This window comes from Thunnus maccoyii, chromosome 2 (genome assembly GCF_910596095.1).
Source record: "Thunnus maccoyii chromosome 2, fThuMac1.1, whole genome shotgun sequence".
Classification (NCBI taxonomy): Eukaryota; Metazoa; Chordata; class Actinopteri; order Scombriformes; family Scombridae; genus Thunnus; species Thunnus maccoyii.
This window is the reverse complement of record NC_056534.1, coordinates 2,212,905-2,284,993: the sequence shown is the minus strand read 5'-3', so window position 1 is coordinate 2,284,993 and position 72,089 is coordinate 2,212,905. Positions and strand designations below refer to the sequence as shown.

At 41.4% G+C, this 72,089-nt stretch overlaps 3 protein-coding genes and 2 long non-coding RNA genes across 5 annotated transcripts; 2 read left to right on the top strand and 3 right to left on the bottom strand.

The window, feature by feature from the left end:
- Positions 1-52: 52 nt before the first annotated feature.
- Positions 53-4,851, bottom strand: LOC121910788. The gene is made up of 3 exons (XR_006099732.1): positions 3,298-4,851; positions 697-735; positions 53-478 (listed from the first exon to the last, which is right to left on the bottom strand). It is a non-coding gene; the product is annotated as an uncharacterized LOC121910788 (long non-coding RNA).
- A 13,433-nt stretch (positions 4,852-18,284) lies between these two features.
- Positions 18,285-28,857, top strand: LOC121883079. The gene is made up of 3 exons (XR_006092202.1): positions 18,285-18,642; positions 28,364-28,504; positions 28,730-28,857. It is a non-coding gene; the product is annotated as an uncharacterized LOC121883079 (long non-coding RNA).
- Positions 28,858-35,531: 6,674 nt separating this feature from the next.
- Positions 35,532-37,610, bottom strand: LOC121882425 (E3 ubiquitin-protein ligase TRIM39-like). Its single transcript, XM_042390688.1, has one exon. The coding sequence runs from the start codon at positions 37,608-37,610 to the stop codon at positions 35,967-35,969; it is 1,644 nt and encodes a 547-aa protein (XP_042246622.1). The 3' UTR covers positions 35,532-35,966.
- A 6,773-nt stretch (positions 37,611-44,383) lies between these two features.
- LOC121880769 (E3 ubiquitin-protein ligase TRIM21-like) lies at positions 44,384-46,949 on the bottom strand. The gene has a single exon (XM_042388279.1). The coding sequence runs from the start codon at positions 46,947-46,949 to the stop codon at positions 45,303-45,305; it is 1,647 nt and encodes a 548-aa protein (XP_042244213.1). The 3' UTR covers positions 44,384-45,302.
- Positions 46,950-57,900: 10,951 nt separating this feature from the next.
- LOC121884239 (zinc finger protein RFP-like) lies at positions 57,901-60,335 on the top strand. Its single transcript, XM_042392934.1, has 2 exons — positions 57,901-57,937; positions 58,119-60,335. The coding sequence occupies exon 2, from the start codon at positions 58,222-58,224 to the stop codon at positions 59,464-59,466; it is 1,245 nt and encodes a 414-aa protein (XP_042248868.1). The 5' UTR covers positions 57,901-57,937; positions 58,119-58,221; the 3' UTR covers positions 59,467-60,335.
- Positions 60,336-72,089: the final 11,754 nt, after the last annotated feature.

Genomic DNA, 72,089 nt, shown 5'->3' with positions numbered 1-72,089 from the left:
TATACAAAGCTATAAGTGTATGTTATGTAACCACACACACACACAAACACACACACACACACACTGTACACGCATCCACATGTGAAAAGTGTCCTGCACACATGCACTCAGTGTGAAGCTGCCGTGTATAAGCAGCATCTCTCCGTGTTTCTCTTCTGCCTCGTCAGCAGCGTTTTTATCTGCAGCGCAGCGGAAGCGGAGACGTGTTTCTAATCCCGCCGCAGGTCACAGCCAATCAGACGGCCCGGCTCTGATCGTTTCAGAGACTCTGACACAGTAAACACACACATAGTGAGATGAAGCGAGTGTTTACCCTGCAGCTTGTTTCACTTCATGTCTTTTTTTTTCTTTTCTTTTTTTTTCTTTGTATCTGCATCGTGTCAGGCACACATCAAAGAGCGGCGGCCGCTCGGTGTTTCGACCTTTATCACCTTCTTTTGTTTGTCAGGTGACCCGTTCACTTCCTGCCCAAGTGGAGCTGGAACATAATCACAAACACATACATCATGTCAGAGATTTACACCCTACTGAAAGACGTGACACTCAAACATCTGAATCTTTCATTTAAATTTAGATATGTGAGTTTTTTAAAAAGGTTTTTAGTATTCTGTGTTTTATTGTGACTTTAATTGTTTTGCCACCTTTCCCTCATGTTATTAATTTGTGCTCATATTGCTAATATTAATTTAAACTTACGTTGTTGTTGTTGACACTGAGCTGAGCTGCTTCACTGACCTGAAAACAAACTCTGGTTGATCTGAGGTCATTTACAGTGACTGAAGTGAACTTAAATGTGTTTAAGTAATCTAACATCTGCATATGTAGTCAGCTGTAACATCTGAACACTACAGGGGAAAAAGCGAGAGCCAGCAGAGAATCTGAATGTTTTGCTGAAAGTTATAGATAAATAGATCATAGACAGTTAAATCAATAGTAATGCTTGAAGTAGCTAAACGTAACAGATAAACAGCTGAAACATCGACCACTTGGATTGGTAGACTTACAAATACAAACTTGAATAAACCAACCTAAACACTGACAATTCATTGTCTAAAATTATTGTAACAATATCAGCATGTAGAGAATTAATAGTGTTAAAGCTAGAATGTAATAATAATAATAATCTTTATTTATATAGCACCTTTAAAAACACAGTTTACAAAGTGCTTTGACAGACAAAGCAAAAGTAGTACAACGCAAAGCAAAGATACAACACAAAAAAAACAAAAAAACAATAGAGAGATGATAAAAAGATCAAAAAACAATACAAAGATGCTTGAAAGACAACTTAAATAAAAGCAAGTCTGTAAAAATGGGTTTTAAGAAGTGATTTAAAAGAAGTCACTGGTTCTGTGAGCCTTATCTCAGTCAGGTCGTTCCAGAGCCTGATGGCAAAAGCAAACGCAATATGTAACTTTTCTGCATTAAAATGTCTAAAAACAACTAGACCTATGTTATATATGTTGTTGAGTTGTGTTCTTACATTATCTCAAATGTTTCCAACAATTTTGAAACTCAGAGAAATCTGTAATTTAATCAAAGTAACGGACCGTTTCATTCGGTCGCCTGTCGATGGCGTCATAACTCCTCTACCAAAGAGTAAACACACACACAAGATAATACGTTTGCGTTGTGGTTGTTTGACATAAACTGTTATAAATTGACTTTTATTCAGTTTTAAGCCACATTTTTATGATAAACTGTTTAGATCTTGGTCGTTTTTAACTGTATCTTTTAACCGGATGAAGGATTTTAGTCATCGGACATCTGGATCTTAAGTTATCAGAGAAACAAGCTGAGGAAACGTTAGCAACAGCTCGGCTAACAGCCCCTCCAGGAAGTCCGGTGGTCACCAAACATCGTTGGAGAAACAGCTTTACTCAGTATTTTTACAGTTTTAATCCCTGCGGATGTTTGTTTTTGGAGAGGAGGAGACCTCTGCAGATAATTCGACTCCGGATAAAAACATCCTGAATGTCTGGATCTTCTAGAAACAAGCTGAGCAAACGTTAGCATAAGCTCGGCTAACAGCCCCTCCTGGATGTCTGGTGCCCGCTGAACATCGTCGGAAAAACATTGATATTTTTACATGAAACTGTTTTATTCAGTGTTTTTACCTGTTTTAATCACTGGAGAGGAGGAGACATCTGTATCTTAAGTTATCAGAGAAACAAGCTGAGCAAACGTTAGCAACAGCTCGGCTAACAGCCTCCACCGGATGTCCGGTGCTCACCGAACATCGTCGGAGAAACAGCTTTACTCAGTATTTTTACAGTTTTAATCCCTGCGGATGTTTGTTTTTGGAGAGGAGGAGACCTCTGCAGATAATTCGACTCCGGATAAAAACATCCTGAATGTCTGGATCTTCTAGAAACAAGCTGAGCAAACGTTAGCATAAGCTCGGCTAACAGCCCCTCCTGGATGTCTGGTGCCCGCTGAACATCGTCGGAAAAACATTGATATTTTTACATGAAACTGTTTTATTCAGTGTTTTTACCTGTTTTAATCACTGGAGAGGAGGAGACATCTGTATCTTAAGTTATCAGAGAAACAAGCTGAGCAAACGTTAGCAACAGCTCGGCTAACAGCCTCCACCGGATGTCCGGTGCTCACCGAACATCGTCGGAGAAACAGCTTTACTCAGTATTTTTACAGTTTTAATCCCTGTTGATGTTTGTCTTTGGAGAGGAGGAGACCTCTGCAGATAATTCGACTCCGGATAAAAACATCCTGAATGTCTGGATCTTTAATTGTCAGAGAAACAAGCTGAACGAACGTTAGCATAAGCTCGGCTAACAGCCCCTCCTGGACATCTGGCGCCCGCTTAACATCGTAAGAGAAATGTTGATATTTTTACGTGAAACTGTTTTATTCAGTATTTTTACCTGTTTTAATCACTGGAGAGGAGGAGACGTCCTTAACAGTGAACCCGGAGAAGCTGGTTGTTTAACAATATAGACAACAACTCCCATGATCCCTTGCTACTTCACACTATCATCACACTCTGTCTTTTCCTATTGGTTTGATTGAGAGACCTCTAGCGGCTGAAATTACATATTGTGTGTTTAAATAACATCTAGTTGAATGTATAACATGCTGTGTCGGAGGGTACGTGAGGACATCTGATGAGGCTTCGCTCCTTCAGATAAAGAAGGTCGGGAACCGCTGACACAAACTACGACACCCAGGTGGCAGAAAAACAGAATTTTCATTTTTTTTTTCTAGCATCACTTTGCTGTTTGAAACATGGTGATTTGTATGAGTCAACAGCAAAAGAGGTAAAAAAAAAAAACAAACCTGCAGGAGTTAAAGATAGCAACTTCCAAAAGAAGAGAAGAAGAAGAAGAAGAGTCTGACAGTGTGTGATGGACAGGCGTGGTCCGGCTCTCCTGCTGTTACGTAACCGGCCCGCCTGTGAACACAACTTCAGCTGAATTTTCAACATCCTCGCTGATCAAAGGCTCGTCCCTGCTCTCTGCTGCTGCTGCTGCTGCTGCTGCAGGCTGTGAAATATGAATTTATTTCTCCTCCCACACTCCGTCCATGCATACCAATCTGACAGCTCCTACTATCATCTCCATGTGTGTCGTATGGCCTCTGGCTGCAGCTGAATATATCTTCCAGTTTCCAGCTCCGAGCGTTTTGTGTGTTTCTAGACTTTGGTTGCTCTTCTCGTGTCGCGATGGGGTTGTGTAAGAGCTCCGGCCCACACGGCCGAGAGAAAACCAACCACCGAAGAGACGAGGAAGAAGACGGACAGCTGTGTTTAATTTCTATCACAGTTATAAAGGAGTATTCCGTAAAACCCACACTTTCTCTCATTTCATCTTCTGACTTTCACATTCAGCTAATATTTTAGTCAGAGATAAATATCTCAGCAGCCGTTAACCTCCTACGAGGCCCCGGGGTCCCTGTTGACCCCAACTATATATGATAGTACTTGTTTTAGTCATTTTTTAAAGCGAAAAATGCCAAAAAACTTTCTGGTAGAAGCTTCTTTCCAGTTTTCCATGATAGTAAACTCAACATCTGTGTGTTTCCGACTGTTGTTCAGACAAAACAAGTCATCTGAATATGTTCACTGGGCTTCGGGGAATAATGATCCACATTTTATACACTGAACAGTCGATGGATTATTAAATAACAGCAGGTCGCGGTTACAGTACTCCTGTGATGGAATAATACGAACTGTCCCTCAGTTCTCTGTGTGCAGTTTGATAAAACAACAACTTTACAACAAATGAGCTCAATATAAACTAAAACTATTAACCAGTCAGAGCTCAGATCACTGCAGCTAATTTATAATTTATTTGAGATTAATCAAATTATATAAACCCAAAGGATGTGGAGTAAACCTGAGACTTTTGAGGGACCAATAAGCTGGTTTTTACTGTATGTGTGTTCTGGTTTGTCAGAGGATGAACCTTTTTCATTTCATGACCCCGTGACCTTTCCTCTACCTGGACTGTCAGGACAAACTAGATATTTTTATCAGCAGTACTACTTCAATCGTCAGTATGTTCTGTCTAATTGCTAATTATGCAGCTTCTTCTCTTCAATCTGTGTACAAATAACTTTATTGCGTGCAGGTGAAATACCAATCCTTCCCAGAGAAGTGACGTCATATAATGTGATTTTCTTTCATTTTATAAGGTGATTTTGCCTGATTAGAAGGTGGCGGGTTGGTGTGTGTCGCTAGATAATCAACTGGCAAAAAGCTTAGTGTTTTAAACCGAACCCTGATCTTTCCTTAACCAACAGTGTTAAAGCTAGAATGTGTAACTATTCACATTAAAATGTCTAAAAACAACTAGACCTATGTTATATATGTTGTTGAGTTGTGTACTTACATTATCCCAAATGTTTCCAACAATTTTCAAACTCAGAGAAATCTGTCATTTAATCAAGGTAATGATCCGTTTCATTTGGTCGCCTGTCGATGGCGTCATACCTCCTCTACCAAAGATTATACACGCACAAGATGCATACGTCTGCATTGTGTTTGTACAGAAAGTGTTATAAACTGATGTTTATTTGATTTTAAGTCAAAATCAAATTTATTTTAAAATGCCCAACTTTACAGCAGAAATAAACATGTTTACAGCCTGGTACAAACAACGGTTTTGGTCTCTGTAGATAATTTCCTCTTTCATGACAACTGTACGGGGGGTGAATTTTTTTATAACTCACCTGTTTAAATTTTATTAAGCCGTAAAGTTCTGCATAATGAAGGACATGGCTGCTTTGAGTGACAGGTCCGCCAGCCGCTAGGTGGCTTGTTTCAGCCATTCGGCCCGCCTCTTTGCCCATTTTTGATTGGCTGGGGGTTAGATGGTGTCACGCACTGCCAAGATGGCGACGGCCGGAGCGGCTCACTTTGAGCTTCAAAACTGCTCTTCAGAAACCAACGGGTGACGTCACGGTAACTATGTCAATATTTTTATACAGTCTATGGAAAAACATTGATTTTTTATGTGAAACTGTTTTATTCAGTGTTTTTACCGGTTTTAATATCCGTGTACGTTTGTTTTCGTAGAGGAGGATGCAGATAATTCGTCTCCCTGTAAAAAAAACTGGGTTGAATTATAACACTAATTTGTTTCATTAGAAAATGATTTTCTACTAAAGTTTTAATAAATGTAAAATCACTGCTTACATCTTAAAACCTTCCTTACTGTGTGACACATTTCACTTTCACTATTAAAAAACAAAACAACAGGTTCTTGATATAATCAGCTATGAGTGATTTTCCCAGCAGGACGAAGCTTTAACATCCACCTGATCCCGTCCTTTCATTCACTGATTCGCTGAGTCCTCCCGCAGGCGCGGCAGGATTTCCATCATGACCCGGACAGCTTCACATGCTCTCATCTCTTTCCCAAGCTAAAAAAAAAAAAAAAAAAAAATCCATCCCTACTCTAATAACAGCCTGTGCATGGTAGCTGAAATCCCCACAGAGATGTCTCTCCCTCTGTCATTGTTAGCTGTGAACATCTGGTTCCCAGCCACGATTCATTTCATGGAGGAAGGACCGAAGCGTTTCCCCTCCTCCTCCTCCTCCTCCTCTTCCTCCGCCGTGGTCGGTCGGGGATGGGATCGGCTTTTGTGGGAAGGGGGGGGGGGGGGGGGGGGGGGGAAGAACTCTCCGGTGTCAGCCGCAGGCTCATGGAAAGTTATCAGGCAGGCCAGGAGCAGGATATGTTTAGATGGTGGCAGTGGTGGTTTTTTGAGGGAGGAAGAGGGGGAGCGCATATTTGTAAGAGGGGATGTTTGAGTCCGGGCGCTTTGCCAACTGAGAGAGAGAGAGAGAGAGAGAAGAGAGAGAGAGAGCTGGAGGGAGGAAGAGGAGGAAGATGAGGAGGGATGCAGAACCAGCAATTCAAGAAAATAATGTAGGATTATTTAATCTTTATTCTTCATTCTAAGATCACATATCTGAAAGTTACTGGTTTGGATTTTCTTTTAATCTATTTATAGCTCAGACTGACTGAAAAAAAGCCTGAAAAGTAAAAGAAAGAAGAAAGATTCTCTTATTTTACACAAGAATCAGATCTACCAGGATGATGTTATTAGACACTCACATGCTCAGACCTACATTATAGAGGCTGTTTCATTCCTCTCTAAGGCTGCAAATAACCATTATTTTTATTACTGATTATGAAACGTTAGATAATACTTTAACAGTCCAAGCTGACGTCTTCAAATGTTTTGTCTGATCAACTTTCGTGTAGAAAAGCTTCGAATCCTCACAGTTAAGAAGCTGAAACCAGCAAATGTTTTTATTTAGCTGAACAGTGCAACAGGAGTTCAGCGCTAAATTGATGGAGTACTTTTTTAATGAAAGCTGTCATGTGAGGATATTTTAGAAAGAAATCACTTTAAAAAAAAAAAAAAAAAAACGTTGGCGTCGGAGATGGAAAGACGTTGTTGTTGGATGTAATCTTGGGGTTTTGCAGAATTGCACAATATCAATGTTCTGTCTGGCGACTGAGTTGCAATAACAGACAAAAAACGCTTTGTGAGATGGAGATTCTGTCAGAGTATTAAAATATTTTCACCTATTTACTGAACACTTTATACAGTGTACAGTAATGCAAACATGCAGTGAATGTTTCAGATAACTTTCAGTGAGTTTACTATCATGGAAAACTGGAAAACTAGCAAATATTCACCTTTGAGAAGCTGCTACCAGAGAATTTTTGGCATTTTTCTTCTTCTTCTTTCTTCAAAATTTTCTGAATACTAATGAAGCTTAGCATAAATTCAGGCAGGAAGACTATCTTTAACCATTCATTCATTTCCCTCTCCTCTCTTTCTTCCCACGCTCCTCCCGCTTTCCCATCAGCTGTTCAGGAGTTCGTCACTCCTCGTTATCAAATCAGATCGCTCCACGATTACTAACCACCAATCACAGCTCACCTGTCAAACTCTCCTCCGCCCCATCCACCTCCACGGACGCACCTGGAAGCTCTCTCCTCCTCATCCCAGATCTCCGTCTCGCCTTCTCCACTCCATTACTTCAGGACCAGGCCCGAGTTCACCAGAAGCCACTACCTACACCACCAAGATCTACGCCTCTTCATCACCACCACCAGTGTCTAGACTCATTCACCTTTCATATCCAGCGACATCACGATGGCGTCTAATCACCAAAGACTTTTCCACCTTCATCTATCATGCTTCAATAAATATAATTTATTTCATAAAGAAACTGAGTCTCTCCTGATCGAAATATTGATAGAAAACCGACGATCTTTTAGTTTGTTTCTCAGCACTGAACAGAAACCTGAAAGTCAGCAACAAAAACCATCTGAATAAGAAACTTCTCAATCTTCAAGGTTCAGATACAATCAAGTCAAACAAGACTTTAGTATTTGCAAAAAATTACTTAATTTGCACTCCAGCAATTAATTTGGATCCTTTGTTGGGTTGTGCCCGAATACAAATACGTTATTCAGCAAAGCACAAATAGTTGTTTCATACGAATATTTTAAAAATTATTTGTATTCAGGAAGAAAAAAAACCCCGTCAAATACCAGCGTGCAGGTCGGTTACATCGCTATCTCAGTGTCTCTCCTCTGCTCCGCTGTGACGTCTATCAGCAGGTCTCAACGAGGGGAGTCACATCCACCTGCTACATGATGCACATTTCCTAATTTGGACATCACTCCTGGAGTTGGGGGTGTTCCTCAGAGATAAAGCTGAACTACTGACATAAGTGAAGTGCTCTCAAGAGACTCTCCATAACCTGTTGTTCCTCTTCTCCTTTCCACAAAGTTAGATTGTAAAAAATAGGCAATAAATGAAAAGTGAAAAGCAAGAATCGCCTTTGAAGATCTTTCAGCGCAGTCGTCTATGATCTGGGAGACTCCAGTTCGAGACCCGGTGTGGGGACCTCCCTCATAAGGTAGTTTATTCATGAGCACTTATTGTAGCACTTTAATTTTCTAAAATTAAAAGTGTCATAAAAACAAAAACAGGATTTTTAAGCCTCTTTCCACTTTTATTCGAATACAAATACAGATACAAATACAAATACTGGTACATCCCTAATCCTTTGTAGTCATTTTTAACTTCTTATTTACTGGTTTTACTTGTTTTAATTTGTTTCTACCAGTTTGTTTTTAATCCTGGTTGTTTTTACGTTGTAAGTCGGCTTTGAGACTCTTGAAAATATGTTTTGGTCGACATAAAATCTTCCTGCACTGTTGACGAAGATGAAGACAGACTAGATGTTGACTGTTTGTCTGCAGCGGATCACAAGTCTCTTCAAGTTGGTTTTCACAGATATATATTGAAACCCAGCGGCTGCCAGGAGGGTAGCAAAAACATTTAATAAATGACATTCATCAGTCCAATCCACAAGACCTGATGAAACTCGTGTGTTTTCTTTTCCTGTGTATCCTCACAGAGCCCCCGGGCACACAGACTGAGAGAGCTTTCTCCTCCTGCGGAGAAAACTCAAAAGTGAGAAAGCGTCTATGAGGAGGAAAGCCAAGCTTCCACTGTGGTCGACCTACTTTTACCAGGAGCCAACCTCCATCGAAGGGAAAATGGCAGAAATATGGAAACCGAGCCTCAAACGCTGCACTCAAGAGTTTGGGTTCAGAAGCACTTTAAAATGGCATTTAAATTGCTCTAAATATGGATGTGTGGGAGCTCAGAAGTCTTTCTGGGGGTTGTGTTTGTGCATATTTTACTTCATGCTCTGTGATTTGATTCCAGTTCAGGTTTTTAACTCACCACTTACACTGGAGGAAAACACTCAACCTTCAAAAACTTTGCAGGGAAAATATCTTTTTCTTCCAGAATTTTTTTTTTTTTTAAAGTTGGAACTGAAGATTTTCTGAATGTTTTTTTGTTTTTTTTTTTACTTTAAAGAGTAACTTAACACCAGGCTGAAAAGCATTTATTCTCTCTGCCCTGATTGACAGTTTGAAGCCAGCATCACTGGCCAGAAGTGTGCTCATTGCACCTTTAACTCGTCCAACAGTGATGTCACACGGTACCGGGGTACACCTGTATGTCACCGCAAGCGAGGTGAGAGGTCAAACCACAGGAGGTCTCTTTGAAGACTAAAATCTGCTGGTAGCTCCATCACACTTAACATTAAACCCAGACTGTTATTGTTGCTGGGTAGACTGGTGGCTATTCTTAACCAGTATGAGTGAATACTGTAAATAACATCACCATACATTCACCACCGACTGTGTGTGTGTGTGTGCGGCTTTTTCTGGATACATGAAGTTATATTTAAAACAAATATCTGATCCCGACACACTGAAACCCTAAACTAATTTTACCCACACACACACACACACACACACACACACACACACACACACACACACACATTTCTGTACTTGTGAGGACCCTCATTGACATAACACACTCTCCAGCCTTTAACCTTGTAATCAGGTCTGAACTTTGAAGAAGTGAGAAACAAGACAAAATGTCCATTTGTCACTTCAATCATCTAATTCTTCAAATTAGGGTTAGGGGGTTAGGGTTAGAGGGTTAGGAGATTAGGGTTACAGGGTTGGGGTTAGGGGGTTGGGGGGTTGGGGGGTTAGGAGATTAGGGTTAGGGGGTTAGGGTTGAGGGGTTACGGTTAGGGGATTAGGGTTGGGGGGTTAGGGGATTAGGGTTAGGGTTAGAGATATTGGGTTAGGGGGTTGGGGTTAGGGGGTTAGGGATTAGGGTTAGGGTTTGAGGATTAGGGTTAGGGGGTTAGGGGATTAGGGTTGGGGGGTTTTTTCCCCCAATGTTTTAAAACATGTCCTCACTTTCCAGAAATTTCACTTTTCAAAATGTTTTTTCTTACCAAAAAATGTCCTCATCTGCCTAAAATGTCATCACTTTTTATATTTAAAAAAACCCTCCACTTGCCAAAAATATGCTCGATTTTCCTTTTTATCATCCTCGCTTTTCATAAATGTCTGTTTTTCAAAATGTCCTCATGTCCCGTTCACTTTCAGAAACGTCCTTACTTTGAGCCAGTTTTTCTTTTTTTCATCTATTTCAGTAGCTGCTGAATAATTTTTTTCATCTTTTTAAATGTTGTGTTCTGTAAACTTCCTCGAGTAAACAGCTCCTGTTTACTTGTTTGGTGCTCTGCCCTACTTTATATCATAGAGGAGAAGCTGGTTTGTTTTCTTCTTTTTAAAAAAAAAAAAAAAAAATCAAGCCTGTGTCAAACGCTCTCAGCCTAATTTTGTCCTCATTTCTTTTTAGCTCTGGCTGCTTAAAACATAAACACGTATCAATGAATAAATAAATATGGATGTACAATGCAAATACGAAAGGCTCGACCAAAACAAGCTTTGGGTGAAATTATAGACAGACTTTTAACTGCGGTAAAAAAAAGAGGCTGGTGTTGTGTTCAAAGTGGTCAACATCTGACTCTGACCTCTGACCTTCAGGCTCCTGAATACTCCAGCTGTTTGTGCCATGAAGGTGTGTGTGAGGACCAGCAGTAGACACAGTGTGTTTTTAAGAGGGTCTAATATGAAAAGTGTCAACATCATCTGTAATTGTCTCTAACCCTGGGATTCCACCGGGAGCGTGTCAGAAGCGGAGTGTCTTCTCTATGGGGAAGCCTTCCGCCGTTTAAAGTCAGTTGCACTCCTACTACAGTAATTACAGCAGCCTAGTCAAAGCTGATAAAGTCCCTTAAGGCTACCGTAATTACTGCAGTAGCAGGGCAACTAAACTGCCCAATTTTGTTAACTTGCTCAGCTTTCGTTGATTTGGTCATTTTCCTTGATCTTTGTGCTTCTACTATGGTTCAGTAGGCTACGTAATGGTTTCTTTATTCGTCTGTTTTAATTACGTTTATTGTTGATATACGACCAGGAGTCTGCATGGGGTGTTTTATTTTGAAAATTGGAATCGGATACATTGACTAGAGGGTTAGGGGTTAACCCTAACCCTAACCCTAACCGCAGAATACAATAGCAGCAGAAGAAGAGAGAGAGGGGTAGGTGGTATTTATAGGAATGGCGGAAGCGGCGCGGTTGAGGTGTGGTCCTGCTCCTGAAACTTCACAATTTGGCCACTTAGAGACGTTTTGGAGAGGTTCGGGGACACCAGTGACACCACAAACTAAAAACTCCCTAGCTCCCATACAGTTAGGTCTAGAGGTCTGAAATTTTATACAGGTGTGGTTGACAAGATGTAGAAGGTATGTGGAGATTTGCATGGTTCTGGCATAAAGCATGTCCTAGTTATTGTTATTCAAATATGACTCATTATAGACAAAGACCAAAAACTCTTTTTTGAGCCTTATTTGAACAGATGTAGTTTTAGTTGTGTTTTAGCCGCATGCTAAACAAACACATTTCAAGAAACTGGAGGATGTCACCTTTCAAATGAAGCCTAATACTTGCATTTTGGCCTCATAATTCTTATAAGTTATAAGTGTTTCCATTTGGGTATACCAAATAGGCGAAAATTTAAAAAAATAAAAAAAAGGGTGGATACTAAGAGGTTAAAGTATAGTTTCACAATTTTTCAAGTGTGTCAGGTGTCCTTATGATGGTTTTCCTCGCTGTAATCATTCCTCTTGTTCATACTGGATATTAAAAGATTCTTCAAATGTGCTTTCAGTGTGAGTGATGGAGGTCCACAGTGTGTCCACACAGTCATTTAGTGGAAATATGGCGTCTTTGTGTTTCCTCAGATATCTGTATAATAAATACTTTTAGTATGTAATATGCAGTTGGCCCATTGCATGCTGGGATAGGCTTGATGGACGCATGTAGATGAGGACGTGTTGTGTAAAATCATCTGTTCTGATGAATATTTGTCAGTTACTGTAGTCTGCTTAACATACAGTACATTGGTCAAATCCGGTCCCAGTGATGTTCAGACATGTCTGGACGTGTTTTTCCATCATCACCATCGGCGCGATGCGTGTTTCTCTTTTTAACCGCGTCTCAGACTAATATTCATGCCGACGTGTGACTGTGCATGTGTACAGCTGGCACAAACAAAGCTGAGATGGAGGCAGCGACACTCGATCACCACGTGTTTTCCTGTAGCTCGGAGCACATGGCCCACTGTGCGTCCCCTGTATCGGGTGTCGCGGTAAGCAGAGAAGCTCGGCCTGAGTCTGTTATATTTAGACTTAAGGGGGGAGTGGGGGGGGGGGGGGGGGGCGCTGCGTTAACCCCCCCACAGCCACACAACAGGCTTCCAGCTCCGCCTCGGGTTACGAGCCGCTCAGTTTAGCACAAGCGACGTCGGGGAACTAGTCGGCGAACGTCAAGGATTTATGATGAGAGATAAAAGTCCATCGGGTGTTGCTTAAGGACACCTCGCTCTGTTCTGTGTGACGCCATGCCAACCCCCCCCCCCAAAAAAAGAGACAGGGAGCGCCGAGGACGGAAACCCAATCAGGAGGGCGGGAATGGCTCCAACACGTTGACTAAGCAGAGACGGTTGGCATCCTGTCACTGCACAGCTCAGCTGATATACTGCCGAACAAACAAACTCTAAGATTCATAAATGTTCTGTGGAGCATGATGGGTAAATGACACATCAGAGAGATCATCTGAAAGTCAAAGGCTCCTTAAACATGAGGCTGTTTTCATTCCAGACATTTCTTTCAGTTATTTTACATAATGCATAAGAATCAAGTAGGAAAGTATTTAAACTTGCTTATGTTTTGTTTTCACAGTGAAAATCCAATCTGCATTTATTTGACACTGTTTATGGTGCTGCCACTAGTGTTGCCAGATGACAAAAAGCAGACCAATCAAAGCCGAGAACCTTTTAATTTAGGAAAAGCTTTTTGTTTACGGTGTGGTGCAAAAGTTTGAGACACTAAAAGTAAAGTGAAGATGCAGCTTTGCCTTTAAAACAGCAGCAGTTCTCCTCAGTGTTTCAGGTTCTCGGCAGGTCGGTCGTTCCTGCATCTTCTTCTTCTTCTTCTTCAGCTGCTTCTGTCTCTTCCTGTTAATCCCTGACTGACTCCATGATGTTGAGATCAGAGACCATCTGCTGCAGGACTCCTTGTTCTTCTGGTTGCTGAAGATAGTTCTTTATGACTCTGGCTGGATGTTTGGGCTCGTTGTCATGCTGCAGATGATCAGACGCCTCCCTGATGGTGCCGCATTATAAATAAGAACCTAAACATCTAAAGTGCCTAAAACATTTGCACAGTAGTGTATAAATCATATTATGATTTCTATCATAAAATTGTCATTATTGTAACTACAGCTTTTGAGTTTGCCTAATGTAACACTCTCCGTAAGTAAAAAACAACAAATACTCAAATTACTGTAATAACACAAAGAAAAGCAGCAGACTCTCACATTAGAGATAATCAATTATTAAAATAGTTGCCAATTAAGTCTTCTCGTTCAATCAACTAATCGATTAATCGTTCCAGCTCTTGTTGGTTTATAGTGTCTGTGACACAAAATGAGCCCAAATAGGAAACATTACCTGCTTCTGTACCTGCGTACTATGAAAAAAATAATGATTTACATAAACATCAGAAAAACAGATGAGATGCTGACATCAGGAAGTTGTAATATTCTGTATTACATGTAATATGGTCCTGAGCCTTCAAGGGTTTGAAGATACTAATATTTAGTGGGTGTGCCCGATAACAATTACGTTATTCTGCAAAGCACAAATAGTGTTTTTTTTATGAATATTTGTTTCATACAAATATTTTAAAAGTTATTTGTTCTCAGGAAGAAAAACGTCAGATACCAGCATGCAGGTCGGTTACATCGTTATCTCAGTGTCTCTCCTCTGCTCCGCTGTGTCTATCAGCAGGTCTCAACGAGGGGAGTCACATCCACCTGCTACATGACGCACATTTCCTAATTTGGACATCAGAGTTACTGACACATCCAAAGTGCTGCCAAGGGACTCTCCATAACCTGTTGTTCCTCTTCTCCTTTCTACAAAGTTAGGTTGTAAAAAAATAGGTAATAAATGAAAAGTGCAAAACAATAATCACCTTTGAAGTTACACGCTGTGCTGTCTCTGTGTTATGGGTGTATAAATAGGTAGAGGTCTGTCTGCAATGAGGTGATGAGTAAAGTTTTAGTTCAGTAGTCAGCGCAGTCGTCTATGATCTGGGAGACTCCAGGTCGAGATCCAGCGTGGGGACCTCCTTCATAAGGTAGTTTAAGTAGGATTTTTAAGCCTCTTCCCACTTTTATTCGAATACAAATACAAATAATTTTGCTGCCTCAACAAATACAGATACAAATACAAATACTGGGCTCTCTGCACATCCCTACTAATATTACTGTCAGTCAAAGGTGGATTTTTGGATCTTGGATCAGGAAGTTTCCAGTGTTTCATGCTGAAATCCTGCAAACACATCAGACGTACTTTATATCACTGATCTGATTTACCTTCCAACAGTTAGACTGATGAGTCTTTACCTGGTGACGGGGGCATGGGGGGTGGGGGTGTATTTAATGATATGTGATCCTTTGATTGATCGAAGCAGCTCGACACCATCGCCGTCCTCTTCAGGTTATTGCTCCAGCTAGCGTTTCCTTCAGAGGAAGCTGCTGACTCAGACGCCCAGATGAGACTCCGGCATCGTGGCGTCCGCAGGGTTTCCTCCTCTGGACGTCAGGTGACCGGACCGACCTGGTCGCTGTGATTTGTCTCCAGCAGCACGGCAGCAGTGGCAGGTCTGCCATTGATCTCCACAGACTCAAGAGCCAGAACGCAGGCGTGTAATCTCTTAAATGAGAATTGATGGCGCTGTCAGAGTCGATGTTATCCCCCCGAGCGCTGGTGAGGCCTCTGGATGGAGCCGCCATTATTTTAATTAAAACCAGCGGAGAGAGGAGGTGTGAGGAGGAGAACGACAGAGCATGAAACACAGAGCGAACGCATCATTTTTCATTTATTTTTAAAAAAAATTTGTATAGCAGAAACAAAGAGGATTAACGTTTAAAACCTAAAACCTTTCTGTGATTAAAACCAAAAGACGAGGTGATGTGTGAGCGCGGGACAGATTCTCTCTTTTTACTGTCAACACGATGAAATGTGGACAAAAGGAGAAAATCAACAGTCTGTTTCTGGGAAAAACACCAGAAAAAAATTCAAGAACACTGATGCTGGTTTCTGTGTCCGTCACGCTGTGAGATATGTCAACAACTATTAACATTTATATAAAAAAATTTGGCGGCAGTTATTCACGATCACCAGAGGATTACAGCTGAAAACATGTGGAACCGAGATCCGACTGTTTCCCAGAAATTCTCTCTGTGAGATATTTTAATTAACTTTTACAACTTCTGGAACAGAATCCAGAAGTTCTGGTTTGACTTGCATATGAGAAGGTTAATCCTCTGAGGGGGGAACACCTTTTTAATTTGAAGTTTTCAGATGACATCACACTCCGATACACTCAGATCACCGTGGACGGAAAGTGAAAGTAAAATGTTCTGCTTTAAACACAAAGGATTTGTGCAGGAAGGCCACATATGGCGGCTCCATCGCTGGCTGTTCGGGTGGGTGGGGGTGGGGGGGGGTCGATCAGCCGGTGGAAGCCTGGATAGCAGCAGACGTCGCTGGGATGCCTTCGCAGGGCGACTGGGTGCAGGCTGGAGGACTGAGGTGGGTGTTTGCCTCAAAATAGCCTCTGGTTCCCGCTCCGACCCCCAGCAACAGCCTGGTGTTTACATGCAAACAGCTCGCACAGTGCCGGGCGACGACCTTTACTTTACCTTTTGATAGACACACACACACACATTCCTGTCCACACACACACACACACACATATATATATACAACAGACGTGATAAAAACCTGTCAGCTAGCACATGTAAACATAAACACTCCTTCCGCATGCATATGTACACACACACACACTGAAACATGACCTGGTGACACACACACACACACACACACGCACACACACACACACACACACACAGGAAATCATGTCAAGTACAAGTACCTTACAAGTGATTTTGTTCTTCTGATAGCTTGTTTGGTCCCAGTATGCCTCAGGACACAAAACACACACACACACACACAAAACACACACACACACACACACACGCACACACGCACACACACACACACACACCCTGAGGCCTTCCAGGAGTTTGCTGACATGAAGAAGAGATCAGGTCAGGTGTCAAATTATAAGACTGGATTTCAGTTTCCAGTGAAGTGTTTGATAAGTTCAGAGGTCAAAGGTCACTTCAGCGGGGTCGAGGGTTTAAATTACAGCAGCAGTTACACTAAACAGATTCTCACTTACTGTACTTGTCATACAGGAGAGACTCTCAACCACAGATGTTTTACATGATTTTTGTTGATTTTTGAAGTTTGGAGCCAAAAAAAACAGAATAAGAAAAATAAAAAGTATTTTCATGATCTATTCAAGATTATAACTCAACATGTTTTTATTTTATGAGTAAATATGATGTTAAAGCCACCGTGGGAAATTAATTTTATTAATATTACAGCAAAACTGTTTCCATAAAAGTCCAGATTTTCCTTTTATTGATCAGCTGATCATCAATAAACATACACATTTAACTTTAACTGGAACATCCTGGACGCAGGAAGCACCGACTGTAAATCTGCTCTTTCACAATAAAACTCCTCATTTTATTTAAAACGTTTATAGCAGTTTTTATTGCTTCCTGTCCTTCCAGTAAGAAACATATCTTTAATTGTTTATAAGTGTTTCTATCAGTCAGCGGATCTATAATCAGTTATTGGAGCAGCTGTTATCAGGCTGCAGCCCTTTAAACTTTTACTCTTCATTTTTTTAATTGTCGTCTTTTAACGATGACGTTAGTTGAATAAAACATCTGCGGCTGCTTTTTCGTTTATCTTTCGATGCGCCTCACCTGCCTCCTTTCCTCCCTCTGTCCTCCCTTCCTTCCTTCTTTCTTTTCTATTATTCCTCGTTTCTTCCTTCCTTCCTTCCTTCCACTCGTCTGTCCTGAGGGATCTGGCCTCACTCGCTTTTCTGTTTATCTCCTCCCTCCATCGACAGACATCCAGTGCTGCCAAATCTCTTGCCTTCCTGGTTGGTCAGATAAGATACTCAGTTTTGCCAGCAGCCCCGCCTCCCTCTGAATAACACGCTCTTTAATCTCCTCCGCCATCTTCCCTCGTCTTTCATCCCCCCCTCCCTCCCTCCTCATCCTCCTCATCCTCCTCACGTCTCGGGGTCCTCGCCGCACGCCGCTGACAGCCCGCTCGCTTTCAAAAAAAAAAAAAACAGACCCCGTCAGATCAAGTCGATCGTTATTGAAGGAGACAGTCGCGGCGTTATCTCTTTGACGGCGGTGGACGGCGTGCGGCGAGGTGGTGGGTTTCATGGCGGCTTTTTTTTTTTTTTTTTTTTTTTTTTTTTTTTGACGAGACGGGGAGGATTTGTTGACGCGATCGACAGCGACGTCAGTTTGGATGAGACGCATCTCCAATCTGGTTAAGTGTGAAGATGGATGATAAGGCTTCTTCCCGTCACCTCGTGCGGGGTGAAACGAAACGACAGACTGTTTGACTCATTTCATTTTCTCCCCTCACTCTCTTTTTCTCCTGTTCTCTCTCTCTCTCTCTCTCTCTCTCTCTGTCTCTCTCTCTCTCTCTCTCTCTCTGTCTCTCTCTCTCTCTCTCTCTCTCTGTCTCTCTCTCTCTCTCTGTCTCTCTCTCTCTAACTCCAAACTTTGTGGCCTACTTTTGCGGCGCTTTGAAAAATTGTCTTTGGCGAGAGGGTTGGATGAAAGTTGTCGGGAGGGGGGAGGCGGGGGAGGCGATGGAGCGCCGGGCAGAGGAAGCGAGTGAAGGCTTGCCCCTTTATCTTCCTGCCCAGACCTCCATCATGTCTGACTCTCCCTCCCTGTTTCTATCTCTCTCTCTCTCTCTCTCTGTCTGTCTGTCTCTCTCTCTCATGTTGTGAGATTACTCATCAGGCACAAATTCTTGCCTGTAGAATAAAAAAAAACAACAACTCAGTTTTTATGTGTCAGACTACTTTGAAAATGTGATGAAACGGTCAGAACGGCCTCTTTGATGATGATGTTTCAGAGCTCGTGGTGTGTTTTCAGACCATTGGAAAGGAGGAAGAAGATATTCTAGGAGTTCGTACTGTTACTGGCTTCGACCTGGTCGTCCAGATGTGTAGGTGTACAGGTGAGTAAGTCGCCTGATGGGTGACAAAAGGACTTCTCATCGTTGTGTTTGTGCAACACTATAAGAGAAAAGTGTTCAGGCAAGAAGAGAGTCTCAGTATTTTAATTTTAACTTAAAGGAAACATATTCTGCACATTTCCAGCCTCTATATTTATATTCTGAGGCTCTACTGGAATATCTTTACACGATTTCCAGTTAAAAACTCCTTATTTATCTTCTACTGGTCCTTTATGCAGCCCCTCAGTTCAGCCTCTGTCTGAAGCAGGCCTGTTTTAGTTCCTGTCTCTTTAAGGCTCCGCCCTCCTGATGAGCCCACTCTGTTCTGATTGGTCAGCTTCAGGAAGCTTTGTAAACAAACTATAGTAGCAGGATTTCACTTCTTTTTCTCCTTCTTTACTCCAAATGTCAACTTCTCAAATCCATCCGTACATGTTGGACACATGGAAACACCTTAGTAACCACCTTAGCAACCACCTTAGCAACCAAGGCTACCAAACGGACCGTCGATTATGGCCATGTGTGGGCAAAAATAGTCGCAAACGAAGCCTTCAGAGCAAGTTGAAGCCCCGACTTGTGACTTGCAGGCAGCGTTTCTACATACGTTAACCTCAAGTTCTGGAAGTTTAACCATGTTAAGCATCAATAACCGACATCACAACAAAAAGCATGATATGTCCCCTTTAAGATATTCTATTATTATTAGCAGGTATCTGTGTGGATAAACTGCTATAACTGACCGTATTCCTCCAAACAGCGATTGTCTGATTATAACCTACCATAAACCAGCACGGCGGGTCAGTCAGTGTTTTTTAGCTAGCTATGAAATCTGCTGATAGTTGCAATTTAGCCATGAGAAGCTGCTTTCTGTCAGAAATCAAGAACAAACAGTACATGTTATAAAAAAGTGCTACAAACGTGTAAATCTGTTGCAGTCATCATTGAAAACTGCATGTGTGTGAGAACAAAAAGCTTGGCGGGCGTAGTCTCATCAGCTGGTGACCTGCCTGTACAGTAGATTGAACATGATGTAAATATGTAGTCGTTATGCATGTGTGTGTGTGTGTGTGTGTGTGTGTGTGTTTGAGTTAGAGAGGTTAGAAAGGTCAGTTAGAGCCCATTAGGCTGCTGCCTCAGCAGACTGCTGCTGTAAATCTTTCGCCTCATTAGCTTCATGTTGTCAGAAGTTGAGCAGAACACGCTCTCTGTTCATGTTTCACAACACAGCAACATCCAAACATGCTGACACGGCCTGGAAATCAATCACCCCAATTAATCAATCCGTCAATAAATCAGACAGCGAACCAACGAGCCGTGCAGCGCGCCGACCGGATCGGCAGATCAACTCTGACAGAAAATAAACTGATCGCCTCGTCAATTTTACATCTGAAAGACCTAAAAACATGAAAGTGGTTTTATTTAAACTTTAATCTTTGATTCTGAAATGACTGAAAACCTGCAGATTGCTGATGTTTAGATCACTGAAACGTTTTCTAAAGGCTCCAGGAAACATCTGGAGACGTTACCGTGTCAACGATTGGTCAGATAAATACATTAACTAGTGAACGGAGCCATGGTGTCTATAAAACCTGTCATTCTCACACTTTGGTTTTATACAGATTAAACAAATTAGATGTAACATTTAATGCTGTGGATGGATTTTTTGATAACGTTTATTTTACAGGTCGTTAAATTCCTGAATATTTTTGATGTAATTTGCAGGTATTTTACAGGTAATTTTACATTTTACAGAGTCAATGGTGCAATTTGGTACAAATTATAAGAAAAAACGAAGAAAAGCGTAAAGTTGGTTTAGTTGGTAGATTCCTGCTCATTATATTTAGGTTCCTAGTTGTTAATTTGCAAAAATTCTTAATAAATTAGATGCTTAACAATTCTTTAACTGATATTGGCATATTAGATTCTAGGGGTGTGCCCGAATACAAATACATTATTTGGCAAAGCACAAATAGTGGGTTTTATACAAATATTTAAAATTTTATTTGTTGGGGTTGTTCCATAACCTGTTGTTCCTCTTCTCCTTTCCACAAAGTTAGGTTGTAAAAAATAGGCAATAAATGAAAAGTGCAAAGCAATAATCACCTTTGAAGTTCTTCTACATGTTACACGCTGTGTTGTCTGTGTGTTATGGGTGTATAAATAGGTAGAGGTCTGTCTGCAATGAGTCAGTCGTCTATGATCTGGGAGACTCCAGTTCGAGACCCGGTGTGGGGACGTCGTCCTTCATAAGGTAGTTTATTCATGAACACTTATTGTAACACTTTAATTTTCTAAAATTAAGCGTCATAAAAACAAAAACAGGATTTTTAAACCTCTTTCCACTTTTATTTGAATACAAATACAAATGCTGGACTCTCTGCACATCCCGTCCCTATTAGATTCTTTCTATAAAACTCTTTGAGTGTATTTTCCATATACTTCCAAATTTCATAAACCTTTCAAAGAAAGAAAAAATGTTGAAAAAATGCAACTCAACCAGCTTAACTTCCCCCCCCCCCATTTTTCTCATAATTTGTACCAAATTGCACCTTTTCTGTTAAATATCCAAACAGGTAACCGTTAAATACCTGCAAGTTACTCTGAAAATTTCCAGGAAATTAGTATAAAATGAAGGGACGTGTAAAATAAAGCGTTACTGATCCTTCCAGACATGTTGGACACAGACAAACTTTCCTCCTTCAGCGGATGAATGTGAAAAACTGCACAGAGAAGCTCAAACATCCAACTGAAGGAACAAAAAGAAAAACACATTTCTGAGTGGAGGGAGACTTTAACCTTTAGACAGAACCAGGCTAACTGGACTGGTTCCAGTCTCCAGCTTTATATTTCCTGTACAGACATGAGAATGGTATCAATCTTCTCATCAAACTCTCAGCAGGACAGTGAATAAGCATATTTCCCAACATGTCAAACTATGCCGTCAATGTTTGGTTTGGTTGGAGACTGTTGTTGAGGTTTTTCCTCGGAGGACAAACTCAGTTTGATTTGAGAGGAAGGGATGTGAGATTTTTTGAGTTTTGAGGTCTTAAATTCAGTTGATGTAAAAGTGGTTTAAGTTTCTTTTGGCATGTTAGTAGAAAAAGCTAACGTGTAAATAATAAAATGAATTTTTAATGTTATTAGTAACACCTGTGCTTTTGCCAAAATGACAAGTCAAGATGTCTGCTGTGAAAACACTTATAGGATTAAGGCCACATAGGGGAAAAATGGATTAAAGATTAAAGAATTAAACTATTTTTTACTCATATTTCTGACATTAGAATAATTAAATGAGCAGAACTCGCAGCTGCGGCACTCAGGAGTCTCTCACGTGTTTGTTGTGTCAGTTCGTCGGTTTATAAATGTGCTTCGTCACGCTGCAGCTCAGCCTACTCTCTCTTCCTGTTTTGGTTGTTGTTGCTCGACTGAGCAGACGACCGTTTTACTACAGGAAGTGAGACAGGAGCTGGTTTGTGTCCCTTTTTTTTTTTTTTTTAATCAAACCGCAGTGTGACAGAAAGTTGAGTTCACCGCGGCCCGAGAGGAAGCGACCGTTGGGTTTGTTTTCATCATCCTCTGTCCTCTGACGTCCTTCAGAGCAGAACGGCTATTTGTCCTCAATTCAATGCTTCACGGCCACAGAGCTTCGACAAAGAGCTCCAGCTTCGTTAAAATCAAATTACAATTTAAAAATATATAAAAATATCAAGCGCATGCGTCCCAGTGGCCTAGCGGTTCGGATGCAGGTCATTATAACCTCGATGGTTTGAGTCAAAGACAGTCAGTCTGTATGTGAAGTGTGCAGGACTGTCACTACTACGAGCTGCAGTCAACCTGCTGTAACGTGTTGTTTCCTGTTCAGCGGTGATATTACATGTTTATTACCTCAGATGGTTCATGTCACAGCATCTTGAGGCTTCACTGCGTTCAGGTTCAGGAATCAAAAAACACTGAAGATGTGAACAGTTTCATAGCTTTTAGTGTTAAAAGTGTAAAAGTCTGCCGTCATGTACCTGCGTGCATGTCTTATTGTGGTTTTGCTTTTATTGTGTCAGACTGATTTATGTATTTTACATACTGTGCATGCTTTTTGTATCTGTGCAATATTCAATCTACTTTTCCATTAACATTAATATCTTCATGTATTTATTGTCTTGCATATCTTGTATCATGAGTCTCTGTGTTGCATGTCTTGAGGATGTTTTTCTTTCTTCATTTTATTAATTGTTCCGTATGCTTATAAATGATCTCAGTAACTTTGTAATTTCAATCTCATTTTCATATTCTGTTTTCTCTGTAACATCTGTCCAGGGACTACAGATGAAACTCTGGCGCATTTACAGCAAAGTTTATTAATGTGCACCGTCTCTGTTAAATAAACAAACAAATAAACCAATAAACATCCTCTAATCTAATCAGTCTATTCAGTCAGTCGGGGCTGCAACTATTACTTTCATTTTTGATCAATCTGTTTTATTTGTTTTTTAAAATTAATCAATTGTTTGGTCCATAAAATGTCAGAAATTTGTTTCATACAAATATTTAAAAAATTATTTGTTTTCAGGAAGAAAAATAAAACATGTTAAATACCAGTTTGGAGGTCGGTTACATCGTTCTCTCAGTCCCAAGGGACTCTCCATAACCTGTTGTTCCTCTTCTCCTCTCCACAAAGTTAGGTTGTAAAAAATAGGCAATAAATGAAAAGTGCAAAGCAAAAATCACCTTTGAAGTTCTTCTACATGTTACAGGCTGTGCTGTCTGTGTGTTATGGGTGTATAAATAGGTAGAGGTCTGTCTGCAATGAGGTGATGAGTAAAGTTTTATCTCAGTAGTCAGCGCAGTCGTCTCTGATCTGAGAGACTCCAGTTCAAGACCCGGTGTGGGGACCTCCTTCATAAGGTAGTTTATTCATGAACACTTATTGTAACACTTTAATTTCTGAAATTAAAAGCGTAATAAAAACAAAAACAGGATGTTTAAGCCTCTTTTCACTTTTATCCAAATATAAATACAGATAATTTTGCTGCCTCAACAAATACAGATACAAATGCAAATAGTGCACATCTCTAATGGAAACGCTGGTGTGACCAGGCCTTTACTCTGTAACACACACGTTTCTCCGTGTCTAAACAAATTAAAGTCACACCTGTATAAAAATGATTGACAGTAAATATTGTCACAACATAATTCAGCAGAGCAGAGTTTTATAAAGCTGGATGTTGACACACAGATATGATATTACTGTCATTAACGGTGACTCTGCGTCGTCCTCACCGAAACCGATCGTGATCTGACATTTTGACATCAGGCGTGCGTCATGTGACCAGTCTGCTCCTGATAACTGAAACCGGCAGCAGTGTGTGACGGGGGAATAAAGAGCCGAGTGTTTGGGTCGTGAATGTACCTGCCGCTGCTGCTGCTGCTGCTGCTGCTGCTGCTGCTGCTCCACGTCAGGATGGATTAGCCTCAGCAGCGTCTTTGCTCAGCGTTATCCTCCATAAACCTCACTGGATTACTGCTGGAAAGGTCACGGCGAGGTCAGGGTGTAGTGCTGAACAGCCCCCCCCCGTCTGAGAGACAACAGCTAACAACGTAAATGTAAACACAGGTCAGAGGTCATCTGCCTCTCACACTCACACTTGCTCTTCTTCTACTCTCACTCTTTGTAGACAGGAAGCAGAACCGGAGTCCAGTCAAGAGGGAATCTTCTTTAGTAAAGTGTCCTTCAACTGCAGCTCAGCAGGGAAACAAACACAACTTTTGTACTAAAGAGACATTTATTTTAGCTTAAAACAAGGCCTTGATTTTATCCTCCGTCACTCACACTGAACAATATAAACGGGACGAATCATTACAGCAAGTAAAACCCCTTCAAGGTTCAGCTTTACTGTCAGTATAAAATACAGGATTTCACAATAAAATACAGCTGCTGCCCCTCTGAAATGTATCAACAAATAATCTGATAATCTGAAATAAATAAATAGAACCACGTATGTAAAAGTAGCACTGAAGGAAGAAATAAAAAGGAAAACTATATTAAACTTATTTACATATATGATGATATTCTGACGTGTTTTTGAGACAAACAGTTTATGTTAGATTAATCGATTAGTAACTATTATGATGATGGTATAATAATTGATCATTTATTTGGTGTCATTCTTTAAATTAGATTAAATTAGAACAAAATAAAATATATAGGCGGCAAAACAAAACAAACAACAAACTTTCAATAAGCGACACAAATAACCTTTCAATGCTCGAAAAAGGCGTAAGATGAACTTTTCTTGTCCTACCTCTTCCTTTTTTTATACTTTACCAATCAATTCGAAGCCAAAAAACATTCAAAACAACTTTTTTCTCTTCTTAATATTTTCTGTTTTCTTTAGTAATATTCAGTTTATTGTCATAGAGGACTAAAGAAACCAGAAAATATTCACATTTAAGAAGCTTTAATCAGAGAATTCTGACGTTTTTCATTAGAAAATGAGTCAAAAAGATGAATCAATTATGAAAGCAGTTGGCGATTAATTTAATTAGTGTTGTCTAGTGTTGATGTTTTGAATCTGTGAGCTTTAGTTTGTTAGTTTTCCTGGTCAACATGTGGAAAAGTGTGAAACCAAACTAATACACAGTAGATGCTTCAGGATTTCATTGTTGCTATGGGATACATGTAACATATATTTAGAGATGAGAAACATCTGCAAGTCAAACTTTTTGTTATTATAAACAGTCTGTGTGGTCAGAATGACAGACTGGCCCTTTATTCTCACAGCTTCACTGTCTGTTTACAGTCAGACGGAGGAAGTGAGAGTCGTAGTAAAGAAGTGAGAGTGTTTCTGAGGTGAGTCGATGACTTCAGTTCAAGTTTGACGGTTGCAGGGTGTTTTTTTTTTTTTTTGGTTTTTTTTGCCGCCTTTTCCTCGCTCACATGACTGGCAGTGACCTTACGCTCGGGGTTGTTCTGTGTTGTGTTCTTACAAATGCGGAAGGAAGGGAAAATAAAGGAAGCGTCCGTGTTGTCAGCAGATGACAGAACGGTTGAGATGTGTGTGTTTCACACTCTCTGCTGCGTCCCGCAAACAGTCAAAAACCACAGAGAGCAGAGCCGACTGCAGACGCTCGGCTCGAACGCTCCGAGCGACACGAAGGAGGAAGTCGTACATAAATAAGGTTACAGTGCAGAGAGAGCTTATAGTGAGCAACAACAAACTCAAAGACGCGCAAAACATTTCTCAATTATGAAAGAGAAGAAGTACTTTTATGATATAAACAGTCCTGCTGGTGTCGCTGAGAAGCTGTTTTTATTTCTTTAAATGAGGAACACTCGTATGTACACGAGTAATCCCAAATTAGGAGGATTAAAACAAAAAAATCTCTGCTCTGCTAGCGTCTCCTTGAGGCTGAAATGTTCATTACATCACTCTCAATAAAAAAAAGTGCTGAACAGACCAAACTACACTGATTGGTTTAGAGATTCCAGCAGAGCGGTCGCTGGAGGGAAACAGGAAGAGTTCATCCTCCGGGGAGCGGGACTGGGTTCAGGAAATCTTCTAATGAAGTCGTCCTGCTGGTGGCGGCAGAGGAGAGATCACTAGAATCTTCTGATGTTTCCTCTCCGATGTCTGATGAGTGATATTTACAGCTCATCAGAAAATTAGGAGTAAATAAAAAATATCACCTTTTTGATAGTGGAATAAATCAGTGAAACACACACATCACACAGAGAATCAGATCAACTTCAGATGTTTTTAAACCGGAGTTCAGTCTGGTTGAACACAGATTCAGACCCACAAACATCTGTAAAGTCACCGAGGAAACTGTATGTAGTTATTATTATTTTAAAAAATGTGGGTACCTGGTTTATATATCAACTGTTCTTTTATTCTAAAAGTTGTACAAGAACAAGATGTATGATAAAGTAGGGCTGCAAGTAACAATTATTTTAGTTAATCTGTTGATTATTTTCTCAATTAATCGATTAGTTGTTTAGTTTATAAAATGTCAGTCAGTGTTTCCTAAAGTCCAAGATGTCGTCCTCAACTGTCCACAAGCCAAAGATGTTCAGTTTACTGTCACAGACTCTAAAGAAACTGTAATAAAGCTCTGAAGGGCGGGAGTCGACGAACCCCATTAAAGAGAGTAACCACCCGTACGGGACGCTCTATGAAGTAAAGCGAATGCGCCACCAAGATGGAAGTGATAATTTTATTGGTCAACACCATATCTGGTATTCTATTGTTGGGACTGTTGACGGCGTTATTGCACAAAAACTCTGAGAGCAAGAACAGAAAGTGCACAGAGATAAACTTAAACTGGAGCAGATGACATATATACACACACACATATATATATATATATATATATCAGTGGCGGCTGTTGACTCAAAACATTGGGGAGGACAGGAGGAAAACCAACATGGAGTCTTACAACAAACCGCATCAAACTACATCATCGTCCCACCTGATGAAATCAGAGGGGTGGGGGGCAATTTTATATGCCAATAAAACAATTTGCTTGAGTGGTGTAAAGGCTGCTTCTTTAAAGACATTTAACATATTGTTTCTAAACAAAGAAGAGCTCATTTTAGCCATGGACTGGTTCAGATGTGTGATTTTACCAACAAAGTGAAATTCAAGTTTATAGTATTGTTCTATTGTGACAACAGATTTATGTTCTCATCAAAAACAGACAAGATATCACATGATTTACACGTGTTTCCTATGTATTTTCTTAGTATACAGAAATATATAAAGTACCACAAAGCTTATAATGTGATACAGGAACAGATCAGTGCTGAATACTAGAAAGACTGAACACTAAAAACATTCACAGATCTAAAAGTGTAGCTTCACATCAGAAAGTATTAATGCATGTATCAAATACATGACTTACACACTCTTATCTATGTGCACGACATACAAAATATAGTCTACAAAGCTGACATGTTAACTAGGGGTGCATATGCCTGCCGAACCGCGGGGGGCGATCCGTACGGATCACGGATCAACTACGATCAGTTACACCACTAGTTAACACTTGTTATTCTGGTTACTTTAAGTTTATTACTCAATATACGGCTCGGCTTAAAAGCAAACTAAAGAAAGAGCCGCAACAATCTGAACAACGACACATTGATTCATTCACACACACGGACAAATCAGTGATGAACTGAGACACATGTTGCATGTTTATGTTTTTATATCGGGTTAGGTAATAATAAACGTCTATGTAAATGCTGAAAACAAGTATAATATTATAATTATTATTCTAATTGTGGTGAAAACTGGGACATTTTAATGTTTTACAGATATTTGTCAGGACTCAGGACACCCAGTTTGAAACCAGGACAAACTGGGACGTCTGGTTACTGTATGCGAAGGCTGAGTTTTGAGGGAAAACATTAAAAAATCAAAACGTTAAATCAGGAAATCATGCTCTCAAATTGAATTAAAGCAGCTCATTTGTGGTGGGAACGTGATCCGGCCTCCATTTGACCCGAATACAAGGCTGCAAGTTTGAGCTAATAAATAAATATTCAACTTACTATAATGCAGGAGACGGAAAAACAGCAAAAATTCTCACATTTGAGAAGTTGGAACATCAAATATTAGCATTTCTGCTTGAAAAATGATGATTAATTTTTTAAAATAGTTAAATTGACTGATTGTTTCAACTCTTGGAAATAACTTGTTTTCTTTGGCTTCTTCTTAATCTTGGTCAGGTTACATTGTGGGTAACGAAGGCGCCAGAGTTTGACAAGAAGAAGAATGTGTGGAATAAAAAATACGGCATCCTTGGTTCTGCTGCATCGATTTGGTCCATTGTGAGTCCGAAAATGCTGTAATGGTGCGGTGATAAACTGGTGAGGTACTCTTTATGTAGACTATATCTATAAAAAAGATTATCTTGATTTACTGCTTACAAATCTTATTCGTCCCAAATGAAAATAAGAGCTGACAAATCCATGGGAATCATCTTTTTTTCATTAAACTTTATCAGTGCATGTGTTAACAGTAGTAAAGCAGAGGTCGTGTTGTGCAGACTTGTGTTATCTCCCTTCAGTTTGTCCTCTGTGACCTTCTTTCAGATGAGGGTGATGATGTCTGTGGTCAGATCGGCTCCAGAGCTCAGCCCCTCCGAGGAGAAACAACCTGATCTCCCTCCTGCGGCTTTCAGAGCCGCACTGACGGCCAGAGAGGGAGGAGGGATGGAGGGATGGAGGGGAGGGGGGGGGGGGGGGTGATGGAGTTTGGGGTTGTGGGTAATCGTAGCCAACCAAGAGAGAATTTCACCAGCCCAGCACTTCAGCTGAGTCTCTGTGTACTGGCAGGCTTTCAGCTCAGACTAGCAGATTGTGGGAAGATGTAAAAAAAAAAAAAAAGAGAAAGAAAGAGTGTTGGAGAGAGTAAAAGTAAGCATGACCTCAGTGAGTTTATTAAACAAGCTTCAGCTCTGAAAATTTTAAATTGAACCGTGACGAGATTTCCCCTGAGGTATCTAACCAGAGCGGAGATTGTTTGGCTCAGGAAGATCAGCCGTCAGAGAAAAAACATCTTTCTCCAGAGCAACAATAAATCTTTTTCTAATTTAAAGGATCAGTCTGGTGATTTTCAACAACAAACTGAACAATGAACTGATCTACTAACAAGTATTGTGTGTGTATCAAAGCCCGATATGTCTTATTCCTCCGTTGTTGTTCCAGAAACTATTAAAAACACATCAGTGAGTCTCACCGCTGCACTGGGTCACATGTTCCTTCATCATGAAGAGTTTGGTCGCGTTAGTTTGTTCAGAAACGGCTCCAGAGAGTAAGATAGTAACCCACCACTGCACATGCTTGGAAATGTCCATTTACAGAAATACGTCACTAGCTCGTTGTGCTGCTTAACACGAGTTTTACATAGTCAGCAAATTGCATCCTAGTGGCGTTGGATGAAAAGTGAGAAGATCACCAATGTAAATCCAACTCATCCTGACAGGAACATAAATTTCATGGAAATGCATCCAATAGTTGTTGAGATGTTTCAGTCTGGATCAAAGAGGTGAACTTCTTCTACAGCCAAACCACAGCAAGTCTCTTCACAGGGTTTCCTGTGAGATGAGAAAGTACAAAAAACTGCGGGGAAGAAGCAAAGTGAGTGACATGCATTGATGTTACATGAATTCATACAGATGGAGAGGAGGAGGAGGAGAGAGGAGCTCAGTGCATCATGGGAAGTCCCACGGCAGTCTAGGCCTATAGCAGCATAACTAAGGGCTGATCCAAGGCGAGCCTGGTCGGCCCTAACTATAAGCTTTATCAAAAAAGAGAGTTTTAAGCCTACTCTTAAACATAGAGAGGGTGTCTGCACCCCGGACTGAATCTGGAAGATGGTTCCACAAGAGAGGAGCCTGATAGCTGAAGGCTCTGCCTCCCATTCTACTTTTAAAGACTGTAGGAACCACCAGTAAGCTGCATACTGGTTGGTGGTGAATCGTGGGCTTCTGCTTAGGGCTATGCTTCCTTCGGACAGTCACCCAGCCACCCTGGCTTCCCGGCTGCTCGGGAGCTACCGGGGGAGTAGGAGCTATGCTAGGTCGGCCCGCACCGGCTACTGGGGGCTGGCTAACTACATTAACTACTGATTGTTTTTCCGTGGTGCAGAGCCGCAATTCCAATTCACTGAGCCTCGCCTCCAGCACTGCAAATAAACTACACTTATTACACATACCTTTTTCACTAAAGGAGGCAGAGGAATAACTAAACATTTGATACACCGAGCAAGAGAGAGCAGGAGAACGACAGGGAGAGAGAGAAGCCACCGCTAACTGCTTAATTTAAGTTAGCTGCTAATGCTAGCTGCAGAGCTAAAATAACTAACAACTGTGCGATTGGCGAGAAAAGTCGCTAAGAAAGAAAGTGCTGAGAGTGCTTGTGTAGAACAAGTTTAAATATACAGCAGGTATTAATCCACAGTAATGTGAAATATAGCAAAATCAACTGAGTTGAGAGCAGCAACAACGCTATCAGTAAACACAGTCGGCAACCGGAAATGACACAATACGCTTACCGTAGCACGTCAGCACGTCTGTGGATAGACTAGTGCCTAATCACACAGAGACTAAGATCTATGATTTATTAACATGACACATCATATGTAATCAGATTCAAACAGCTGTATGTAGAGGTGACGCTGCCTCAGACAGTCTGCAGCAGACCTGCAGCTCTCAGATGATTTCATGAAGCTGTTAACTGGATCATTTATGATCAGATCGGACTCAGTGATCGTCTGTGAACATTCACGCTGACCAATGACCAACTTGATAACATCCTGCCTCTATACATGCAGCTGCTCTACTAACTGTTTACACTACACTTTATACAGCTGTGTGTGTGTGTGTGTGTGTTATATTAGAAATTAACATGAGTAACATCACATGTGACCTGTAATCTGGTAACATACTGTAGTATTTTACAACTGGATGGATTCACATTTAAATAACTGGAGATATTCCTGCTCCTCAGAGGATGAACCAACAATATAGAGTGAAATGAGAGTCCAGTTTTTGTGTTTGTTGAGGCAGCAAAATTATTTGTATCTGTATTTGTATTTGAATAAAAGTGGAAAGAGGCTTAAAATCCTGTTTGTGTTTTTATTATGCTTTTAATTTTAGAAAATTAAAGTGTTACAACAAGTGTGTATGTATAAACTACCTTATGAAGGAGGTCCCCACACCAGGTCTCAAACTGGAGTCTCGCAGATCATTGACGACTGACTCATTACAGACAGACCTCTACCTATTTATACACCCATAACACAGAGACAGCACAGCGTGTAACATGTAGAAGAACTTCAAAGGTGATTATTGCTTTGCACTTTTCATTTATTGCCTATTTTTTACAACCTAACTTTGTGGAAAGGAGAAGAGGAACAACAGGTTATGGAGAGTCCCTTGGGAGCACTTAGCGTGTGTCAGTAGTTCAGCTTTATCTCTGGGGAACACCCCCAACTCCGGTAGTGATGTCCAAATTAGGAAATGTGCATCATGTAGCAGGTGGATGTGACTCCCCTCATTGAGACCTGCTGATAGACGTCACAGCGGAGCAGAGGAGAGACACTGAGATAGTGATGTAACCAACCTGTGCGCTGGTACTTGACATGTTTTTTTTTTTTTTCTTCCTGAAAACAAATAATTTTTTAAAATATTTGTATGAAGTAAATATTCGTAAAAAACCCACTATTTGTGTTTTGCTGAATAACATATTTGTATTTAGGCACACCCCTAGTAGACACACTGTTAGACAAATCAAGAAATTTAAACCTTTGTGTTTTTAATAAAGTTAACAATGACTACTTTGGGAGAACAGAAAAAACTACAGCTCCCATTAAAAGAACTACAAACGCAGCAGTACTCATCTCACCAAAACCTGTTTTCGTCCATATCCATAAAACTCCCAGACACTTTCTTCTAAAGTCATTGTTGCTGTTTCTAGTTGTAATCTGTGCTGTGTAAAGACTCTCCACTCGCTCATGGAGCCGTGGCGTTTATGCCTCCTTCGTAATTACAAGTTTCCAACCTGTAAACAGCGTCCATGTTAACCTCCAAATCGTAATCACGACTGGCAACCTGGGATTTTCCTGAAAGCTCCACTATATCTGACGTTGCACTTAAAGATACAGAAGTGCCTGAAAACCAAACAAACATCACGTCAGACAAACATCGTTCAGTGTAATTAAACCCAAATTTAATGGATATATAATTTTGTTCAGTATTTTAAACTCTCATACGATCACCTTCATCATCCTTCCTGAGTTGTCAGACGACGTGAACGTTCACCAGTCCTTAATGTGGGAATCTTTCCGATCCTTCAGACTGTTACTGGTCACAACCCTGTCTACTAAAATGTTCATTTATATACGACAAATCTGCAATTAGGGTTTGAAAGAAGTGTAAGGCCACTTTTTTCACAAAATTTTAGGGTGAAGACTTGGTTTAAGGATAATGTACGGTTAGGGTAAGTTAATGTTATATCCTTAGGTGTGTGTGTGTGTGTGTGTGTGGTGAAAGCTGACACTTAGGCAGAGCAGCGATGACATCACGGCGGTGGGTTTATTAAAGCGGAGCTCGGCGTGTCGGGGGAGAAGCCGTCTGCTTCCTCACAGATGGGTCTTGATGGATTTCAGCCTCAGACGCTCTCACCTTAAATAAATCAGCTGCACTTAACTTCCTGTTTGGGCTGAAGATGAAAATGTGCTCGCAGTCACTCAGCGGTCGGATGACATCATCGTGTGAAGTCGTGCAGCAGAAGAGAGAGAGAGAGAGCTGCAGTTGACTGGTTTTCAAACTGATGTGATGAGAGTTTTTTGTTGATAGAATATCTGAAAAACGACTTCACAAATTTCAGTGAAATACAGTGAAAATTTCAACCATAGATATACAAAGAACTGCTTCATTTTCAACATGGCTACAACATTTATCCTACAAACCATTGCACCCTCCGAGGGTTTAAACTTGTAAAGAGAACAATTTAGGTGCTCTTTGTCGACGTGAGGATGAAAAAATAGATTAAAAAGTCTCTGTGAAGCTTCTATTCAGCTTCAGCAGTCTGAGTTAGTCATATCAAGTGGATATCTGACACATTTACAGTCTTTTTAGCATCAAATTCCCTCTTTGTGTTTCCTCGGACAATGTTTCCCTGTTGAGCTGCAGGTGGAAGTATAGTAACAAAAAGAGGAACTTTGGCACTAAAAAGACTGTAACGTTGAAAGATATCTACTTGATTTGACTCATTTGGACGCTGAAGCATTTTTGCACAGAAGGAGGACTGTGTATTTTGTCCTCCATCACTTCCATTGTAAGGTCATTATGAAGGGATCTTCTAATGGTCAGTATGAACAGGAGGAATGATTACAGCAAGAAAAACAGGTTTCATGTTCATTTGGGCTCCTGACTGTTGTTTTAAGACATATTTGAACAATTATGAACCGTCCTTTACAAACTACAGAAATCAGCTGTTTTAGGGAATTACTGAACCTTTTAAAAACGGCTACAAACCAGTACAATAATTTACTGACTATTGACATGGAACAGGAGTCCACAGGCTGTTGGTCCAGACTGGTTTTCTGTGCTGATAGTAGTTTGTTCTATTGGTACAGAACGAGTTTGCAGAATCTATTGCCGAATCTCTTTTAATTGAAATATTGGTTACTGTACAGTTGACATGAAGTTTAACAATGTGAAACAATAATAAACAACATTTGGATAATTTACTTCAGTAGAAAACAAACCTCTCAATAGATTGTAGGTCAATTAAGTAAAAAACAATAATCAGTGCAGAAAGAAAATATTGAAACATGATGATACAAAGCTGCATATGTAGACTAATAAGTGTTTGGTAAAGAAAGCAGAAAAACATTTGTGATTGTTAATGAACTGTAACAGAAACACAAACACAGCTTCTCTGTAAACCAGCTTTTATTTTTTGTGTTTGGTGTTCAACAAGTCACTGCTTACTCAGGCCATGTTTTTAAAGCTTTACATTAAAACTACAGACATAGTTTAGTTTACATATTTTTACAATCACATATTTACAGATTTCTTTAAATCATAATCAATCTATTCAATATTCAAACAAACAAATTGGCCAAAGTGGACAGAAACTAAACAAACCTCAGACAAGATAAGAAAATCCTTTATACACATTATACACATATTCTATTAATCAACTGTAGAGCTGCAACTAATGATTATTTTCATTAACAATTAACCTTGTTTTAACCTGTTGCATCACTGATGGAATATTGTCATGTAGACGTGTTCAGGCCGGGACTCTTATCACACATGTAAAGTTTGGGGCAGACTGGAGCATTTACAATAAAGTTATAGCAGTTTCCTCTGTCATGGCGAAACATCAAAACTCAACGCCACGCCACAGCCACACGCTTCAACGATAGCTAAATTATAGCATATTAGGCACATTACCGCCACCCTCCGCTTCAGACTGTAGACCAAATATTAAATCCTACACATCAAAAAAAAAAACTGCAACTCCACCCACTTGGCAGGTTCATTAAAGTTTTAATGCTGAGCTCCTGAACTCCAGTCTTCCTGAGTTCTTCCATCATATATTGTCTTTTTTGATCATACTTAGTACAATCTATGCTTGCATGTGTAATAGTTTCCTCAGCCAAGTGGGAAAAAATATGTGCATATATCGGCAATCGCCAAAAATGATCCTGTTAAATAACTATGATGTCAATATTGAGCAAAAATAATTGTGATTATGCTTTTTGCCATCATCAAGCACCCCTAAAGAGAACATACATTTTGATTTACATACACACACACAAAGCATTTAAATATGTATGAGATAAATTGTTGTCTTTAATAAACAGTTACTTTAACATTTTTCTGTGTGCTCCTAATTTTTTTCATTTAGGAACACATGTACTCCTCGACAAAAAAGTCAGCATTGAACACTGCTGTCAGGTGTGTAGAGACAATAAGTAACTGCAGCTGGACACAGAAAAATACTCATATATTTGAATTGAGAGTGTGAGCGAACCGCTAGGTGCTCGGGCCCTAATAAAGAAAAAAACTGCAGTACAGAGCTACAAATTTTAGTTTTGATTTTATTTTTCTGCACATAAACTGTCACCCTCTGTCACCCTCACTCCACTCCCTCACTGCTGTGAAACATTCTGCAATACACACTCATTATAAAATCACAGGAGGAGCAAGAAAAGACTTTAAAACTCACACTCTAATATCTCAAAAACAATAAAAGATAGAAAAAACATGTAAATTTTTACATGTTTACAAAACAAGATTTGTAGGTCAAAGTCTCGTGACTCATTTAAAGTTCAAATAAAGTCTGTATCTAAAACTATGTGGAAGCAGTAAATGTTTAAAAAGGTGTGGGTTCACTCACACTCTCCATTCAAATCAAACTTTGACCAGGTCATGTGGGTTAAAATTCATTTCTATTGTTCTGTCATTAAGTGTTTCAGCACTTATTACAGCCTGTAACATATTGACACATATTCTGTGGAGTCATGGTCTCAGCTGAACTCTACAATGAAGCTTTATGACACTGTGAAATATTCACACTTTGTTTTCTGTGGTTTCACTTCAAACTGAAAGTTTTGTTTTTTTGGAAACTTTGTGTTTTTGACTAGAAATGAAACTAAAGTTCTGTGGATTTGATCAGATGTTTAAATAGAGATTTAATTTTAGATAGAAATCCTAGTTTGTGTTTTTTCTCATAATAAACAAGAATGTGTTTGTTTATTTACTCTCTTCAAAAACAAAGACACATTTATGACATAAAACAGGTGATTACTCTACTCAGTTTGATTGACAGGACAGATGATCAGAGGGGCGGAGTTTTTACCACCATCATTAGGACCAGGACTGAAGAATGGGTAGAGTTTCTCAGTGAAGGAGCAGCCAGTAAAGGAGTAGATAAGAGCTGCAGCATCTACGTCATAAAAGGAGACCAGACCCTCCTCATAATCCACAAACACCCCCACCTTCTGAGGCTGAGACTTCAGAGAGAGAACGACTGGAGGACCAGCAAGAGCTTTGTACTCATTTCCATTTCTCAAACATATAGTCCAGTTACCATCCTGAGGTCTAGCTGTGATTTGTTCCTTCCTGTTGATCGCCTCTCTGGCCACTCCTAAAGCCCAGTCAGTCTTCCCTTTAACCTGAACCTCAAAGTAAAATCTACCTGAAGAGAAACTCTGCTTTCCTAAAACACAACAACAATAAGAAAATCTCTTTGGGTTGTCTGGGAGATTCTTCTTCACATCACCACAATTTACTTGTTTCTCATCATCAGACAGGATGAGCCAGGGATTTGCTGTATCAGGATCAAGAGTCACATCCACTGCATACTGCTGGACCCTCTTCAGCTCAGCCTCAAACAGCTTCTTCATCTCTTTACTGAGCGTCTCCTCCAGCTGAGTCACAGCTCTCACCACAGTCCCCTCATATGATGGTGGACGGACGCTGACCTCTGTCCAGTCTTTGGTGGGTGGAGCAGCTTTCAGGGATGGGAAGTTTTGGAGGAGGTGGAGGTGGTCTTCAGAGCGTGAGAGCTGCTTCACCTCAGAGCTTCTCTTCATCAGATCAGAGATTTCCTGTTCCAGCTCTTTGATGAAGTCTTCAGCCTGTTTCTCTGTCGTTCTTTGCTTCTCTTCAATCGTCTCAATGAGCTCATTCAGGCTTCTCTCAACAGACTTCATCAGAGTGGTGAAGACCTGAACACCTTCTGCTATCTCTCTGTCTGCATCTTCCTTACTGAGGTCGACTGAGTGTTTGATCTCTTGAATCTTCAGTCGTCTCTTCTGGATCATCTGCTGAATTTCAGCCTCTGTCTTCCCCAGCTCTGCCTTCTTTCCTTCATATTCTTCTTTCAGAGGAACAAACTCATGTGTCTTGTGGTCTAAAACAGAGCAGAGCATGCAGACACATGTCTGGTCGGTCTTACAGAACAGCTCCAGAGGTTTATCGTGCTTCATACACATCCTGTCTTCCAGGTTCTCCACAGGGTCCATCAGCTGATGTCTTTTCAGACGTGAAGCTGTCAGATGAGGCTCCAGGTGAGTCTCACAGTAGGAGGTCAGACACACCAGACAGGACTTCAGGGCCTTCAGTTTGGTTCCAGTACAGACGTCACAGGGAACTTCTCCTGGTTTGGCAGCTTGTTGCTCTGAGCTGTTGCTGCTGGCTTTCTGTTGAGCTTCCTGTCTGAACTGAGAAACCATCTCAGAGAATAAAGTATTCACCTTCAACTTAGGTCTTGTGTAGAAAACCTCTTTACACATTGGACACAGGTACTGGTCATTACTGTTCCAGTGTTCAGTGATGCAGTTTTTGCAGAAGTTGTGTCCACATGATGTGGTGATTGGATCAGTGAACACATCCAGACAGATGGAGCACAGAAACTGATCTTCAGATCGCAGACAGCTGGCAGCAGACATATCTACACACTGAGTGTGAAAAACAAAAGAAAGAATTTGTTTAAAATTCAATTTCAATTATTTGTTCAAAAAGAAATAAGGATAATTATTGTTGTATTAAGTATAACATGTGATATTAGGTAAAGTAATACTGAATTATATTTTCCCTGTTATTGATCGGGATGGGAACACGTGAATGGAGTCGTGAGCAATCGTGATCATTGAAGTCGTGCTGGCAGCTCAAACAGTTATCCACAAGGCTGCATGGTGAGTTTAAAGTTGTTGTTTACTTTGATGATGTGTTTTATGTGAGCTGGTTTACACAAACACAGTAAGAGACTGTCATCTGCAGCTCTTTATCTAACAGCTCATTGTGGCTGTTTCTGCTTGTACTATTCTTCCATACAATCTTTAAAATGAACCACTGACAACATAACACAGAATATGTCCAGATCTTGTTGTGTAGACCAACTGTTATTGAAGAATAGCACTGCTAACAAAGCTCTGCTAACTTGGTGACAAACACCTTTTATTACCTGCAGCTGCTTCACAATAAAAGCTGCTGCTTGTTGGTAGAACGCTTTTAATGTGAAACAGCTACAGGAAATAGAATGCAGTGTGTCTGTAGGAAGTGATCAGTAAATAGTAATAAGACCAGGAAGGTTGGAGTGAAGCTGAACTCCAAACCACAGAGATTCAGTTACAAGTTACAAAAGTCCTGAGAACTGACACAGAGAGACTGTTTAAAAAACAATTAAAGTTGTTTCACTGAATCTGTGTAAAAACATCTTTAGTTATATTGTCACTAATTTCACAAGTGTCAGTATGAAATGAAAAGAGTGGAACTTCCTGTCTGCTGTGTTAAAGCTGGTTGTTGAAACATTAAATATGATCAGTTGTACTCACCAGTGTTTGGCAGAGACTCTGCTGTGTTGTTGAGAAAGACTTGATGAACTCAGTTTAATTTTTATTTGGACAGAAGTGGAGAGACTCGACTGCAGCTCTGCTGTCACTCTGACAAACTTTCAGTTTCATTTCTGCAGAGTGACGTTGCAGCTCTCTTGTCTTTCCAGTGTTGCTCCTCCTCTTACTGCAGCTCTGATTGTGAGTTTGTTTCCTCCCTCTGATTTACAGGATTATTTACAGGCAGCCAGTTGTTTTTGCTGAAGTTTTCATGAAACTATTAACTTCTTTTTCTCTTTATCTTGAACTGAGTCCAACAAATGTCGTCTGGTCAACGTTGATGTTAAATCAACAGTTATTTCAAAAACACATTTTTTAACTTCTACAAACAGTTTCCAGTTTACTTCACAAAATGAGGTTAAAGACGGTTGACAACCACTAAAGGATGATTTTATTTTATCTCATTCAGATATGATTTCTATATTTTGCTTCATGTTCTACCTTATTTGTTCCTTTGCTGTAAAGCCAATTAGTTGTTTTGTGGTGAACCACCACAGTCCTGACAGGGATAAATGTAGAATCTATCATCTCTATACTGAGTGATGCTTCACACTGCCAGCACTGTCCTTTGGGAGTTTGGGAGTTGTAGTGTGAACCCTGTTAGCCACAGAGCTAACGTCATGTCAGCAGCTCTGCTGTCAATCTGAGGTTTGGAAAATATAAAGAATTAAAAAGTTTTTGTTAGCAGGAGTTGGGTGGTTTGAATCCTCAACCTGTTTTAGTAAATCTTGATGACTGTGATGGCCCTAGACAGTCCGTGCAACTGTCATCTTTGGACTGCGGATATTCGCTGAGGCATAGGAAGGTAAGTGTTAATCCACCTGTGTGTGCATCACCTGTAGGAGTGGTTCCCCTTGTAGGATTAAGTGGCGTCTCCCCTTTGGGTTTCATTGGGGGGGCTGGCAGTGTTGGGGTACAATGGTTAGAGCTTCCTTTTCCCTTTTTTCCCTGTATTTGCTCGGGAGCACTTCCATGGCTTGGGGGGGTTGCCTGGTTTCTGGTCGCCTCTCTCAGGCCAGCAGGCTTTGAGTGCGTAAGTACCCGCCACCACGCCTCATTAAGACTGGGAGGAGTTATGTAGCTAGTTTTTGGTTAGGCAGTCAGCTAGCGGGGAAGCTCCATTTGGTGGCTGCCTATTCCTCTTGTGTGCGCTGGTGGGTTTTAACATGTTACATTGCTGTTCTCTCATTGCGAATAATGGTAAGTTATGGAGGAGATTGTGAGAGCGTTTGTGGAGGCGCCATCTGAAAAGTCTTTGAATCAATGCACAAAGGATCAGCTGGTTAAGATAGCTGAGTTTTACAGTTTTGATGTGGATAATAAAAGGGTTAAAGAGACATTGAAGGCCAATTTGGTAAGGATGAAAGTGTTAGGCACTGCAGAGGCTGCTCCTTTCTCCATGTGCACTGAGGACACGCCTCCATCTGTAATAGCAGGTCCTGGTGCTGGCAGAAGGAACAGCAGAAGGAGTTACTCCTGTTGTGCATACAGCTAAAGAGATAGAAGGAAGTTTCATTGGAAAAGATGTGCCAGGGTATTGAGATGGAAAAGGTACTGTCATTGGAGAAGATGAGGCAAGAAACTGAGCAGACAAAGCTTGAACTGCAAAAACAAAAACTGACTTTGATTAGAGAGGGGAAAGTTGCGGCTGATGTTCTGCATATTGATGGTCCCTACGTTCCAAGCCGGACCCCAGGGAGGTCCGTTGATGACTTGAGTGATTTGAGGCTGGTTCCCAGGTTTAATGAAAGAGATCCAGAAACTTTCTTTGCGATGTTTGAGCAGCTGGCTGATGTGTAGGGGTGGCCTGATTCCACTTGCACGTTAATGATGCAATGTGTGTTAACCGGCAGGGCTCAGGAAGCTTATTTCTCGTTGACTAACAGTGACTGTTTGAAGTATGATTTAGTGAAGTCCGTGGTTCTCAAGGCATATGAGCTGGTGCCTGAAGCTTATCCCCATAGATTCAGGAGTTGGAAAAGAGGTGATAAATCGCATTTGAAGTTTGTTCGTGATATTTCTACTCACTTTGATCGTTGGTGTGCTGCGGCTGAGGTTGATTCTCATGAGGCTCTGCATGACTTAATTATTCTGGAGCAATTTAAAAACTCTTTCCCGAAGAGCATTGCAACTTATATTAGTGAGCAGGCAGTTAAGACAGCAGCTGAAGCTGCTGCTTTGGTGGATGATTATGTTTTGACGCACGGTGGGGAGTGTCCTGTTGCTCCGGGTGGCGGTGGACACCGGGAAAATTCCTTGGCCGTGGGTGCGTGGTCTGGTCATCTGATGAGACTGGTTGGGCTGGAGCAGAGACATGAACTTGGGGCTCTTGAGTCTGACAAAATTTGTAATTATTGTCATAAACAAGGGCACTGTTGGAGAGACTGTTATGCTTTTAAATCTGGGACTAAGCAGGCTAGTGCTAGTGTTAACTCCAAGCCAGCAATGTTTGTTGCACCAGTCTCTGAACAAGTGTCTGAGCTTGCATGTGGTGAGTTGAAACCACAGGTGTTTAGTCCGGAGCTGGAGTCTTACTTGCCTTTCATCACTGAAGGTTTACCATTTCCAGATGAGATCTACATGGGTTCTTTCATTCCGGTGCTTGGAATGGGGTTAACGGTTCTGCGTGTACCTCTCCATAAAATCTCGTTCTATGATCTGTTTCAGGTTGAGGTGGGGAGTCGGGTGTGGGCTGATGTTGCACCTCCTGCTATTGTAGCACCAGCGGCCCTAGTTAGCAGTAAGCCTGACAAAAGTGAGTTTCCTGATGTGTTTACGGCGTGCGCTGTTACGCGTGCCATGAAGTGCGCACAGTCAGATGAAATAAATTCCACTGAAAATGATATCCCACAGCAGCATGATGTGACATGTCCTGATGTGCCTTGGTCTGTTTCTTACAGCGAGCTGTTGAAGGAGCAGCGTGCTGATTCATCTCTGAATGATCTGATGGAGAGTGTTCTTCCTGGGGGTGAGGTAAAAACTCATGTGCAGTGTTATTTCCTCTAGAATGAAGTGCTAATGAGAAAGTGGGTACCTCGGTGGGAGCATTTTGTTGGTGAGCCGATTTACCAAGTTGTGGTGCCTTCTAGGTTCGGTAGTGTGGTGTTGCAGGTTTCCTATGAAAAGTCTGGCCATTTAGGCGTGAGGAAGACATATCACCACATCCTGAGGTATTTCTTTTGGCCACGACTGAAAAAGGACGCGTCTGCTTACATAAAGTCATGCCATACATGTCAGCTAACCGGTAAGCCTAACCAGAGCCTAAAACTTGCTCCGTTGTGCCCAATACCAGCTACAAGTCAGCCTTTTGAGCATCTTATTATTGATTGTGTGGGTCCATTGCCTCCATCTTAATCAGGTGCTAGTTACCTATTGACAGTGATGTGCCAGAGTACAAGGTGTCCAGCTGCATATCCTTTACGCACAATCACAGCCAGGTCTGTGGTGCGTGCTTTGTCACAGTTTTTTTCCATCCTCGGTGTTCCCAGAGTCATTCAGTCCGATCAGGAGTCAAACTGTTCTCCCCATTTGTTTGCACAGATTTTAAAACAACTATACGTATAAGCACAACCAGGTATCTGCTTACCATGCGCAGAGCCAGGGCGCCTTGGAGCGCTTCCATCAAAGCATTGGTCATACTGTGCAGGGTCCCTTGACACTATTGTAGGGACAAATGGAGAAAGAGGCAAAACCACCACAAAACCTTGTTGAGTATGTCATTGGCTTTAGGTATAGGCTTTATAAAGCCTGGGAGGTGGCTAAGAACAAGTTGGCATCTGTACAGGGAAAGATGAAAAAACTTTATGATCACCAGGTTGGGGATGGTGTCTTTTCTCCTGGGAGATCAGGTGCTTGCTTTGTTGCCCATTGTGACCTTCCCATTTCAGGCAAAATGTTCTGGGCTATATTCAGTTGTGCAGAGGGTGTCAGATCAGAACTATGTGATTGCTACCCCCAAGCCTAGGTCCTCTACTCAGCTCTGTCATGTGAATTGTTGAAGCCATACTACATTTGTGAAAATCAGTCAGCTGATCAGGAAAAGCAGTTGTCGGGTGCCCGCGCTGCTTGTTTGTCTGTGTCTGTATCCCCTCATGGGAGGACTTGTTGGCCCCTGATGAGGCTAAACTTTATGGCTGGCTTAAAAATTCAGAGGCTCTGCAGAATTTGGATGGCTTATTTAATCATTTTGGAGGTTGCCAAGCGCAATCAACTAGCTGGTTTGATTAAGCGTTATCCATGTTTGTTTGGCGATACACATACTCAAACACATTTGATTGAGCACGATATAGATGTTGGGGATGCCAAACCTATTAAGCAGAGGTTTTATCGTATTAATCCAGAGAAACGCAGATATCTGGATGCAGAGGTCAAGTATATGCTTGATAGTGGTATTGCAGAGCCATCTTGTTCAAGCTTGGAATCGCCCTGTCTGCTTGTGCGAAAGTCTGATAACACTCCCAGGTGTTCAGACTTTTGTAAAGTCAGTGTCACAAAACTGGACTCTTTTCCACTTCCCCACATGGAAGACTGTATTGATCAAGTCGGCTCGGCTAAATTTGTCAGCAAGTTTGACCTTCTTAAGGGCCACTAGCAGGTTCAGTTGTCTGAGAGAGCACAAGAGATTGCTGTGTTCATCACACCCACGGGGTTGTATCCTTATAATCTGATGCCCTTTGGTTTGCGGAATGCGCCAGCAACCTTTCAACACCTGATGAACAGGGTTGTTGGAGATCTGGAAGGTTGCTCAATGTATCTGGACAATGTGGTCATCTATGCCGATCATTGGGATGTCCATCTTGACCGCATTGAGAGGTTGTTTGACCGCTTGGCTCATGTGCATCTGACTGTTAACCTTGCCAAGTGCAAATTTGCGAAGGCCACAGTTTCTTATTTGGGTCTTGTGGTGGGGCAAGGCAGAGTGTGTCCGGTGCATGCAAAAGCGCAGGCTATTGATGACTATGCTCCGCCCACAACTAAGAAGGGGCTCATGCATTTTTTGGGATTAGTTGGTTATTATTGTTGTTTTTGTAGGAATTTTTCTACTGTTGTTGCGCCCCTTACTGTCTTGTTAAAGGCTAAGGCCAAATATGTGGTCCTCAGAGTGTCAGAAGGCCTCTGAGAGGGTTCCAGCCCTCATCTGTAACGCTCCTGTTTTGGCTGCTCCACAGTGGGAGAAACCATTCAAACTGGAGGTAGATGCAAGTAATGTGGGTGCAGGGGCAGTGCTGTTACAGCCTGATGATTTAGGAGTGGATAAACCAGGCTGTTTCTTTTCAAGGCAATTTAATAAACATCGACTGAATTATTCAGTCATCGAAAAGGAAACATTAGCCTTGATTTTGGCTTTGCAGCATTTCAGTGTATATGTTAGCTCTGTCCCTGTCGTGGTCTTCACAGATCACAACCTCTTAACTTTTTTGAGTTCCTTGCAGTGCCCTAACCATAGGCTGATTCACTCGGCTCTGATGCTCCAGTCCTATAACTTGGACATTCGCCATATCATATATATATATATATATTGTCTCAGGCTCCCTGTGAATGATGTCGAATTTATTGTCGAATCTCTTTTAATTGAAATATTGGTTACTGGACAGTTGGCATAACGTTTAACAATGTGCAACAATAAAAACCATTGGATAATTTACTTCAGTAGAAAACAAACCTCTCAATAGATTGTAGGTCAATTAAGTAAAAAACAATAATCAGTGCAGAGAGAAAATATTGAAACATGATGATACAAAGCTGCATATGTAGACTAATAAGTGTTTGGTAAAGAAAGCAGAAAAACATTTGTGATTGTTAATGAACTGTCACAGAAACACAAACACAGCTTCTCTGTAAACCAGCTTTTATTTTTTGTGTTTGGTGTTCAACAAGTCACTGCTTACTCAGGCCATGTTTTTAAAGCTTTACATTAAAACTACAGACATAGTTTAGTTTACAGATTTTTACAATCACATATTTACAGACTTCTTTAAATCATAATCAATTTTATCAGTATTCAAACAAACAAATTGGCCAAAGTGGACAGAAACTAAACAAACCTCAGACAAAATAAGAAAATCCTTTATACACATTATACACATATTCTATTAATCAACTGTAGAGCTGCAACTAATAATTATTTTCATTAACAATTGACCTTGTTTTAACCTGTTTTTGAATCATTATTTACTCTGTAAAATATCAGACAATAATGAAAATATTCATCACAATTTCTAAGAGTTCAAGATGTCTTTGAATGTTTTGTCTGACCAACAGTCTAAAACCCAAAAATATTCAAGTTACCATCATATAGAGCAGAGAGTAGCAGCAAAACCTCACATTTAAAAAGATGGAGCCTGAGAATGTTTGTCTGACAAATAATTATCAATCAATCAATTCATTTCCTGTTGTTCTGTCATTAAGTGTTTCAGCACTTATTACAGCCTGTAAAATATTGACACATATTCTGTGGAGTCATGGTCTCAGCCGAACTCTACAATGAAGCTTTATGACACTGTGAAATATTCACACTTTGTTTTCTGTGGTTTCACTTCAAACTGAAAGTTTTGTTTTTTTTGGAAACTTTGTGTTTTTGACTAGAAATGAAACTAAAGTTCTGTGGATTTGATCAGATGTTTAAATAGAGATTCAATTTTAGATAGAAATCCTAGTTTGTGTTTTTTCTCAAAATAAACAAGAATGTGTTTGTATATTTACTCTCTTCAAAAACAAAGACACATTTATGACATAAAACAGGTGATTACTCTACTCAGTTTGATTGACAGGACAGATGATCAGAGGGGCGGAGTTTTTACCACCATAATTAGGACAGGGACTGAAGAATGGGTAGAGTTTCTCAGTGAAGGAGCAGCCAGTAAAGGAGTAGATAAGAGCTGCAACATCTACGTCATAAAAGGAGACCAGACCCTCCTCATAATCCACAAACACCCCCACCTTCTGAAGCTGAGACTTCAGAGAGAGACGGACTGAAGGGTAATTACAAGCTTCATACTCATTTCCATTTCTCAATAATATAGTCCAGTAACCATTCTGAGGGCACAGACTGAATTCTCCCTTCCTGTTGATCGACTCTCTGGCCACTCCTAAAGTCCAGTTAGTCTTCCCTTTAACCTGAACCTCAAAGTAAAATCTGCCTGAAGAGAAACTCTGCTTTCCTAAAACATTAACATAACGTGTAAATCTCTTTGGGTTGTCTGGGAGATTCTTCTTCACATCACCATGATTTACTTGTTTCCCATCATCAGACAGGATGAGATCAGGATTTGCTGTATCAGGATCAAGAGTCACATCCACTGCATACTGCTGGACCCTCTTCAGCTCGACCTCACCAAGCAGCTTCTTCATCTTTTTACTGAGCGTCTCCTCCAGCTGAGTCACAGCTCTCACCACAGTCCCCTCATATGATGGTGGACGGACGCTGACCTCTGTCCAGTCTTTGGTGGGTGGAGCAGCTTTCAGGGACGGGAAGTTTTGGAGGAGGTGGAGGTGGTCTTCAGAGCGTGAGAGCTGCTTCACCTCAGAACTTCTCTTCATCAGCTCAGAGATTTCCTGTTCCAGCTCTTTGATGAAGTCTTCAGCCTGTTTCTCTGTCGTTCTTTGCTTCTCTTCAATCGTCTCAATGAGCTCATTCAGGCTTCTCTCAACAGACTCCATCAGAGTGATGAAGACCTGAACACCCTCTGCTATCTCTCTGTTTGCATCTTTCTTACTGAGGTCAACTGAGTGTTTGATCTCTTGAATCTTCAGTCGTCTCTTCTGGATCATCTGCTGAATTTCAGCCTCTGTCTTCCCCAGCTCTGCCTTCTTTCCTTCATATTCTTCTTTCAGAGGAACAAACTCATGTGTCTTGTGGTCTAAAACAGAGCAGAGCATGCAGACACATGTCTGGTCGGTCTTACAGAACAGCTCCAGAGGTTTATCGTGCTTCATACACATCCTGTCTTCCAGGTTCTCCACAGGGTCCATCAGCTGATGTCTTTTCAGACGTGAAGCTGTCAGATGAGGCTCCAGGTGAGTCTCACAGTAGGAGGTCAGACACACCAGACAGGACTTCAGGGCCTTCAGTTTGGTTCCAGTACAGACGTCACAGGGAACTTCCCCTGGTTTGGCAGCTTGTTGCTCTGAGCTGCTGCTGCTGGCTTTCTGTTGAGCTTCCTGTCTGAACTGAGAAACCATCTCTGAGATGAAAGTGTTGACGTGAAGCTCAGGTCTTGTGTAGAAAACCTTTTTACACATGGGACACTTGCAAGGGACATTAATATTCCAGTATTTATTGATGCAGTTTTTGCAGAAGTTGTGTCCACATGGTGTGCTGACTGGATCAGTGAACACATCCAGACAGATGGAGCACAGAAACTGATCTTCAGATCGCAGACAGCTGGCAGCAGACATATCTACATATGTAGTGTGAAAGAAAAAAAAAACACATTCTTTATTTTGTTTCAAAAGAAAGATGTATGTTTACTGCTCCATCAAGTATCCCATGTGATATTTCGTAGTTATTTTTGAATTAAATATGCAGTGAGCAACCTTAAGCATTTAAGACGAGCTGGCAAGCCCAAATAATTTTCTCCAGTGTTGCACAGCCAGGCTAAAGGCCTTGTTCACCTTTAATGTTGTATGTGTGCTGGTTTACACAAACACAGTAAGAGACTGTCATCTGCAGCTCTTTATCTAACAGCTCATTGTGGCTGTTTCTGCTTGTACTATTCTTCCATACAATCTTTAAAATGAACCACTGACAACATAACACAGAATATGTCCATATCTTGTTGTGTAGACCAACTGTTATTGAAGAATAGCACTGCTAACAAAGCTCTGCTAACTTGGTGACAAACACCTTTTATTACCTGCAGCTGCTTCACAATAAAAGCTGCTGCTTGTTGGTAGAAAGCTTTTAATGTGAAACAGCTACAGGAAATAGAATGCAGTGTGTCTGTAGGAAGTGATCAGTAAATAGTAATAAGACCAGGAAGGTTGGAGTGAAGCTGAACTCCAAACCACAGAGATTCAGTTACAAGTTACAAAAGTCCTGAGAACTGACACAGAGAGACTGTCTTCCTGTCTGCTGTGTTAAAGCTGGTTGTTGAAACATTAAATATGATCAGTTGTACTCACCAGTGTTTGGCAGAGACTCTGCTGTGTTGTTGAGAAAGACTTGATGAACTCAGTTTAATTTTTATTTGGACAGAAGTGGAGAGACTCGACTGCAGCTCTGCTGTCGCTCTGACACACTTTTAGTTTCAGTTCTAGAGATTGACAGTAGCAGCTGTCTTCTCTTTCCAGTGTTGCTCCTCCTCTTACTGCAGCTCTGATTGTGAGTTTGTTTCCTCCTTTTGATTTACAGGATTATTGTGAAATATCATGGAGCAAAGATGATACTGTACCTGACAGGCAGCCAGTTTGTTCATGTAACTGTTGTTTCTCTTTATCTTGAACTGAGTTCAACAAATGTCGTCTGGTCAACGTTGATGTTAAATCAACAGTTATTTCAAAAACACATTTTTTAACTTCTACAAACAGTTTCCAGTTTACTTCACAAAAAGAGGTGAAAGACAGTCGACAACAACCAAAAAGATAATTTTATTCAACCACATGCAGATATGATTTCTATATTTTGCTTCATGTTCTACCTTATTTGTTCCTTTGTTGTAAAGCCAATTAGTTCAGACTGTTTTGTGGTGAACCACCACAGTCCTGACAGGGATAAATGTAGAATCTATCATCTCTGTACTGAGTGATGCTTCACACTGCCAGCACTGTCCTTTGGGAGTTTTATAAAGGATTTCAGGTAAATATCAGCTAATAACTCAAAGTATATAAATTCTGATTGGACTGTCTTGAATGTTAATGATGAGGGGTGTAAGTTAAAGGACAGGTTCACTATTTTTCAAGTGTGTCTTAAAACAGCAGTCAGGTGTCCATATGAACAGTGAAAGAGGTTTTCCTCGCTGTAATCATTCCTCCTGTTCATACTGGATATTAAAAGATCCTTCAAATGTGCTTTCAATGGAAGTGATGGAGGCCAAAATCCACAGTGTGTCCACACAGTCATTTTGTGCAAAAATGCATTTAAAACTCATTTGGATGCTGAAGCTTCATATTAGCTTCAGATAAACTTTTAAATACATTCTTGCACAGAAGGAGGACTGTGGATTTTGTCCCCCATCACTTCCATTGTAAGGTCATTATGAAGGGATCTTCTAATGGTCAGTATGAACAGGAGGAATGATTACAGCGAGAAAAACAGGTTTAATGTTCATTTGGGCTCCTGACTGTTGTTTTAAGACACATTTGAACAATTGCGAACTCGTCCTTTAAGGTGTGACTGTGAAACTTGAGGCCTCTGAGTGATTTCTACTTTATTTCGTTCCCTGTTGGACTGTAACACCACAGTTTGTCTTCTCTGCTATCGGCTCAGTTTGTCAGTTACAGACAGTGTGGATGAACAGTCTCTGTGTTTCTGATGGATGGCTGACTGACCCGGAGCAGAAAGCTGATTGGTCCTCCCCTCCAGCATGTAATGATGACATCAGCCCGAGGGCGCTGCGCTGTCAGGTTGTTGCAGGCTGTCTTGTTATTTCTCGCTCACATTGAGGAGTGAATTGCAAACACCTGATGAAACGATGATGCAAACTGGGCTGAATTTTCTGCTCGCTGCTGCTGGAGGCTCATCTGGCAAAAAAACACAGCCTCCGCGTCTCATACGATGAGTTCAGCCAAAATAAAACCTGCTTCATGCCGTCACGATTCACTGAACAAATCCAGCGTGACTCTTGTGTTTTGCTCGTTTTATATGTTTTCCTTCTCTTTCATGTTTATTCTGACTAAAAGATCATTTTTAATCAGTTTAGTCAAACCTCCCATTCACTGCCATTCAGTTGCAGTCAGAACAGGAAACAACTGGAGACTTCTAATTCAGTCTGTAATCCATCATGTGAGACAGCCAATGGTTTGCCGAGTTGCATCAGAACATTAATATCAGGATGTAAACATTTTCCTTCAAGCCTCTCAGAGTCACTCCCAGATATTGTCCAGAAACAGTTAAACTTCCGCCCCGTTCAGACAGGATGAAGATCACGGGGGGATGAAACAGTATCTGTGCTCCTGACTGAACTTGTGGTTCTGGGGAAATGACAGGATCTGGTCTGCAATAGACATGAACATTTATCAGGATAAAAGCAAAAAGAGCAGTGTTGGAACGTAACGAAGTACATTTACTGAAGTAGAAAAGTCCTCTCCACTCAAAAATGTGTTTTTCTTCTCGTTCCTACAGTTGGATGATTGTTTTTCTGTGCAGAGTTTGTTTTTACATTCATCTGCTGAAGGAGGAAAGTTTCTCTGAGCTCATTGAAAATCTGATTTTTTAAGGGGCGGGGCTACGAGCGGGATTTGTGACATCACAACTAGTTTTTGGAGCCAATCGTGGTCCAGTATGCAACTTACACAAGTGTGATGTGGAAACTTGAAACCTCCAGTGCTCAAATACTGAGAGTGAACTTTGTAGTGAAGGAGGAGACATCTGGTGAAGTGAAAACAAACCTTTTTCTACAAAATCATCTACAAATATAAAACACTTGATCGGTTTTACTTGTGAAGTGTAGATCTGAAAAGTAACTATAGCTGTGGAACAAATCGGAAATACTTTAGTAAAGTAAAAGTACCTAGAAATTGTACTTGAGTAAATGTACTTTGTTTCGTTACATCACTGCTGAGCTGTAGGTATAAATCCAACAGAAGAGAATGAAGTCGTGTGTTGTGATGGAGGAGAGAAGTAATACGGTGGAGAAGATCGGGTTCACAGCCGCCTCGCCGCAGGAAGCTGCTGGACTGTTTTTCCTGGAAGAAGACGTGACCGTCCTTTACACCGCCGTCACTGTTTGTTGTTTCTGCAGCGAAGCAACAAGCAGCTTATTCCACCAGAAAAAGACACGACAGCAGGGGAGAGAAGAGGGGAGGAGGGGAAGCAGCTCTCATCTGGAGGTCACTGTTACAGCTGCAGCTTCATCTCTCCTTCCTCACTTCCTCTCCTCCCTCTGCCCCGTCCTTTCTTCTCTACTTCCCTGCCTTCTTCCTTCTCTTATTCAGTGTCATTCCCTCTTTCTTCAGTCCCTCCTTCACCTACCTTTTCCTTTTGTCCTTCAGTCTTTGTTTTCTTGCTTTCTCACTTTCTTTTGTTCTTCCACCGACATCCTTCCCTCGTTATTATTCTTTACCTTTTTTATCACCATTTAGAAACCATGTATATTACATTTTTCACTCACATACAGATACTCAACTCTGATCTCCATCTGAACTCCTCCATCAGTTTTTATATTACCAAGATGATTCATAAATAGAATGAATATGAATAGTTTGAGTTTGCATTTAAGGCTGTGATTATATTAACATCTTGTCATTCTTTACATTAAACTCCATGCAGATTTCATGTTTCTCAGTATTGAACATCAATGAACTAATAACACTTCATTATTTTATATTCAGACATTATAAAATATATTCAAGTGTGATTTCTGACCTATTGATTTATTTTAGAAACTTAATTCAGTCAAATATTTGTTGTTTTAGTTGAATTTGGGGGAGCAAATATGACAATAAATCACACTGGATATTCTGAATTTTGGGCCGAGCAGGCCTCTATAGGTGAGTATTATACATCACGTGGTAGATGTTTACAGTTTTTTATAATTGGTTACCTGCACGGATCAATACTGAGTCCACATGTTCAAAATTTTTTGGTTTATGTTCAAACACTAACATGTGTTCATATGGATCATAACCACACTGAAATACATCTATATTCAACCAAAACACAAGACGTGCTGTCAGAAATAACTATTTTACACTACAAGCCACATTCACAAATTCACACACATTCATACGCTGAATGCAAAGTCATCAGGAACAATTTGGGGTTCAGTATCTTGCCCAAAGACACTTTGACATGTGGACTGGAGGAAAGTCCCCATATAGACTGGAAAACAGGGCAGGTAATTTCATAGGGAAAGACTTGTGAAAAGAATGGTTTCTCACCTTCTCAACCTCTCCCGTCAGAGCTTCAACCTCCTAACACCTCCCAGAACTCTCCCAGCCTGGACCCAGAGTTTCCCGACCTTTCCTGGGTTCCCGTCTGCTACCACGACCTTAAGGAGGTTTTCAGCAAGGCCCGTGCCACTTCTTTGCCCCCGCACCGAGCCTATGACTGCGCCATTTACCTGCTCCCCTGTATTTTTCCACCCAAGGGTTGGCTGTATTCCCTGTTAGCTCCTGAAACCCAGGCCATGAAAAAGTACATTGAGGAATCCCTGGCTGCAGGGATTATTTGGCCTCCCTCCTCTCTAACCCTAACCCTGCGGCCCTGCATTGACTACAGAGGACTCAACGAGATCACCATTCACAACAGGTACCCCCTCCCTTTAATTTCCACTGCTTTTGAACAACTAAGGGTGCTAAGGTTTTCACCAAACTGGACTTAAGAAATGCCTATCACCTAGTTAGAATAAGGGAGGGGTATGAATGGAGGACAGCGTTTAACACTCCCAGTGGTCATTATGAGTACCTGGTCATGCCTTTTGGACTTACCAATGCCCCGGCTGTCTTTCAGGCCCTGGTGAACAACGTCCTCTGGGACATGCTCAATGAGTTTGTTTTTGTTTACCTGGATGACATCTTAATCTTTTCCCCTGATGCACGTCTGGCGGGTCCTCTAGCGCCTCCTCCACCATCAACTCTTTGTCAAAGCTGAGAGGTGTGAGTTTCATGTGCCCTCCGTGACCTTCCTGGGGTTCATTGTGTCTGAGGGGGAGGTCAGGATGGATCCCATAAAGGTTAGTGCTGTTGTTGATTGGCCCATTCCCACTAGCTGTAAGGAGGTTAAACTATTCCTGGGGTTTGCAAATTTTTACAGAAAGTTCATCAGAAATTTTAGTTCTGTTGCTGCTCCCCTTCATGCACTGACCTCTTCCACGTCTATCTTCCAGTGGAACCCCCAAGCCGAGCTCGGCTTCCAGAAGCTGAAGACCAGCTTCACCTCAGCTCCCGTCCTCACGTTGCCTGATTCCAACCTGCAGTTTGTGGTGGAGATGGATGCCTCCGATGTGGGGGTGGGAGCTGTTCTCTCTCAGAGGTCGGCTAAGGACAATAAGTTACACCCCTGTGCCTCTCTTTCCCGCAAGCTGTCAGCCTCTGAGAGGAACTATGATGTTGGCAACCTTGAGCTGCTTGCCATTAAGGTGGCATTGGAGGAGTGGAGGCACTGGTTGGAGGGGGCTGAACAGCCTTTTCTTGTCTGGACGGATCATAAGAACCTTGAGTACTTGAGGATGGCAAAGAGGCTCAACTCTCGGCAGGCAAGGTGGGCTCTATTTTTCAACCGGTTCCATTTCACCCTGTCCTATCGCCCTGGCTCCAAGAACTTAAAACCTGATGCTCTCTCCCGTTCGTTTCCCTCTGAAAACTCATGTAAAGATTCTTCTCCCATTCTTTCCCTCTCATGCGTTGTGGGCTCACTTTGGACATTGAGAGAAGGGTCAACGAGGCCAGTGTGAACTGTCAGCCTCCGGCCAGCTGCCCACCAAACCGGCTGTTTGTGCCTCCTGTCTTGTATTCACAGGTCATCCACTAGGCCCACTCTTCCCGGTTATCCTGTCACCCTGGAGTACGCAGGAAATTGTTCGTCATACAGCAGTTCTGGTGGCTGGTCATGGAGAAGGAGGTGACAGAGTATGTCGCAGCCTGTCCTGTGTGTGCTCGCTGTAAGGTCTCCCGACGCCCAACTTCTGGTCAGCTCCACCCACTCCCTGTGCCACATCGACTTTGGTCAGACATCTCCATGGACTTTGTGACTGGTCTCCCCCTTTCTGAAGGTAACACCACCGTCCTCACGGTGGTGGATAGATTTTCTAAGATGGTCCACTTTGTTCCCCTGCCCAAGTTGCCCTTGGCCAAGGAGACGGCCAAGATGATGTTGCATCATGTTTTTCGCCTCCATGGCTTCCCCAGGGACATTGTGTCTGACGGGGGTCCGCAATTTGTGGCACAGTTCTGGCGGGCTTTCTGCTCACTCCTGGGAGCATCTGTCAGCCTCTCATCGGGCCACCATCCCCAAACCAACCGTCAGACAGAGCAGCTGAACCAGGAGCTGGAGACCAGTCTACGCTGCCTTGCCTCCCAGAGCCCCAACACATGGAGCAGACAGCTCACCTGAGTTGAGTATGCACACAATTCTCTCCCATGTTTCTCATCTGGTCTCTCCCCCTTTCAGTCTATGCCCATGTATATCAACCTCCTCTCTTCCCTGCCCTGGAGAAGAAGGTTAGTGTGCCCTCTGCACTGGCTCTGGTCGGCCGCTGTCACCACACCTGGGCCCGGGCCCGACGCACCCTGCTGCGCAATTTCAAGCGTTACAAAAAGGCGGCTGACTGGCGGCGGATCCCTGCCCTCACATACAAGAGCGGTCAGAAAGTTTGGCTCTCCACTAAAGACCTGCCTCTCAGAGTGGAGTCCCAGAAACTCGCTCCCAGGTTTGTCGGGCCCTGGCTGGATAGCTGAGTTATGTTTTTGTTTCTCCCAGTGTTCTTTGTCTTGTGCTTCCTGTTTTATTTTTGGTACTCACCTTTTATCTCGTTTCAGGTTCTTCACTTCCTGCCCTCGTGTGTCTCCCTCTTGTGTGATTATCTGCCCTGCCCTAATGTATTGCACCTGTGTCTCATTGTCTCCCCTCCCCCACAGTGTTTAGTCTCAGTGTTCCCTTCCTTCTGTGCTAGTTCGTCTTGTTCCTGTGTGACAGTGTTCCAGCCTTTTTCCTTGTGAGTCTTATAGTTTCCTGACCTGTTTTTGCCATTGACCTTGCCTTTTAACCTACTGATATGGATACTCTTGTTTTGCTGACTGATCACCTGTGTACCGACCAAGCTGTGATTAAAGGACTGATTTTTGAACTTGCCAACTGAGTCTGTTTGCATTTGAGTCCAAGCCGTGGTTCAGTACCTGACACCGCAGCTCAACGGGGAAACACATGGAGGGAATTTGATGCTAAAAAGACTGTAAATGTGGCAGATTTTCACTTGATATGACTAACTCAGACTGCTGAAGCCTCATATAAGCTTCACATCAACTTTTAAATGACTGTGTGGACACATTGTGGATTTTGGCCTCCATCACTTCCATTGAAAGCAAATTTGAAGGATCTTTTAATATCCAGTATGAACAGGAGGAGTGATTACAGTGAGGTAAACCTCTTTCACTGTTCATATGGACACCTGCTGTTTTAAGACACACTTGAAATGCTGTGAACCTGTCCTGTAAGTTACACCTCTCACCATTAACATTTAGGAAAGTCCAATCAGAATTTATATGCTTTGAGTTATTAGCTGATATTTACTTGAAATCCTTTATAAAACAGAATTGGCTCCCACTTTTGAAACTCTTTTACAAACTGTTGATTAAACTAGACTTTTGTTTGCTGAAAATATGGTTTTCTTCCGTGTCCTAGAGACACTATGTTTACATCTTTTCATTTAAAAAAAACACTAAAATATGTTATTTGTCAAGTGGTGTCCAAACTTTTGCATATAGCTGTATATACCTATACACTACAGGATCCTTCTCACTTCAATATTTGTGTCACACTCTGCCTGGACTTTGTGTGTTTTTTGGTCTTTTTGTGTTTTTGTGTTCTTTGGGGTTTCCTGGTGTGCACTTCTGTTTAGTCCTTCTGGTCATGTGGGTTTTCTTGTTGTAGTTGGGTGGTTGGTTTGGACTGCCTTTTGTTGTTTGGCCTGGCGTGTTGTGTACTTGGGTTGGGGTTCATGGTGGTTCTTGGATGGGTTAGTGTGGGTTGTATTTGGAGTTTTGTGTTTTTGGTTTTGTTGCTGTGTTTCCCTTGTGTGTTCATGTGCTCCTCCTCACTGCATCACCCTCATTAGCCCTGCCCTGCTTCCTGTGTTTCCCTCAGCCAATCACTCCCAGTCTGCACTTGTGTCTTGTCACCTGTTCCCCATTCCCTGATTAGTTTAGTCTGTATTTAAGGTCTGGTTTTAAGTTGAGTCTTTGTTGGATCATTTGTTTTGTTCAGTTTGTTCTGTGCGGTTCTGTTTTGCCCTGTCCTGTCCTGTCCTGTCCTGTCCTGTCCTAACCACCTCAAGATTAAAGGTTTTCGTCTACCCTCCAATCTCTGCATGCTGGTCTCTGCAATTGCGTCCATTTTGCTACTCAACCTGACAGAATGATCCAACCAAACATGGACCCAGCAGAGATGGACCCGGTTTCTGTTTTCCTGCCTTTGATACACCCTAATGACTCTGATGGTGAGCACATGATCAACTTTTTCCGGTCCGTCCATGAGGAGGACCCCATTCTGGCAAAAAGGTTGATGGCAAGTCGCTGGGAGTCTGTGGAGCATGAGGCTCCATTTCCCAGTTCCTCCGTCCCACCCAGTAGCCATCCTGCCTCCAACCCAGCTGACCCCCCGCCTGCCAGCTTTTGCCATGCTAGCCTTCAGCCTGCACCCGGGATGGCTCGCAACCAGCCAGCCCCCCAGTCACTTAGGGTTAGGGTTGTGAGCCTGCAGCCTGCGAGCCACCACTACTGCCATTCTGCTTCCACACCGGACATTCCTGCTCAAATGACTCTATTTGAGTTTTTCTGCCTTCAAGCAGCTAATATGCCAACAAAGATTCAGCTAGCCAGCAGTCTGCTTCTCGGCCGGGCAGTCCTCAGCCCCCACCCCGGCCTGCCTACCACCAACCTGCTGGTCTCGATGCCGCTCCGATTCAGGACTGCTACTTGGGCACCTGTCTGGCTCTGGGAGGCCCTCAGAGCGCCAACCAGAGGTCCAGTCATCAACGCAGACGACAACACCGTTCCTTGGGTCACCTTGCCACCTGGCCTGTCTGCCCCAGCGCCTCAGAGTCTCCGCTCCCCAGCGCCTCAGAGTCTCCGCTTCTCAGCCTCACGAAGACTCAACCCTCCGTCCCTGCTGGCGTGCAGCAACTCCCTGTCCCTGTGGGCCGCTGCAGCTATCCTCTATTCCTGCTGGGCCGCCACAGCAATCTTCTGCTCCTGAGCTGCGCCAGTCCCCCATTCCTGAGCTGCACCAGTCCCCTGTGGCGTCGCCCCCAGAGTCTGCAGCATCCCCCCCAGTGACTCCGCCCCTAGAGTCTGCAGCATCCCCCCCAGTGGCTCCGCCCCTAGAGTCTGCAGCAGCATCCTCAGTGGCTTTGCTCCCTGAGGGGCTCTGCCTTTGCCTTCGCCGTCGGCCTGCAGCCCGGCCTCCAGAGGGGTTCCGCCTTCGCCGCTGGCCTGCAGCCTGGCCTCCAGAGGGGTTCCGCCTTTGCCTTTGCACATTTACTGACACAGTTTAAGGTATTGTAATAAATATTGTATGTAGATTATTTTAATAAATAATTGAACTGATTTGATTCCTTATTTCAGTCTAATTTATTTCATTAAAATAGTGCTTCCATCTATTTTCTTGATGTAACTTGAATTTACCCCCAATGAACAATAAATTCTTATCTAATAAAAGGTTTCTGTTATTGTAACTGCAGTCATCAAGATTTACTAAAACAGGTTGAGGATTCAAACCATCCAACTCCTGCTAACAAACACTTTTTAATTCTTTAAATGTTCCAAACATCAGATTGACAGCAGAGCTGCTGACATGACGTTAGCTCTGTGGCTAACAGGGTTCACACTACAACTCCCAAACTCCCAAAGAACAGTGCTGGAAGTGTGAAGCATCACTCAGTACAGAGATGATAGATTTTACATTTATCCCTGTCAGGACTGTGGTGGTTCACCACAAAACAGTCTGAACTAATCGGCTTTACAGGAAAGGAACAAATAAGGTAGAACATGAAGCAAAATACAGAAATCATATCTGCATGAGATAAAATAAAATCATCCTTTGGTTGTTGTCAACTGTCTTTCACCTCATTTTGTGAAGTAAACTGGAAACTGTTTTTAGAAGTTAAAAAATGTGTTTTTGAAATAACTGTTGATTTAACATCAGCGTTGACCAGACGACATTTGTTGAACTCAGTTCAAGGTAAAGAGAAAAATAAGTTAATAGTTACATGAAAACTTCAGCAATAAAAACTGGCTGCCTGTCAGGTACAGTACCACCTGTGCTCCATGATATTTCACAATAATCCTGTAAATCAGAGGGAGGAAAATAACTCATAAGAGCTGCAGTAAGAGGAGGAGCAACACTGGAAAGAGAAGACAGCTGCTACTGTCAATCTCCAGAGGTGAAACTTAAAGGTTGTCAGAGCGACAGCAGAGCTGCAGTCGAGTCTCTCCACTTCTGTCCAAATAAAAATTAAACTGAGTTCATCAAGTCTTTCTCAACAACACAGCAGAGTCTCTGCCAAACACTGGTGAGTACAACTGATCATATTTAATGTTTCAACAACCAGCTTTAACACAGCAGACAGGAAGTTCCACTCTTTTCATTTCATACTGACACTTGTGAAATTAGTGACAATATAACTAAAGATGTTTTTACACAGATTCAGTGAAACAACTTTAATTGTTTTTTAAACAGTCTCTCTGTGTCAGTTCTCAGGACTTTTGTATCTGAATCTCTGTGGTTTGGAGTTCAGCTTCACTCCAACCTTCCTGGTCTTATTACTGTGAGACTCACCTGGAGCCTCATCTGACAATGTCAGGCCTGGAAAGACATCAGCTGATGGACCCTGTGGAGAACCTGGAAGACAGGATGTGTATGAAGCACAATAAACCTCTGGAGCTGTTCTGTAAGACTGACCAGACATGTGTCTGCATGCTCTGTTCTGTTTTAGACCACAAGACACATGAGTTTGTTCCTCTGGAAGAAGAATATGAAGGAAAGAAGGCAGAGCTGGGGAAGACAAAGGCTGAAATTTTGCAGATGATCCAGAAGAGACGACTGAAGATTCAAGAGATCAAAGATTCAGTCAACCTCAGTAAGAAAGATGCAAACAGAGAGAAAGCAGAAGGTGTTCAGGTCTTCACCGCTCTGAAGGAGTCTGTTGAGAGAAGCCTGAATGAGCTCATTGAGACAATTGAAGAGAAGCAAAGAACGACAGAGAAACAGGCTGAAGACTTCATCAAAGAGCTGCAAAAGGAAATCTCTGAGCTGATGAAGAGAAGCTCTGAGGTGAAGCAGCTCTCACACTCCGAAGACCACCTCCACCTCCTCCAAAACTTCCCGTCCCTGAATGCTGCTCCACCCACCAAAGACTGGACAGAGGTCAGCGTCCGTCCACCATCATATGAGGGGACTGTGGTGAGAGCTGTGGCTCCGCTGAAGGAGACATTCAGTAAACAGATGAAGAAGCTGTTTGAGGCTGAGCTGAAGAGGGTCCAGCAGTATGCAGTGGATGTGACTCTTGATCCTGATACAGCACATCCTGATCTCATCCTGTCTGATGATGGAAAACAAGTAAATGATAGTGATGTGAAGAAGAATCTCCCAGACAACCCAGAGAGATTTTCTCTTTGTCCCTGTGTTTTAGGAAAGGAGAGTTTCTCTTCAGGCAGATTTTACTTTGAGGTTCAGGTTAAAGAGAAGACTAAATGGACTTTAGGAGTGGCCAGAGAGTCCATCAACAGGAAGGGAACAATGGCAGTGAAACCTACGAATGGTTACTGGATTATATGGTTGAGAAATGGAAATGAGTATGAAGCTCTTGATGAACCTTCAGTCCGTCTCTCTCTGAAGCCTCAGCTTCAGAAGGTGGGGGTGTTTGTGGATTATGAGGAGAGTCTGGTCTCCTTTTATGATGTAGATGCTGCAACTCCTATCTACTCCTTTACTGGCTGCTCCTTCACTGAGAAACTCTACCCATACTTCAATCCTTGTATTCATGATGGTGGTAAAAACTCCGCCCCTCTGATCATCTGTCCTGTCAATCAAACTGAGTAGAGTAATCACCTGTTTTATGTCATAAATGTGTCTTTGTTTTTGAAGAGAGTAAATAAACAAACACATTCTTGTTTATTATGAGAAAAAACACAAACTAGGATTTCTATCTAAAATTAAATCTCTATTTAAACATCTGATCAAATCCACAGAACTTTAGTTTCATTTCTAGTCAAAAACACAAAGTTTCCAAAAAAAACAAAACTTTCAGTTTGAAGTGAAACCACAGAAAACAAAGTGTGAATATTTCACAGTGTCATAAAGCTTCATTGTAGAGTTCAGCTGAGACCATGACTCCACAGAATATGTGTCAATACTTTACAGGCTCTAATAAGTGCTGAAACACTTAATGACAGAACAACAGAAATGAATTGATTGATTGATAATCGTTTAAATTATTTGTCAGACAAACATTCTCAGGCTCCATCTTTTTAAATGTGAGGTTTTGCTGCTACTCTCTGCTCTATATGATGGTAACTGGAATATTTTTGGGTTTTGGACTGTTGGTCAGACAAAACATTCAAAGACACCTTGAACTCTTAGAAACTGTGATGAATATTTTCACTATTTTCTGACATTTTATAGAGTAAATAATGATTCAAAAACAGGTTAAAACAAGGTTAATTGTTAATGAAAATAATCATTAGTTGCAGCTCTACAGTTGATTAATAGAATATATGTATAATGTGTATAAAGGATTTTCTTATCTTGTCTGAGGTTTGTTTAGTTTCTGTCCACTTTGGCCAATTTGTTTGTTTGAATACGGAATAGATTGATTATGATTTAAAGAAATCTGTAAATATGTGATTATAAAAACCTGTAAACTAAACTATGTCTGTGGTTTTAATGTAAAGCTTTAAAAACATGGCCTGAGTAAGCAGTGAGTTGTTGAACACCAAACACAAAAAATAAAAGCTGGTTTACAGAGAAGCTGTGTTTGTGTTTCTGTTACAGTTCATTAACAATCACAAATGTTTTTCTGCTTTCTTTACCAAACACTTATTAGTCTACATATGCAGCTTTGTATCATCATGTTTCAATATTTTCTCTCTGCACTGATTATTGTTTTTTACTTAATTGACCTACAATCTATTCAGAGGTTTGTTTTCTACTGAAGTAAATTATCCAAATGTTTTTCACTGTTGCACATCGTTAAACGTTATGCCAACTGTACAGTAACCAATATTTCAATTAAAAGAGATTTGGCAATAAATTCCGCAAACTCATTCTGTACCAATAGAACAAACCACTATCAGCACAGAAAACCAGTCTGGATCAACAGCCTGTGGACTCCTGTTCCATGTCAATAGTCAGTAAATTATTGCACCAGTTTGTAGCCATTTTTAAAAGGCTGGTTGATTTCCTAAAACAGCTGATTTCTGTAGTTTTTAAAGGATGGGTTCATAATTGTTCAAATGTGTCTTAAAACTTTTCATCAACCCAAAATGGTGTCCTAGATCTCACTTTGAGACTCGTCCACCAACAATTTGGCGACCAAAGACAGACTGCGTCAGAAATTTAAGACCAAATTCTCACAATGTGACTGGTACTACAACCTACGACTACAAATTAAACCAATCAAACCAAACCGACTGACACAGAATAAACTGGCCGGCATGACAAATTTAAGAGTAGAAGTCACTTGTTCTCTTTAAAGGATGGGTTCACAATTTTTCAAGTCTGTCTTAAACCAACAGTCAGGAGCCCAAATGAACATAAAAGCTGTTTTTCTTGCTGTAATCATTCCTCCTGTTCATACTGACCATTAGAAGATCCCTTCATAATGCACTTACAATGGAAGTGATGGGGGACAAAATCCACAGTCCTCCTTCTGTGCAAAAATGTATTTAAAAGTTTATCTGAAGCTAATATGAAGCTTCAGCGTCCAAATGAGTCAAATCAAGTAGATATCTTTCAACGTTGCAGTGTTTTTAGTGCCAAAGTCCCTCTTTTTGTTACTATACTTCCACCACAGCTCAACAGGGAAACACTGTCCGAGGAAACACAAAGAGGGAATTTGATGCTAAAAAGACTGTAAATGTGTCAGATATCCACTTGATATGACTAACTCAGACTGCTGAAGCTGAATATAAGCTTCACACAGACTTTTAAATGACTGTGTGGACACACTGTGGATTTTGGCCTCCATCACTTCCATTGAAAGCACATTTGAAGGATCTTTTAATATCCAGTATGAACAGGAGGAATGATTACAGCGAGGAAAACCTCTTTCACTGTTCATATGGACTCCTGACTGTTGTTTTAAGACACATTTGAAAGATTGTGAACCGTCCTTTAAGTTACACCCCTCACCATTAACATTTAGGACAGTCCAATCAGAATTTATACACTTTGAGTTATTAGCTGATATTCACCTGAAATCCTTTATAAAACAGAATCTTCTCCTACTTTTAAAACTCTTTTACAACCTTTTGATTAAACATGACTTCTGTTTGCCTGAAAATATTGTTTCTTCCATATCCTAGACAGAATGTGTTTAAATCTTTTCAATTAAAAAATCACTAATATATGTTATTTGTCAAAAGGTGCCCAAACATTTGCATACAGCTGTATATACCTATACACTACAGGGTCCTTCTCACTTAAATATTTGCACATTCACTTATGAAGTTTAAGGTATTGTAATATATATTGTATGTAGATTATTTTAATAAATAATTTAACTAATTTAATTTTTATTTCAGTCTCAATTATTTCATTAGAATAGGACTTCATCTATTTTCTTGCTGTATCTTGAATTTTCCCCCCAATGAACAATAAAGTCTGATCTAATAGAAGGTTTCTGTTACTGCAATAAAAGTTTCTTAAACAGGGAAGATCATTACAGTCATCAAGATTTACTAAAACAGGTTGAGGATTCAAACCATCCAACTCCTGCTAACAAACACTTTTAATTCTTTAAATTAATTCTGCATCGGACAAAGGACTTCTCTCTGTTCTTGTCTTGTTAGATCTTAGTGCTGCATTTGACACAATTGACCATCACATCCTATTACAGGGACTGGAACAATTGGCATTAGCTGGTTAATTGGCATTAGAGGAACTTCATTAAGCTGGTTTAAGTTCTATTTATCAGATCGATTTCAGTTTGTACATGTTAATGATGAATCCTCTGTGAAGGCAAAAGTTAGACACGGAGTTCCACAAGGTTCTGTACTTGGACCAATACTATTCACCTTATATATGCTTCCTTTGGGCAATAGTATTCGGAAACACTCCATAAATTTTCATTGCTATGCAGATGATACCCAAATATACTTATCAATGATGGCAGATGAAACCAGTTAAACAAACTCCAAGCATGCCTTAACGACATAAAGACCTGGATGACCTGCAATTTTCTACTACTAAATTCAGATAAAACTGAAGTTATTGTGCTTGGCCCTAAACACCTTAGAAACACATTATCTAATGATATAGCTACTCTGGATGGCATTACCCTGGCCTCCAGCACCACCGTAAGGAATCTGGGAGTTATCTTTGATCAGGATATGTCCTTGAATTCCCACATAAAACAAACTTCAAGGACTGCCTTTTTTCACTTATGTAATATTGCAAAAATCAGGCACATCCTGCCCCTAAAAGATGCAGAAAAACTAGTCCACGCATTTGTTAGTTTTGTTACTTCCAGGCTGTATTATTGCAATTCCTTATTATCAGGCTGCTCTAACAAGTCTCTAAAGACTCTCCAGCTGGTCCAGAATGCAGCTGCACGTGTACTGACTAAAACTATAAAAAGAGACCACATTTCTCCCATTTTAGCTTCGCTACATTGGCTTCCTGTAAAATCTAGAATAGAATTTAAAATCCTTCTCCTAACTTACAAAGCCCTTAATGGTCAGGCACCATCATATCTTGAAGAGCTCATAATACGGTATTACCCCACTAGAACACTGCGCTCCCAGTATGCAGCTTACTGGTGGTTCCTACAGTCTTTAAAAGTAGAATGGGAGGCAGAGCCTTCAGCTATCAGGCTCCTCTCCTGTGGAACCATCTACCAGATTCGGTCCGGGGTGCAGACACCCTCTCTATGTTTAAGAGTAGGCTTAAAACTTTCCTTTTTGAAGCTTATAGTTAGGGCCGACCAGGCTTGACTGTGATCAGCCCTTAGTTATGCTGCTATAGGCCTAGACTGCCAGGGGACTTCCCATGATGCACTGAGCTCCTCTCTCCTCCTCTCCATCTGTATGTATTCATATACCATTACTGCATGTTACAAACTTGGCTTCTTCCCCGGAGTTCTTTGTGCTTTCTCATCTGCAGGAAACCCCAGGGACCGGGGTCTGGTCCTTAGCCATGAGGACGTCCTTTTCCAGCCGTTGCTGCTGCTTGTTGTTGCTAGTCATGTATCTATTGTTGCTGTTGTTGTTCTGCTTCTCTTTCTCAACAACACAGCAGAGTCTCTGCCAAACACTGGTGAGTACAACTGATCATATTTAATGTTTCAACAACCAGCTTTAACACAACAGGAATCAACAGGAAGGGAACAATGGCAGTGAAACCTACGAATGGTTATTGGATTATATGGTTGAGAAATGGAAATGAATATGAAGCTCTTGATGAACCTTCAGTCCGTCTCTCTCTGAAGTCTCAGCTTAAGAAGGTGGGGGTGTTTGTGGATTATGAGGAGAGTCTGGTCTCCTTTTATGACATAGATGCTGCAGCTCTTATCTACTCCTTTACTGGCTGCTCCTTCACTGAGAAACTCTACCCATACTTCAGTCCCTGTTCTAATTATGGTGGTAAAAACTCCGCCCCTCTGATCATCTGTCCTGTCAATCAAACTGAGTAGAGTAATCACCTGTTTTATGTCATAAATGTGTCTTTGTTTTTGAAGAGAGTAAATATACAAACACATTCTTGTTTATTATGAGAAAAAACACAAACTAGGATTTCTATCTAAAATTAAATCTCTATTTAAACATCTGATCAAATCCACAGAACTTTAGTTTCATTTCTAGTCAAAAACACAAAGTTTCCAAAAAAACAAAACTTTCAATTTGAAGTGAAACCACAGAAAACAAAGTGTGAATATTTCACAGTGTCATAAAGCTTCATTGTAGAGTTCAGCCGAGACCATGACTCCACAGAATATGTGTCAATATTTTACAGGCTGTAATAAGTGTAGTTTTAATGTAAAGCTTTAAAAACATGGCCTGAGTAAGCAGTGACTGGTTGAACACCAAACACAAAAAAAACCTGGTTAACAGAGAAGCTGTGTTTGTGTTTCTGTTATGGTTCATTAACAATCACAAATGTGTTTGCCGCTTTCTTTAAGAAACACTTATTAGTCTACATATGCAGCTTTGTATCATCATGTTTCAATATTTTCTCTCTGCACTGTAGGGTAAAGTCCCTGCATGTTTCGAAGGCAGACAGCACAAGCCTAAAACAACAGACCTTCAACACCCCAGAAATGCTGGCCAATAATATATAACTGAGAGTCCCAAACTCCTCACTGATCAGACCATCTAAACAACCTGCTGCAAACAGAAAGGATCAGATAAGGAACCCCCCATCTCCTGTATGGTCACCAAACCAGACCACTGACCCAAACCACCTTTGATCCGTCAAGCTACAAGAATCAGCAAGATGGGAAGACTAATTCACACCCCAGTGTGAACTGATATTACTATTTGTATAAACAACCCCTACCATTGGCTATCATAACTCACCTCTAAAACCCAGTCACACACAGAGATGAGCTGGCACCAACTTTAATCCCACTGTGGATTTTGACTTTCAGGACTTGAGTGACCAACCCAAGAACTGATCACTGGGCAAACCAGCATAAGGCACAAGACATGCTGCACTATATGCCATCCAGTGATATACACACACACCTTCAAATGGCATGGACCCCTGCTGTTTGCAGTCAAATCAAGAAGAACAGAGTAAAACTCATGGACTTACAAACGTAGTTTTAGATTTTGTCTAAGGACAACTGTTGTTGTATGTTTATGTGTGTGTAGTTAGACTTTTACTCTACTGCCTTTAAACCAAGAAATGTACCACTGACATAATCCCATCATCCATGATAACAATATCATGTTTAGTACCATTCTGCTTGTTTCACTCAGAACGCTAAAGCTACTATCGAAATTGCAACTTGACTCTGCTCCCCCAGAACTCTGCAACCCCTGGGACTGGCTATGATTCACCTTCTGGGCAGGCAGACAGAAACTTTAAAACAGGGTCTTATCTGAGACTCTTTGCTGTTTTTTTTAAAGCTGCATCTTTGGGCTGCTGCTTGCTTTTGTCTTTGTCTTCTTGCTTTCCGCCATGCTGGTTGAGAGCCTGCATTTTGCTGGTCTGAAGGTGTGACTCAGAACAACAGGAGGTGAAACATCAGAATGTAGAGTCATGAGTTGAGGATCAAACCGAGGAGAGCATGAGAGCATAAACCAGGAGCTCTCTTCCAATGGAAACTTTTCAAGTCTGGACCGGCCAACTCATTCATCATTACAAGATCCAGACTCCAGTTCCTCACCCCAGCACATCAGACACCATTCTCCGCAAGAAGCCACCCCAGGGAGCAAGCAAGTATTTGTACAAAACCTTCAACTTGCTTGAACCCTGGTGCTTTCATGATTTGTCATTTCAATTGGCAATTCAGAACTAAGCTGTTGTACCGTTGATTTGACTCACTGCTTCTCAAGTAAAAGTCATCTCATCAGTTTATTAGGTCTCTCATACCGACTACCCAATAGATAACTCTGCATAGCATCATGCATTCGAATCATTCACTAGCCACAGCCTTGTGTACCAGTTTCCCTTTCCCTCTAGTAAATGTGTATATAACTAAAGTGGACTTGTTTGTGTTTTCTTGTGCTTGCATCTCAGTCACTTAACCTTAAAAGACCTTAATAACAATCACAATTCTAATTGATCTCTCTTGTGTGGCCAACATGGAGGACTATTTCCCTATTATTATATCTACTCTAATATGTCTAATATGAGTTATGTCACTGGACAAATAATTTCATGTTGGCGTTGTGCACAATAATGATTCATAATTCCCCCATAAAATCATAAAGATATTTGAGTGCGCAAATTCCTACAGCACTGATTATTGGGTTTTTTTTACTGTTGCATATTGTTAAACTTTATGCAAGTTGTACAGTAACCAATATTTCAAAGAAGAGATTTGGCAATAAAGGGAGGAATGATTACAGTGAGGAAAACCTCTTTCACTGTTCATTTTGACACCTGACTGCTGTTTTAAGACACACTTGAAAAATTGTGAACCTGTCCTTTAATATGTCCACAACACACACAAACCAAGACGCTGGGGGTGAAAAAAAAAGACATTTGCGTGACTTTGCTGCAGATAGATGACGAGCTTATGACGTGTCTCTGCTTTCATTTAATTTTTAGCTACAATTCACCAACGTTCATCTCACAGTCTGACAAACTGACATCTGCAGTCTGACAAGGATTTTATTATAGGCGTAAACTTACGCGATCTCTGCTGTCACTGTCTAAAGACGCCTTTAAAGACACTGAGAGTGACGACATTTGGTGTTGAAGTCCTCAGTTCATCAAAGGGCTGTTTGTGTTTAAGTGTGTGTTTGTTCAGATGCAGGGTGACAGCGGACATGAAAGGCCGGCTGGACGCCCCGATAAACCCACAGCACTGACCTGTGATTCTCACCCTCTGACACCCGGTGTGTGTGTGTTGTGACAGCAGGCTGTATGTGGGTCACATTCCTTCATCACATTTTAGTGTGAAGCCGGTGGTTTGTTTTCTACATTCAGACGTGTTGCGTTCAGGGGCGAGCAGCAAGAATTGGACCTGAGACTTTCAGGTTACAAACACACCCAGTACGTCCCAAACACAATTAAAACCAGGACACTATTGTTATTATTGATTGATCAGCAGCTCTGTCAACACCTACAGACATATGTGATGGTGAAACTGAGATGTGTTGCAGCAGGTTTGTAATGAAATGAGCAGTTAGTGAAGGTTCACAACACTGGAGATTAATTTTGAAGTGGTTTTACAGTGATTTAGCTTCACATTTCCAGTAATTTACAAAAGACAGAGTGTAAATCTGAATTAAAGAGCTAGGATATCCTGATTTAAGTTCTAAGTATGTGAAACTCCAAAACCTCTGAATCCTACATCTCCCATAATGCAACTCAATAGTGTCTTTCATCAGAGTCTCCTTTGGTGGAAAACACCCAAATCTTTTCAAACTCCACACCCCCAGTTCGCAACACAGACTTTCTGTTAAAACTGACTAGTATTGTGGTTTTCCAAGCCAGTAACCCCGATGACATCACTATGACATCATCGACCAAAACCATAGAAGATATTTAACTGATTTTACAGGCTGAGTTGTATCCGTCATGATGGAAAACATGGTCGAGTGCCCCTTTAAAGTCCAGATGAAACGGCATTTCGACAGTATCTAACTTCCGTATCGTGATGTATTTCTGGGTGAAACACGACAGGCAGGCGGGATGTAAAATTGGGAGGAATTTAATTTGAACATTGAAAAGTGGGTGTGTCATAATGAATCTCAGCTCTGTGCCGCTAAAAGTTGAAGATTGATTGATGGGTGGATGTCATGATATTATTGATATTATTGGTTGAAATCGGTTGGTTCAAGCCTACATAAGCAAACCTCATATTTGGTTTTACAAGATGAAAACATGATTGTATTTATATTTTATTGTTAACTAGGTGTGCAATATGACTGGGGATGTGATCTAAAAGGGTTAAAAAGGCTTTTTCCATTTAATCTTGACTTTAATATTAAAAAAAACTCTAATTGTGTCAAAATAATAAAACTATTCAAGTACATTGTCTTATGTGTTGTGTTTTTATATTTTCGTAAATTCCACAATTAAGAAGTAATTGTCATCAGAGATTAAACTCCTTGATTTGCTTGTAATGTTCCCAAATTTGCTTGTAGCGTCCGTTTTCACCCAATACATAAATATCCATCCATCATCTATACCGCCTACCATTGGAGGGTCCCAGCTGACAGTGGGTGAAAGGTGAGTTACAGCCCAGTCAATCACAAAGCAAATTAACCTGTAAAGTGTTGCCAGTTAAAGGTGTCCTGCGGAGCTTCTGATCTTTAGTATGAGTGGGTCCATGTTTTGTTTGTCTCATGCACGTGTGATGCGGTGAAATAAATGATTCTGCAAATGTGCATAAAGTTCATGCAACTGCTCAGAATTTGTTTGTTCCTTTTGTTTAACTCTTTAGTTCCTCCTTGCCCTGATGTCCTCAGTGTTTTATTTTAGTGTCACTTATAACAAAACTTGAACTTATAATAATGTTGAAGAAACTGTAGAGCAGCACTTCTCTGGTGTTTGGGGGCTTTATTTTATGTTTATATGATGAACCTGCTGCGTCCGACTCTGGTTTAAAGAAGAAACTGTGTGTAAGAGTCTATAAACAAAAAGTGACTTCACTGGGATTCTTCTGGCCCTTAAATTATGGTAAACAGTTTGGAAAAAGCGGTCGTGGTTGTTCAGCGGTTAATGGTGAAAGCTGATCTTTGGCTGCTGGAGCGGAGCAGTGGGACGGGCGGAGGTGGAGGGTTTGTGGTGTCCTCTGGCCGTCCTGCTGTTCATCAAAACGAAACGAGCTCGTAAATCTGAACGACCTGCCGCCGCTGCTGCCGCTGCTGCTGCTGCAGCAGGAAGTGGCTGCTCGGCAGCGTGTTTAAATGCAGAGGATTTAAGCGAGGAGCGTGATGGGCCCCGGCGCTCCGGAGCTGCTGGCAGGTTTATGACTCCGGCTGCTGCAACCTTCTGGTGGAGGTCTGGACCGGGCTGGGAACAGAGACGCTCATCAGTGTGATTGATGCTTCAGGACTTTTAAACTGGTGGATCTGCAGTTCACCTTGACTTCAGTAGTGAACGGGGGGTGACAGCGCGGCATGCACACGGCTGCGGCGTGTCACTTCCTGTGTTGCACTGAGGTCAGAGGGATGCTGCTGTACACATCACTGTTACTGGCACAGTGATGGAGAACAGAGGACTGTACCTGGAACACTTCAGTAGGTCTAATAATGGAGACTCATAAATGATTCAACAAACTCTGAAAAGTGACAAATAATATATATATATATATATATATATATGTGTGTGTGTGTGTGTGTGTATATATATATATATATATATACTGCTGAAGGTGTAACTGTCAGTCTTTACAGTTTGAGCACTTGGTAGGGAGGTTATTGTACACTTTATTTTACAGGTTCATTCATTTTATCCTAATTTCCTGGAAATTTGCAGCTGTTTAATGGTTAATTTTTAGGACATTTTTCAGAGAGGATGATGCAAATTGATACAAATGATAAGAAAAATGGAAAAAGTGTTAAATTAGTTTAGTTGGTAACTCATTATACTTGGGTTCGTTGTTAATTTGCATGGATTCTTAATGACTTCTTGATGAAAAGTATTATGTATAAAACTGAAGCATGACAGGATTGTTCAGATTTAATCATAGTAGATACTTCTTTCCATTTCATTAAACCTGCATTCACTGATGTTTTTCATCACTAGTTTCCATCAGAAACAAGTAGTGAACACAACTCTGACACATCATCAGCTTTGAAGTCGATATGTTGAACTTGTTAGCAAACAGTTGCTTATTTACACATCCAGCAGTTACGGAGCAACATTATCATTGATTTGGAGTCGTGTTTCTGCAATAATTTCCAAAATGATCACCAGCACACTTATTAGAGGGCCTGAATGTAGAGATTGAGACCAGAATGATTCAAAGAAAACGACTGACTTAGTATTTCTAGAGAGAAGTTGAGGCTTGTCGGTGGCACCTTAAGAGACTTCAGACGTGTCAGCTGCTGGTTGGAACCACTGGAGAGTAGATATCCTTAATGTTGCTCGGCTAGGGAGTGTTTTTAAATCTGTTTATAGCGTCTTAAGTGTTTGTTAGCTCAGTTTCACCTGCATGACTCTCCTAATGCTTGTGTAACGTGTTTTTGTCTCACAAAGGGAATAAACTGATAACGAGCGAAAACAGCAGAAACACAATGAGGGCTGAAGCATCTGTCAAACAGCCGAGAATTACTGCTGTCACAGAGGATGAGGAGCTCAAAGGACAAAAACAGAACTGCTGGGGGAAAATAATTTGGACGTCTTCCAAGAGTCTGACAGACGAGAGTGTGTGACACTCAGAAACCAGATTAGTCTGCGTACCAACTGTTTTAGAGAAAACTCAATTTTCCAGCACGAACAGACTCCAAACCTGTTTAGAATCAGTGTGTAGTCTGGATTTGGGACACAGCTACAGTGTCTCAGTCTGTAGCTGGGAGGGAGGTGAGGTCAAAGGTCAGCGTGTCAGCAGGTGGCGTCCATCCTATCTCCTGACCTCTGGTCGACCTCTCCAGCTGCAGCCGCGGAGACGCTGCTCTGCCGCTGATTCGTCCTTGTTACCGTCGAGCCTCTCAGACAGCCGATTCCTCCCCCGCCATCCACCCCTCTCTCTCTCTCTCTCCCTCTCCCCTCCTTGGGCGCCGCATCCGTCTCGCGATTGGGTGTGATCCCAGCTGGTAACCATGGCGACAGTTGCCGGGGCCAGCCGGCAGCAGAGGAACTCAAACGTGAGGACTGTTGAAGGACAGCGGATGCAGAGAGGAGGGGGTGGAGGGGGGGTCATGGGCGGAGGGGTGTGATCTGTTGGCAGGGTAATAATAAGTGGGTGTGTGCTGGAGGGGGGCGGTGGTGGTGGTGGTGGTGGTGGAGGGGGGGGGGGTTTCAGAAGGTGAAGACAGCCAGCTGTGTCCTCGGAGGCGGGCCACAGGTGTGTATGTGGATGAAATAAATGAGATAATCCACAGGGAGGTGTCGCAGTGCTGCTGCCAATTCTTTGTCTTTTTGTCTCTTTGTCTACAAACACATGATCACATTTCAAAGATCTGCTATTTTGACCTTTTATGACTCACTTCTATGAATTCGGAGTCTATTTTAAACATCTGTGACAGTTTATTCGCCAAAAGTTGTTAAGATTCCTCTAAATCCATCTTTCCTTACAGCCCAGATTCCCCTCTGTCCTCCAGCAGACTGTTTCTGAAACTATTGACATAAAATCGGCATTATTGATGAGCACCTACCCCCAGCCAATCAGAATACGTGACCTGCAGTAACGTCTGCAGTTGGAGATGTAAGACACTATATAGCGTCTATGAAGTGAGACTGATGGATGGATGTTTCACATCGGTGAGATCGTGTCCAAGTTTAATTTTTTTCAAACATAGCCGAAGATCGCTAGCTTAGCTTTAGCACAGATATATTATATTCCTTTAGCTGAGGAACAGAATGAAACCATGTTTTAATTCTTCATCCAAAGATTGAAGATGAAACAAGCAGAGTCTGGTTAAGCAGACAGTCGGCTGTAAAATGAATTTCTAGTGTCCCGCTTTGCTCGTCATCCGGCTGTGATGCAAACTGCGACTACAGAAGTTACGTACACACTCAGCGTAGCGCTGGGCGGCGGCGAGCTCGTGATGAAGCTTCCTGCAGATTTGATTTGACTTTCTGGTGTGACGTAGCAACGAGTACCGTCTCAACACCGCTCGCCGTGCAGCCACAAATTAAAAAAATTTCAAATAACTTAAAAA

Coding starts and splice junctions, on each gene's coding strand:
- LOC121882425 (XM_042390688.1), bottom strand. CDS start 37,610: ATGTCTGCTGCCAGCTGTCTGCGATCTGAAGATCAGTTTCTGTGCTCC.
- LOC121880769 (XM_042388279.1), bottom strand. CDS start 46,949: ATGTCTGCTGCCAGCTGTCTGCGATCTGAAGATCAGTTTCTGTGCTCC.
- LOC121884239 (XM_042392934.1), top strand. CDS start 58,222: ATGTCAGGCCTGGAAAGACATCAGCTGATGGACCCTGTGGAGAACCTG.